Consider the following 72,089-nt stretch of genomic DNA (forward strand, 5'->3'; position numbering starts at 1 on the left):
TAATATGATTTAAATAATTGCAAGACACCATGCCAAGCTGTCTTTAACTTCCTATACAGAGATCCTATATAATACTTATGTACAAAAGTCTTTATGAGGGTCTGAGTGAAATGTTTTGTTCTTAACACACATTTGCACTTTGAAATAGAAACAAAAGTATTTAAGTTAGTTATTTTTGTCACCCAATGTGAACTATTAATAATCAAATATAAATAATAAAAGAGTATTATGACCTGGAACTTAACTAAGTTGTATGATAAGTTGAGAATGTGTCTGAGAGACATAAAATATTATAAAATATAAATTATGCTTATTTTTTAAAGTTCTGTCTGAAACTTATACATTTCTCTTGCCATTTCCCCCTCTTCTCTAGACTCCCTGCAGTGTTTCAGAATAGTTGAACTTTAAATTCTGTGCTCCAAGAGATCTTTAAATTGTCTTCTATTGCACAAGTAGTAATGTATAATGCAGAAGGCTTGCAAAACCTCAAAGAATTTCAAAAACTCTGCAGCAGTGGTTGAGTGGGTTGTGAAGTATATCAGTTGCCTTTAGCCACTAATAAGAAAATCTTTACTTGGTTTAAATTGGCGTCCTCTTTTAAGGGAAAGTCATCAGGCTTACAAATGAGCAGAGTGGCCTCCAGGTCTGGGAAGTGCTGGCAGAAATGTGTGTGCCCCCTTCAGTTCCCAATTTAATCTCTCCTCTCTGTGTCCGCTAGAGCCTGGTCTTCACGTTCAATATTAGTTCATCACCTACCCATTGCTAAAAAAAGGGAAGCAAAACAATAATGTACAGACAATGAAGAATGTGAGAGATCAACTCCTGGTTCCTTTCTATTTGAAATCAAATTTTAACCTGTTGATTATTACTAAAGGAAATAGATATGTCAAGGACATGAAAGCGTATTTTTCTTTGTATGTGTTACTGTTTTACTAATTGATAAGCAAACTTATCAAATTAAATTCACTATAGAAAGAGTATATTAGCATAGTTCTGATAGCTTAATAGAGAAATCATCTTTAAAAAGTTAAAAACATTTGGGGCGACAAGAATTTAAATTTTTCTTAATTACCAACTAAGTATATTTTAATACATGATTTTTTTTTTCACAAAGGCCTTCTTTAGAAGGGACATACTGAAATAGTTACAGCTTTAGAAAAGAAAACTAAAATTAAAGATGATTTTAAGTTTACTAAAGAAAATTGACTGGAGGATGACAGTTTTACTCTCACGGTAGTACACAGAAAATGATAAATAATAAGAAAGACACAGAATGCATGTGTAAACAGAAAATTTCTAATAATAATTGAATATGTGTAATCTTGTTACATGGGAATGTTTTAATGAAGAAGACACTTTACTTTGTTCTGGATAAAATTAAGCACCATGTTTTAAGAATTTTCTACTCCTCTCTTCACATCCTCATTTTCATTCTTAATAAATGTTAACAAGTAGTGTTGTTAATACTACTCATCTTGCAATAATTCATAAATATAGTTTAAGATAATTTAATGGCCGGGAGCGGTGGCTCATGCCTGTAATCCCAGCACTTTGGGAGGCTGAGACGGGTGGATCACGAGGTGAGGAGATCGAGACCATCCTGGCTAACACGGTGAAACCCCGTCTCTATTAAAAATACAAAAAAAAAAAAAATGCTGGACGTGGTGGCACGTGCCTGTAGTCCCACCTACTCGGGAGGCTGAGGCAGAAGAATTGCTTGAATGCAGGAGGCAGAGGTTGCAGAGAGCCGAGATCATGCCACTGCACTCCAGCCTGGGAGAGAGAGTGAGACTCCGTCTCAAATAAAAAAAAAAAAAAAAAGGTAATTTAATGAAATATTTCTGCATTTTAAGCAAATTGTGGATGTGCACCTACATATAAGCATATTAGATATACAATTGAAGATGGCAATTATAATTGTACTTATTTATATTAACTATTCATATTAACTACCAATTACCTAAATAAATGCCAGACACTGTTTCAGCTACTGGGAATACAGACACACTAAATCCCTGTCCTCTTGAAGCTTATATATGCTTTAAGCTTTCATATGCTTAAACTACTTCAGAGAACACAGCCCACTTAAAAGTCAAATTTTCTATTTCCAAAACATAACAAACCTGGCAAAAGTTATTTATTTTGCCAACATTTATCAACAAGAATAGAATGATAACATTAAGTTTTCAGGATTATATCTTTATAAAAAATCCACAGCCCAAAATTTAAACATCTCCATATAGAAATTCATACTTCACACATTTTAAAGTATTCACTTATAAATGAATTAATTGATATTTCAGATGTATATACTTTTTACATCAATATTAGTGGAATTTCATCTTACTAAAGAGAAATCAATATATTAGATCTCATAAAAGGTAACTGTGAAGGGAAGTAGAAGGCAGGAGGAAAGACAACTTTAGCTAAAAAAGGGAAAGAATTCGTATTTTTTGGACTAATTCATATTTGAAAGCAATATTAAGAATTGCATTTTTTATAGCAGTCATAGTAAGCTTCCATACATTGAATGGCTTGAAACAATATGAGTGTAGTGGTTTATAGTGTTGTATGTCATAAGTCTGGCACAGGCCTCATTAAGCTAAAATCAAGATTTTGGCAAGGCTGGGTTCCTTTCTGGAGGTGCTAAGGAGAATCTATTTCTTTACCAGACTCTAAAGGCTGCCAGTATTCCTCGGCTCTTGGCCTCATTTCCCCATTTTCAAAGCCAGCAATATCCAATCTTTCTCTTGTTTTTCTTCAGCAGTCACATTTCCCTCAGACCACAGCCAGGGAGTGTTCTTCAATTTTAATAACTCATTTAATACATTGGGCCCATTTTGGCATTACAGGATAATCTTCCTGCTTTGAGAATCTTTGATTAACCACATCTTTCAAGTCTCTTTTGCCAAATGAAGGTAAACATGCTCACAGCTTCTGGCGTTGGGGCTCAGATATCTCTGGAGGGCCAATTCTGCCTACCACAGGAAAATGTGTCTCTTTATTGACAGACAAATGACAAAATTGAGATACAAATAATTTACTATTTTAAAATTATTAATATTCTATATTTAGAACCATGATATGGTTCTGAATCTGTTGAGGTCTTTTATTTTATTTTTTGAGGTGGAGTCTCGCTCTATTGCCCAGGCTGGAGTTCAGTGGCGCCATCTTGGCTCACTGCAACTTCCGCCTCCTGTGTTCAAGTGATTCTTTTACCTCAGCCTCTCGACTAACTGGGAGGTGCGCTACAACACCCAGCTAATTTTTGTTTTTTGTTTTTGTTTTGTTTTGTTTTAGTAGAGATGAGGTTTTGCCATGTTGGCCAAGCTGGTCTCAAACTCCTGACCTCAGGTGATCCATCCTCCTCGCCCTCCCAAAGTACTGGGATTACAGGTGTGTGCCATCATGCCCAGCTAATTTTTGTATTTTTAGTAGAGATAGGGTTTCACCGTGTTGACCAGGATGATCTCGATCTCCTGACCTCATGGTCCACCTGCTTCAGCTTCCCAAAGTGCTGGAATCACAGGTGTGATCCACTGCACCTGGCCACTCCTATCTATTTTTAATACTTATTTTAATGAATTCTGTTATTTGCCCATGGAGAAGAGTAATTGATTTTTATATATGTCAGTTTCTTTCATGCTTCTCATACCCAAATGCATGTGCTGGTCTCTGCTTATCTGACCACCTCAGAGCCCATAAATCCCTGCCTCAGTTCCTGACTTCTAGGAGGCACAAAATCTCTCTTTCAGTGTCTATTATCACAATTATCAAAATTGTCAAATCCATCTACTGACAATGATCAAAAATCTCACAATTATTATGCCTTGTAATCTTGCTCCTCCAGGCCTCAGATGAATTCTCTAGTCTATTCCGCATTTTCACTTTTCAACAGAGAAGGATTTTAGATTAAAAAGTTAATTATGGTTTGTGTATAACCCACCACTTTAAAAAATTTATCATATTTACTGTTCCATTGAACAAACAAAATCAATGGAGAAAATTTTGGTGCAAAATGCCTCAGTGGTCTGTGGGATCATTGAGGATATGTTACAAACCAAATGTAAGATAGCAGCACCTGGTGTAATAGATTTCCAGACACTTCTGCACGTCACATTCTCTCTCGCTCTCTCCCCACACACATCTATCTATATACATACCTCTCATCTGTCTATATACATACATATTTTTAGAATAAGCGAATGTTCTTAGGTTCCACGAAGAAAAATAAAACAAACAAACAAAGAGATTATGAAGTATCTACAATAAAATGAAAAACTGAACAACCAGGCAAGGGGGAGAAAAAATAGCTTTTTTAAAGATCACTGTACAGTCTGTTCTACCACAATACTTGTTTCTGTAATTAACATACAGGAAATTGATAACAAGAGAAATGTTGACAGTATAATATTTATGTGACACTGGTACACAGACTTTTTATTTTTCTAAGCAATGGAAACAGGGATGGCTGAAATGGAATTATAATGTTCAGCAGGGAAGATTACATTAGCAGCAGGAGTTCTTTCGCCTGTATTAAAAAATGAACTTCTGCACCCTGAGACCACTACCAGTTCTGTATAGACCTCACTTTATTTCATCACCTCTCATATACACTTTAAAAGTAGATCCACTGGGTCTTGTTGTCACAGCACCCACCAGCCTTGCTCTAGCTAAAGCTTTCCATTGTTTTCATTCCATTTCATTTGTGCATCTGAGATGCTTGTCTGGTCTAAGCGATCTCACAAGTGTGGATTATTGTTTTTGTCAGTGCATGGCTTAGAACATTGCACAGGCTTTAATTTATATGCTCCAACTCTATTGTCCCATACACTCTGTTATTTTTAGTGCGTAGATTTTGTAGAACTTGATTTTTCTTAGGTGTCTCTGGAGAAAGTGCAGCCCTGCTGATATCTGTATTTTTGACTTCTGAACTTCAGAACATTGAGAGAATAATCTGTTGTTTTAAACCACCAATTTTTTAGAAATTTGTTATAGCGACCACCAGAAAAATAATACAATTTCGTTTAAAAGTTCAGAGTTATAGGCGAGATCATCTGGACAGCTTATCAAATACAGTGAATGATAAGATGGTCTGAAAGGACTGAAAATCCTTCCACACACCTGGGTTCAAGTGATTCTCCTGCCTCAGCCTCTCGAGCAGCTGGGATTACAGGCACGCACCACCACACCCAGCTAATTTTTTGTACTTTTAGTACAGACAGGGTTTCACTGTATTAGCCAGGATGGTCTCCATCTCCTGATCTCATGATCTGCCTGCCTTGGGCTGCTAAAGTGCTGGGATTACAGGCATGAGCCACCATGCCCGGCCACTCCTATCTATTTTTAATACTTATTCTAATGAATCCTGTTGTTTGTCCATGGAGAAGAGCAATTGATTAAACTGCTCTTGGGAATCAAAGGGATTTTCTCAAGAGGAATTCAGGGAGTCCCCATAAAACAGATGATGAAATGATGCTAGGAAGATGAAATAAGCAAGTAGACAAAAGAATTCTGCTGCATTCATTAAAAAAAAGTTTCTATTATTGCAACATTAGCATGATTTTTAGATATATCCTTCAGAAATATCTTCTTTGCAGCATATTAAAAATTAATAATATCAAAATCATTAATATCTGAGCCATTTATTTTTTAAATAACGTCAATTTAAGAATTACTAAAAATATATTTTATCAATTTTGTTATATATTTTATTGATGGTTTTTGATACCAACTTGAGTGTTTCTTTAACCCAAAAGGCTTGACCTCTCTATGATATAAAGTTTCATCAAAAGTACTATTACAATGTCAGACTCAGCTTTCAAGGTAGTAATATTAGACTAATCTTTAAGAAGCTTCAAATTATTTTTATTAGTTTTATTGATTTTGATATCCTGTGTTGCTTATAACCCAGGATTCCCTTAAGTTGTAAAAAATGTTAGTGATCAATATTAAATATCACTATAAGAATGATATATTTATTTTTTTTGTTTAGAATCATTTGGATCTCCCAATTAAATAAACTCTTTGAAAGAATTGTAAGTACCTCCTATACATTTAAAAATCAATTACCACTTACTACTCATTTAATAATTGTGTTTGTAGTCCTGCACGAATATTTTGCTATTGTTACAAGAAATCTTATCTGTATAAATTGGACCATTCAAAAAGGTTATTATAGGTTTGCATCCGTGTAAATAATCAGTAAAATTTTTCCCTATTAGATATTTTAATGCTAGATAACATCAATTTCCCCTTGGGCCCTTATCCTAATTTTTATAATGTGCTTTTTTCTTCATTCTGTGACTTTTAAGCTCTTTTATATAACATTTGCTTAACATTATTTGCTACTTTTTTTCTTCAAATTGTGGGAGAAATTTTCTTTCACAGTAAAAAGGACTAATCTATCTCCTTCTTACAGATTGGGGTCAGTAGGAGAGTGTTATTACGATTAGTCTTCTGAAAACACCACTTTAAAAACCAGGGTTTTTTTAAAAAAGTTATTTTCCTTTTACAGAGTTCAAAGTAGGAGTAGTACCATCTTCTGATTGCTAGGTTAACTGTTTTAGTCACCTTATATCCATTATCCTCTTAAGGACTAGATTTTTAAACAACTTTACTAGTATGCCTGCTGTGTAAAGCCTTTTTCTTCTTTTGAATTTGATTCTGAAGGCATATCTTGAGTTTCAACACTGAACAATGGGCACTTGATGGTGGGAGCAGATAATAGTGTCCTGGAAAGATTTTGAGGACTTTACCATGTCTCTGTGAGTAGCCTTTAACTTAGCACCAGAGAAAAAAAATTCAGAGAGGAAACAGATAAAGAAATAAAAGGTGGAAGGGAAGGTGAAATCATGCAGAAAATGAGCAGAATAAATTCACCATTACCAAAGTTTCCCAAATTTACAATTTGTTAAAGCATTGTTATTCATATATATTTTGCTTTTCTCAGCATATACATATGCTCCTTAGATAAGACATGGTTACTAATTGTTACAATTATTGTCGAGTTCCTCATAATCATGGTTTTTTATAACAGTTTCATAGTTACTTCTAAGTGGACTTTGTTCAGGTTTTATGAATTTGAGATATTATCCTTTTACTTATATTGAAATTATTTATGGCATATCCAAAATTTCATTGTAGGAGTTTGGGTAACAAAAGGTTTTTACTATAACTGACTTTGATGATTGTTTTTCTCAGCCACTTATTTCACTGTCAAATTTAATTTCATTGTCAGCTTATTTTTGCTACACAAAGATGGTCAGTGTTTGTTTGTTTATTGTTTTAAGGCAACTGAAAGTGTGCTATCATCCAAGGAGCAGGGGGAGCACACACAAGAAAATAAACATTAAAAAAAGTGAGGGTAATAATTGTTTATTTGTGCTCCATAATTCTCTTGAGAAATGCTTGCTGCCTTAAAGACCAGGTTTACTGTTGGAATCTTCCACTTCCTTTGACAATGCCCAGGTTACACACTTAGGAACATATCTGATAGTGAGCATTATAATGCTACTGCTTACAGGTTACTGCAGAAAGGCTGTTGATTAATGACTACTGAGTGCCATATCTTTCCAACTTCATTGATGAATAACCTAGGAGGTTGTAGCCCAGAAACACTGATTCAGGACAGGAAAACGTCTAAGACTTAACACCTGCTACTCTGCTCTTCTTACTCGAAGGTGATAAATCATTCAATAAAACTTTACACTGATAGAATGGTGAACTGCCGATGATTCAACTAAACCAAAAAAACCTGCTGACCCCACCTCTCCAGCATATACTGCATGTCCTCCCCCATCACCACCCCTTCCATGGTCACAATAGAATTTAGTAAATTTATTTTATTTTCTCGACATAGTTTCTGAAATCCTTGATTTAATAAAATCGGAGTCTGGGAACTGTGTCTGTAAATACAGGAAGGACAAAATAAAAACGTATTCTGTTTTTCCTTTTAACACAAAATAAAATATTTTTGAAAACAGTATTGGCTGGAAATTTAAACTATATCACAAAAATTGCAGGTGTCACCATTAGAAGGGAAATAAAAACAAATTGAGGCAAACTAAAGTGGAAAAAAATAAAAAAAATCAAGGTTTTAATTTTGATGTGCAAAATTAAAGGCCTGAGGAATAAAAATAGATTTTGATCAACCTCAGGCAGTGTACTTTGTGCTTTTTAAAAGCAGCCATGTTTCCTTGAGATCTGTGAGAATCATACAAATTTGGTAATTTTTCTGTATGTAAGAGAAAAGTAGCAAAACATAATTCTTCAACTATTGCATCTGCAGATTTCTTTACTATCAAAAAAGCTGCATATATAATTTTAGAAACATTTCTTAACCTTTATCTTGTCAAAGTAGATATGCTAGCACTAACAGTCACTCAACCAGTAGAAACAGATTGATGTAAGGCAAAGCCAGTGGTTCACAATCCTGTTTGTGTTCTAGAATCTGTTATCTTGCTTGGATTTCACCTTTTGAGAGGCTTATTCTGTGTGTCTGCTTTTGGAGCTTATCTTCAGTAGTTTAATAAAACTTCATAAGTCAAGGTGATAAACAGCTAAATTTGAGAACCACTATAATATGCAGAAAATAAACTCGAATGATTATATTATTAACAGTCTAGTCCTTAGTGGTATATTCTTTTTATCTCTTGATGTATTGATGTATGAGATTCTCAATTAGAATTAATTAGCATTTCTCTTACATTTTAATAATATGTACTTAATCATGTATATAATGACAACCAAAATAGAGACAATATATATAAAACAAAACACATCTTTTTTTTTTGTTTTTTGTCTTTTAGTTTTTTGTTTATCCCTCTTGTTCTCTTAAGAACTTCATGAGGCTGGGCGTGGTGGCCCATGCCTGTAATCCCAGAACTTTGGGAGGCCGAGGAGGGCAGAACACGAGGTCAGGAGATCAAGACCATCCTGGCTAACATGGTGAAACCCCATCTCTACCAAAAAATACAAAAAATTAGCGGGGCGTGGTGGTGGGCACCTGTAGTCCCAGCTACTCGGGAGGCTGAGGCAGGAGAATGGCGTGAGCCTGGGAGGCAGAGCTTGCAGTGAACCGAAATTGCACCACTGCACTCCAGCCTGGGTGACAGAGCAAGACTCTGTCAAAAAAAAAAAAAAAAAAAAACAACTTCATGAAAAAGTTGCAGATTTCAGACATAACTGAATATTCCAATCTTCATTGATTACAGAACTTTCATGAAATTTTACTATCATAAATACCTATAGTTTTTACAATTTCTGACTGATTTGACTCCATACAAAGAAAATGTAATAGCTTTATATTTTCTAAAACGTATGTTTTCATTTTCTAACTTTAGTTTGATAATTATTTTTATCTTGGAATAGAATGAAAAGAGTCAAGTATTCTGGGGTAAAACTTGAAGAATATTGTAAAGGATTTCCCACTGGACAGTTCTGACACTACAAATAGATTTTCTCTAACATGTCAACTCTGTTAAATTGGTAGTGGCTGGCTTGTATACCCTATGGGGGGTTGTTTTACAACTGCATTAAGTTAACTGTGCTTGATTGGTGAGGTCTGCCTCTGGCATGCTAGAAGATAAAGCTGATGCCACAAATATGCATTTATAAATTCTAACCAAGGTATAGTTTTAAATAGAGTTTTATGGTCAATCTACATTCAAATTCAATTCACATTGCTAGAAATTGGATATTAAATCTGATTATTCCTTGGAAAATGCTATGTTTAGGGGAGGGGGAGATCAGTGAGAATGTTCTGTTTTTCTGGTATCTTCATAGGAATCATTTTTTTCTCTATTAAAATACAATTTAGGTTGGGTGTGTTGGCTCACAACTGTAATCACAGCACTTAGGGAGGCTGAGGCAGGAGGATCCCTTGAGCTCAGGGGTTCAAGACCAGGGTGGGCAACATAGGGAGACCTCGTCTCTACTAAAATCCAAAAACATTAGCCAGGTGGGGTGGCAAATGCCTGTAGTCCTAGCTACTTGCAGGGCGCTGAAGTGCAAGAATTTATTGAGCCTGGGAAATAGAGGCTGCAGTGAGCTCTGATGGCATCACTGTATGACAGTGCAGACTGGGCCACAGACGGATACCCTGACTCAAATATATATATATAAACATATATAATATGTTTATTAAAATATGTGTGGCCGAGCACAGTGGCTCACCCCTGTAATCCCAGCACTTTGGGAGGCCAAGGCGGGCAGTTCACGAGGTCAGGTGTTCGAGACCAGCCTGACCAACATGCTGAAACCCCATCTCTACTAAAAATACAAAAATTAGCCAGGTGTGGTGGCGGGCGCCTGTAATCCCAGCTACTCGGGAGGCTGAGGCAGGAGAATCTCTTGCAACCAGAAGGCAGAGGTTGTGGTGAGCTGAGATCATGCCACTGCAATCCAGCCTGGGCAACAAAAGCTAAACTCTGTCTATCTAAATAAATAAAAGTGTATAGATTTATAAATATAATATATATATTTAATTCCCTATTGTTTAAATGAGAATAATTTGGGAAAACTCATTCCCACCCCAAGTTATAACCATTCCGATTATCTGCCTCCCAGCCATATATCTTGCTCAGTCACAGACAGTTAACCTAAACCATAGTGATAAGAAGGCTTTTTTGGATATTGTTTCCAGAGCATTTTTTCTCACATGATTACTAAGTTTGTGAAATCATGAATATGGAATTTCTACAACATATTTATGTCACTGACTCATAATTAAACTATCAGAGGAAAAAGAAAGGGAAGAAATGTGAAATCTAATGTGAAAAATATTCTGGAACAATAATTTAAAACCTAAAGTAAATGGAATCATTTCTTTGGAATCACTTGAATCCATAATTTTTTATTCTCAAACTATTTATTATCATCTTCAGGTTATTTGTATAAAACCATATGAAACTATCATGATCTCTGATCTTTGTATTGTGGACTATGAAACATATAATCCCATGAATTAAAAGACTGAATAAGGCTGGGTATGGTGGCTCATGCCTGTAAACCCAGCACTTTGGGAGGCCCAGCAGACAGATCACTTGAGACCAGCCTGGGCAACATAGCAAAACTCTACGAAAACTCAAAAATTAGCTGGGTGTGGTGGAACATGCCCATAATCCCAGCTACTTGGGAGGCTGAAGTGGGAGGATGACTTGAGCCCAGGAGGCAGAGGTTGCGGTGAGCTGAGATCGCACCACTGCACTCCAGCCTGGGAGACAGAGCGAGACCCCATCTCAAAAATTTTTTAAAAAGGCAAAATTAACTTCAAGAATACAAAATTCAAATGAAAGGTTCTTGAATTCTGTGAGCAATTTTCTAATTCCTGAAGACTGCTTGATGCTTTGTTTTAGGTATTTCCCAAGAAATGCATACTTCTTCAATTCCTATAAAGTTACTGTTAATACACTGAAATTTTACCCATATTATGCAAAATAGAGGCCTGATTCTCCCAGTACATTTTAGAAAAGATATGACTGATATCTAAAGTAAATGGATCATTCACAAATTCCTGAGAAGGATGTAAAATAGCACAGCTATTTTGGAAAAAAAAGTATGAGTTTCCTTCCAAACTATCTCTGTTTACCAAATGACCCAGCAATTGCACTATTGGGTATTTATCCTACAGAAATAAAAACTTAGATTCACACAAAATCTGTAAATATTCATAGCATCTTTATTTCATAGTAGTCAAAATCAATATAAAAAAGTCCTTCAATAGGTGAATGCTTAAACAAACTGGTAAATTCACAACACTGAATATTATTCATCAGTAAATAAAGAACAAACTATTGATACATATACAACTTGGATAGACCTCAAGGGAAATGTACTTAGTGAAAAAAGCCAATCTCAAAGGTAATATACTATGTGATTTCATTTATAGAACATTTTTAAACTGACAAAATTATAGAGGTAAAGAAAAAATTACTAGCTGCCAGAGATTAGTACTAGCAGAGGTGATGAAAAGGCTGTGGCTGTAAGTGGATAGCACAAGAGATTCCTACCAGACACAGAACTATTCTGTGTCTTGTCTGTGGTGATGTTCCTATAAATTGACACATAAAATTGCATAGGATTATACACACATGCAGGCACACCACATAATGTCATATAAAATTGAATAAAGATGGCAGATAGTAGTCAATTGCCTATTTGAAATATTGTACTGTAGTTCTGCAAGATGTTACCATTAAGAAAAACTGGGTGAAGGTACAAGAAATATCTCTCTGTTATTTCTTATAACTTCAGGTTAATCTAAAATGATCTCAATAAAAGTTTGAGTAATATGAATTTTAGAAAGCAAAAAAGAGCTCTTTAAAGGCTTATTTATGACATTAAAAAAGTCTTACTCTATAGCTGCCCACCTACTCATAAATTTTGTAGCTTATTGCAGTAACAGCAACTACAAGAGCTGTAAAATATTGTTGTAAAATATATGAGTATTTGCAACAGTCCATTAGCCGGGCTATTTGATTTTGCGGTAGATTAGATTATTGTCTCATATTTATTTATTTTTTTCCAGCACACCTCCATGTACTTTGGCCTTGACACTTTCCCCGGCAAATGTGTTGATTAAAGAAATGTGAAGAGAGGCTTGAAATGGAGCTGCATGGTTGGGCTTCCCTGTTCTGTTCTGTCTCTATAATGAGACGGGCATGCTCTAAGAAACCTATTGGTCTCCCCAGAATGAGAAATACAAAAAATAGACCTGAACCCAACCTGTGGTAAAGAATTGATAGCTGCCTTAGATCAGTTGAACTCCAGCCAAACCCACATAAGAGTGAGAAATAAAAGCTTAATTTGCAATCCACTGCTTTTAGAATGGTTTGTTATACAATGCTATTGTGGCTATAGTTGACTAATACAGAAGAAATAATGATAATAGATTTCAAAGTACTCTTACTGAGATTATGATTCGGGTAGATCAAAATATAGTATAGAAGCCTACATCACAATTGACGATTACCCAAACATCTGCCTTCTCAGAGTTGAACCTGACATAATTTAAATTAAGTGCAGATCTTGATACACTTTATTTTTGTCTCATGCCCTGTAATGTTGCATTTTCTTCCATTTCCAACTTTATAGGGTTTTTAAAAATCTTGATAAATGGCTACATTTTGAAAGTAATTTTTAATTGAAAGGGGATGAGTGGTAAGTAGAATAACAACCTCTCCACTCAACAATTTGATCTTAATTTGTCCACTGACATACATGTCATGAAAACAATAGCTTTGTCACTTTTGTTTAGTGCAGTGTCACCAGTACCTAAGAATTTAATAAATATAAACATGCATTGAATCAGTATTCAGTCTCTAGTTTTTTGTTCCCCTATTAGTATGTTTACTGAGTTGTTTTGAGAATTTTACTCCAAGCTTCTCTCTTACTGATGAAAACTATCTGCATTTTCTGGAAACTTTTTTAAAAATGTAATTGTTCTACCTTTTATAATCACCTATAATTTCTCTCAATTTTTACTTGAAAGAAAAGTATTTTTTTCTATGAACTGGAATGATTTTTCCTATCAAACAAAAAAACTTAACATTTCTCTATTTTGTATTGACTTCCAGAAGTAGTCCAATTTAATGGTCAATAATTGTAACTCTGTAGTGCTACTGTGTATAAAAAGCTTAGCTCCATTACCTAATTTATTTTAACTAAATGCAGTAAAATATTTTTTCTACTCAGTAAAAATAACTACTTGCAAATAAATCAAAATCTTTAATTATTAAACTTTCTGAAAAAAGTTATTTCTGAATGCACTGTTACTGGACTTCTAAGAACTACTTTTGATGACTTACACTGTGCTTCAGGAACTGTGCTAGTCTCTGAATGAGTGCATCAATGTCATGCAACTTTTCTTCGGGGCAAACTAGAATATAATATCTAATTTACAAATAAGTGATTATGTGATTTTTAAAAAGAGTAAAATGCTCTTGGGTGTTTTGAATGGGGATGGGCATTAGCATGGTCAGACTTGGATAGGATATGACAAGTCAAGACTGGATCCAGGAAAAATAACTCATGAAAGGAGTTACAGCCTTCTGAGCAGACGTAGCAGAATATAGGAAGCCTCAAAGATAAGAAAGAGCATTGGTTGCTCAAAGAATTGCAAAAGGAAACCTGGACACCTGCATACTAAGCCAAAGAGAATACTGTTTGAGGTAAGGTTAGAACAGTAAACAGGAATTGAATCATGTAAGCCCTGCTAAGGGTCTGTTTTAATTCTATGTACAATGCAAATCCATTGAAGGTGTTTAAGCAAAGGAATTATATCATCCTATTTATGGTTTCTTAAAATGACTGTCTGCCTTGGGGAAAAACGATTGTATTACAGTGTTCAGAGGCATTTGAATCAGAGCACTTCCATCTTAAATAGGGACTGGATAAAATAAGGCTGAGACCTACTGGGCTGCATTCCCAGACGTTAGACATTCTAAGTCACAGGATGAAATAGGAAGTTGGCACAAGATACAGGTCATAAAGACTTTGCTAATAAATCAGATTGCCTTAAAGAAACCAGCTAAAGCACACTAAAACCAAGACGGCAATGAGAGTGACGTCTGATCATCCTCACTGCTACATTCCCACCTCACTATGACAGTTTACAAATGCTATGGCAAAATCGGAAAGTTACCCCATATGGTCTAAAAAAAAGAGGCATAAATAATCCACCCCTTGTTTAGCAAATAATCAAGAAATAACCATAAAAATGGGCAATCAGCAGCCCTCAAGTCTGGTCTACCTATGGAGCAGTCATTCCTTTATTTCTTTACTTTCTTAATAAACATGCTTTCACTTTATGAACTCACCTCAAATTCTTTCTTGAGTGAGATTCATAAACCATCTCAGGATCTGGATCGGGACCCCTCTCCAGTAACAACAGTAGGTAGGAAACTACCGCAATCACCCAATTGAGAAGTGGTGATGATCTGAACAAGGCTGATGGAAGAAGAAAATTTTAGTTCATAAAATGTGACCTTGAATAAGCATAATATAAATAACACTAAACTCTTAATTTGCATATTTATATTAATCTATGAAGTTAAAGTTTTGAAAATAGATTATTTTAGTTAATTTTAATATGTACTTAAAAATAAATTCTTGCAGATTTTCCCCCACAAATTATGATAATAATGCAAAACTCTAGTTCAACTAAGTTCAAAACGATTAACAGAAAATTTTAATTGGTAGACCTAAAGTTAATGCATAAGGCATTAAAGACACAATGATTGATATTGGATATTAATGGAATTCGCTTGATAATGCTGGTATAATGAAGGCTTTGAATTTTATCTCTGGCAACTTTAAATAAAATTCCAATTCAAGAATTATTGGCAAAATATTCTGTAGACAGATACAGTAGCACCTACATTTAAAATGAAAATTTAAATTTAAAGTATTGATATTGTTTTTAAGCTTTCTCAAATTTATCTAAAATAAGGAATAAAGAATATAACTTAATACTGTTTTAGAAAACATTTATAATTCAGACCTTAAGTGATATTTTTGCCTCCGGATTTAGAAATAAAGAGAGATACTGGTTGATAGTAAGTGGCTGGATTTAACTAAAATGTTTTAAACTATGGCTTCCATTTAGTGAACAGAACATTATGATAAATAGCCCTTACAGTTTAGTCTGATAGACTGATTTTATTAGTTATAAATTAGAAAGTAAGTGTGGAGATCATCAATTAACAAGCTCTAATAGAGGGACTCAAGCAAAATTTCTACATAATTTAAGTTTAAATTTCAGTTTATTTCCTATAGGGTAAAAATGATTTAACTTGGTCTGAAACCTAAACCTCAGGGCTTTTTCTAGTAGAGTGGAATAGCTGAAGAATTTTACATTTATTATATCCTCAAGATGGAAAGAAATGTCTTAAAAAATACATCCCACTGCGACCACATTTAAGCTCTGTCACCCTTAACAGTCAAATTTGTAATGTGAGAAATAAGTGAGCTATCATAACTAGCTAAATTTCCTTAGAACATATCTATTACCAATTTTAACAACTAGATGGATACAGACTTGCTGTTTTCAATATGATCTTGTCTAATTTGAAGTTTATGGTTATTTCTTAAGGGTACATATTCTTTTTTATGTAACAAATATACTTGCTCTTTGGAAAAAAAATATAATTTCTTGTGGGGCCTTTGAATATATATAGAAATACTCGATGGGTTCATAAATCAAAAATAAAATCCTGTGGCTCCCAAACTGACTGAATGAACACTCCATAGGCCATGGGGATCCCAGAGAAACCTGAAAAACTGAATTCCATGCCACAAGGGAAGCAAAGTCAGCCATACTTCCTTGTACTCCCCTGTTTTGGAGTTTAAGTACAGCTGACCAGCATTAATGTTAAAACAGAAATCATAAAGCTGACAAAACATACTCTGTGGCAATAAAATACCAAATTATAAAGAAGACCTAAGACCATGCAAGCCAGGGTTAAGTTACACAGTACAAATCATAAAATCTTTTTTTTTTTTTTTTGACCTCTGAACTTTTTATTGGCCTCCTGCTCCCCAAAGGGTACCCTGCTTCTGCTGGCTTAATGTCTCAGAACTTTGGTGTCTTTGGTCTCACACCCCACTTTGCTGTCCACTATCTGATGGGTGGTGGTCTTTGGATGGTTTGCATAGAGTTGCTGCTGTCCAGGGCATCACCAAAATTAAAGTCCTCACTGTCTTCCAGCAGGTGGCGGTAGGTGGCGATCTCAGCCTCCTCCAGCTTGACCTTGATGTTCAGCAGAACCTGGTACTCCCGGGCCTGGTGTTACCCCTCTGCTCCTGTCTGTGTCAGCTCCAACTCCAGGTGCAGCAAGATCCGGTTGAGAAGCTCCATCTGCAGAGCACAGGGGGCCTCCACCTCCCTCAGACTGGTCTCCAAGCTGGTCTTCAGATTTCTCATTGAGTCCAGGTTGATCTCCAAGGACTGGACTGTAAGTCTCAGCTCTGTGAGCATCATCTCAACAGCTCCAACCTCAGCGGACTGCGTGGTGACCACTGTGGTGCTCTCTTCAATCTGCTGAGACCAGTACTTGTCCAGCTCTTCTCAGGTCTTCTGAGTCACCTCGTCGTATTGGGCCAGGATGCCTGCCATGATCTTGGCAAGGTCCTGAGACTTGGGGGCATCTACTTCCAGGGTCAACCCAGAGCCTGCAATCTGGGCTTGTAGGCCTTTTACTTCCCTTTCATGGTTCTTCAGAAAGAACAGCTCCTCTTTGAGAGCCTCGATCTCTGTCTCCAGGTACAGCCGAGAAACATTTCTGTCGTCCATGACCTTGTTGAGCCCATGTGAGAGACGGGACTAGCTGGATTTCCTAAGCCGACTAAGAATCCCTAAGCCTAGCTGGGAAGGTGACTGCATCCGCCTTTAAACACGGGGCTTGCAACTTAGCTCACACCCGACCAATCAGGTAGTAAAGAGAGCTCACTAAAATGCTAATTAGGCAAAAACAGGAGGTAAAGAGCCAATCATCTGTCGCCTGACAGCACAGTAGGAGGGACAATGATCGGGATATAAACCCAGGCATTCGAGCCGACAGCTACCCTCTTTTGGTTCCCTCCCATTTTATGGGAGGTCTGTTTTCACCGTATTAAATCTTGCAACTGCACACTCTTCTGGTCCGTGTTTGTTACTGCTTGAGCTGCGCTTTTGCTGGCCGTCCACCACTGCTGTTTGCCGCCATCGCAGACCCGCCCCTGACTTCCATCCCTCTGGATCCAGCAGGGTGTCCACTGTGCTACTGGTCCAGGGAGGCAACCATTTCCGCTCCCTGTCAGACTAAAGGCTTGCTATTGTTCCTGCATGTCTGAGTGCCCGGTTTCATCCTAATCCAGCTGAACATTAGTCACTAGGTTCCATGGTTCTCTTCCGTGACCCACGCTTCTAATAGAGCTATAACACTCACCGCATGGCCCAAGATTCTATTCCTTGGAATCCGTGAGGCCAAGAACCCCAGGTCAGGGAACACGAGGCTTGCCACAATCTTCTAAGCAGCCCGCCGCCATCTTTGAAGCAGCCCCATCTTGGGAGCACTGGGAGCAAGGACCCCCGGTAACAGTAACATTCATAGCTATTGGGTTGCCCTGATGATGTGAAGTGTTAACTAGGATCTCGGTCATATTTCAAAGACTACTATTACTTCTAGAATCCTGTATTGCTTTAAGAACTTTGTTGCTTAGCAGTTCATTCAGCCAAGGAGTTTCTGCTAATTCAAGCTACGCTGCTTCACTCTCTTGTTTCAAATATTCTTCCAGGAAAACCAGCTAGAACGTCACCGAGAAAGTCAACTTTTGTGTGGGAAATTTACATCTGTAGAGTCTCTTAGTACAACCAGCCGGGTCTTCCCTTTCTAAACTTTCCCCTGCATCTGGAGAGATTAACTAAGAGCCTGACACGTTTAAAGTCTGAAAAGAGATATTTCTCATCTATTCTGCCTGAAGGTCACTACATATGAAGCTTCGTCTACGTAACAAGAACCCTGGCCTCCACAACCCTCCCTATCTTAACTCAAGCATTTTTTTTTTCTATTGATTTCAAGTATTTAGACAAAGCTTAACTCATTCAACCAATTGCCAGTCAGAAAAATCTGAATCTACCTATGACCTGTGAGCCTTCCACTTCAATATATCCCACCACCTTAGGCCAAACAAATGTACACTTTACATGCATTGATTTGTAATTTTACCTGCAATTCTTGTCTCCCTAAAATGCATACGACCAAACTGTAAACTGACCACACGGGGCACACTTTCTCAGGACCTTCTGAGACTGTTCCCTTGGACATGGCCATTCATATTGGCTCAGGATAAACTTTAAAATATTCTACAAAATTTGATTTTTTCGTTAACAGGCCTTGATAATACATAATAATGTAATAATGTTTCACTTACAAATAATTAGAATTAAGGATTTTACTTCTTGTCTCAAAATGATAACAATAATATGAAATACTGACTATAAATTTTTGAGGTTTATCCAGCTTATATTGCTATATGAAATGAATTAGAGAATTAGATAAAGAGGTAAGAAACATCTAGAGTAAATTTAAAAGGTGAAACCACCATTGCAAAATTATAACTGAGACAGTGAGAGTTCTGACCCAACCAACTCCATATTGCTTTTTTCAAGAGTAAAAGTAGTATTTATTAAATACCTGTTGCTTGATTTGCAAATTTGAACTCCACTGTTTGTTTGATTTCCTAAGTCCCGCAATATAAATGGTTACCTAAAAAAAAAAGAATCATTTTTCCTTTTTTCTTTTTCATAAATTAAACCAATTTTTATTAACTTGGTGCAATTGTTTACATTCATTTTATGTATACATATGTTTATTTGCATAGTTTTAATCAATGGTTAATATGTCATTAATGTTTTCATTTATATATTTTATCACAAACTGATTCCTTTTTTTATAACTTTAAGAGTTTTTTTTTTTGTTTGATTGTTTTTTAAATAAGAAATGTAGCATTGTAAAAAAAAAAAAAAAAAAAAGCCAAACAAACATACAGGTACAAGTTTTCTTTTCTTTTTTTTTTTTTTCTTTAATTTTACTTTAAGTTCTGGAATACAAGTGCAGAATATGCAGGTTTGTTACCTAGGTGCCATGGTGGTTTGCTGAACCTATCAACATGTCATCTAGGTTTTAAGCCCCACATACATTAGTTATTTATCCTAATGTTCTCCCTCACCTCACCCCCCCACCCCCCAACTGGCCTCAGTGCATTTTGTTTCCCTCTCTGTGTCCATGTGTTCTCATTGTTCAATTACCACTTATGAGTGAGAACATGCGGTGACTGGTTTTCTGTTCCTGTGTTAGTTTGCTGAGGATGATGGCTTCCTGCTTTATCCACGTTCCTACAAAGGATATAATCTCATTCCTTTTTATGGCTGCATAATATTCCCTGGTGTAAATGTACCACATTTTCTTTATCCAGTCTATTATTTATGGGCATTTGAGTTTTTTCCATGTTATTGCTATTGTAAATAGTGCTGCAGTAAACATAGGTGTGCATGTGTTTTATAGTAGAATGATTTACATTCCTTTGAGTATATACCCAGTAATATGGATATATATAATGCTAGATAAAATTGTATTTCTGGTTCTAGATTCTTGAGGACTCAACACACTATCTTCCACAATGGTTGAATTAATTTACATTCCCACCAACAGTGTAAAAGCATTCCTATTTCTCCACAGCCTTTCCAGCAACTATTGTTTCTTTATTTTGTTTTATTTTATTTTATTTTTTTTATTATGCTTTAAGTTTTAGGGTACATGTGCACAACGTGCAGGTTTGTTACATATGTATACATGTGCCATGTTGGTGTGCTGCACCCATTAACTCATCATTTACATTAGGTATATCTCCTAATGCTATCCCTCCCCCTTCCCCCACCCCACAACAGGTCCCGGGGTGTGATGTTCCCCTTCCTGTGTCCACGTGTTCTCATTGTTCAATTCCCACCTATGAGTGAGAACATGTGGTGTTTGTTTTTTTTGCCCTTGCGATAGTTTGCTGAGAATGATGGTTTCCAGCTTCATCCATGTCCCTACAAAGGACATGAACTCATCATTTTTTATGGCTGCATAGTATTCCATGGTGTATATGTGCCACATTTTCTTAATCCAGTCTATCATTGTTGGACATTTGGGTTGGTTCCAAGTCTTTGCTATTGTGAATAGTGCCACAATAAACATACGTGTGCATGTGTCTTTATAGCAGCGTGATTTATACTCCTTTGGGTATATACCCAGTAATGGGATGGCTGGGTCAAATGGTATTTCTAGTTCTAGATCCCTGAGGAATCACCACACTGACTTCCACAATGGTTGAACTAGTTTACAGTCCCACCAACAATGTAAGTGTTCCTATTTCTCCACATCCTCTCTAGCACCTGTTGTTTCCTGTCTTTTTAATAATTGCCATTCTTACTGATTTTTTCTTGATTTTTTAATAATCACCATTCTGACTGGCATGAGATGGTATCTCATTGTGGTTTTGATTTGCATTTCTCTAATGATTAATGATGATGAGCTTTTTTTTTCATATGTTTGTCAGCCACATAAATGTCTTCTTTTGGGAAGTGTGAGTTTATATCCTTTGCCTACTTTTTGATAATGTTATTTCTTTTTTTCTCATAAATTTGTTTAAGTTCTTTGTAGATTCTGGATATTAGACCTTTGTCGGGGGGAGATTGTAAAAATTTTCTCCCATTCCGTAGGTTGCCTGTTCACTCTTATGATAGTTTTTTTTTTTTCTTTTGCTGTGCAGAAGCTCTTTAGTTTAATTAGATCCCATTTGTCAATTTTGGTTTCTGCTGCAATTGCTTTTGGTGTTTTAGTCATGAAGTCTTTGCCCATGCCTATGTCCTGAATGATACTGCCTAGGTTTTCTTCTAAGGTTTTATGGTTTTGTGTTTTGCCCTTAAGTCTTTAACCCATCTTCAGTTAAATTTTGTATAAGGTGTAAAGAAGGGGCCCAGTGTCACACATATGGCAGGCCAGTTTTCCCAACACCATTTTTTGAATAGGAAATCATTTTCTGATTGCTTGTTTTAGTCAGGTATGTCAAATATCAGATGGTTGTAGATGTGTGGTGTTATTTCTGAGGTCTCTGTTCTGTTTGGTTGGCCTGTATGTCTGTGTTGGTACCAGTACCATGTTGTTTTGAATACTGTACCCTTGTAGTATTGTTTGAAGTCAGGCAGCATGATGCCTCCAGTTTTGTTCTTTCTGCTTAAGATTGTCTTGGTTATACGGGCTTTTTTTTGGTTCCATTTGAAATTTAAAGTAGTTTCTCTCTAATTCTTGGAAGAATGTCCATGGTAGTTTAATGGGAATAGCATTGAATCTACAAATTACTTCTGGGCAGTAGGGCCAGTTTCACAATATTGATTCTTCCTATCCATAAGGATGGAATGTTTTACCATTTGTTTGTGTCCTCTTTTATTTCCTTGAGCAGTGTTTTGTAGTTCTCCTTTCAGAGGTCCTTCACATCTCTTTTAGCTGTATTGCTATGTATTTTATTCACTTTATAGCAATTCTGAATGGAAGTTCATTTATGATTTTGCTCTCTGCTTGTCTATTGTTGGTGTGTAGGAATGCTCGTGATTTTTGCACATTAATTTTGTATCCTGAGACTTTGCTGAAGTTATTTATCAGCTTAAGGAGTTTTGGGGCTGAGATGAGGGGGTTTTATAAATATTGAATTATGTCATCTGCAAACAGAGACAAATTGCCTTCCTCTCTCTCTATTTGAATACCCTTTATTTCTTTCTCTTGCCCGATTTCGCTGGCAAGAACTTCAATACTATGTTGAATTGTAGTAGTGAGAGGTAGCATCCTTGTCTTGTGCCAGTTTTCAAAAGGAATGCTTCAGCTTTTGCCCACTCAGTATGATATTGGCTATGGGTTTGTCATAAATAGCTCTTATTATTTTGAGATATGTTCCATCAATACCTAGTTAATTGAGAGTTTTTAGCATTAAGGAATGTTGAATTTTATCGAAGGACTTTTCTGCATCTATTAAGGTGATCATGTGGTTTTTTTCATTGGTTTTGTTTATGTGGTGGATTACGTTTTTTGATTTGTGTATGTTGAACCATGCTTGCATCCCAGGGATGAAGCTGACTTAGTCATGGTGGGTAAGCTTTTTGATGTGCTGCTGGATTTGAACTGCCAGTATTTTATTGAGGATTTTTGCATTGATGTTCATCAGAGATATTGGCTCAGAGTTTTCTTTTTCTGTTGTGTCTCTGCCAGGTTTTTGTATCAGGATGTTGCTGGCCTCATAAAATGAGTTAGGGAGGAGTTCTTCCTTTTCAATTGTTTGGAATAGTTTCAGAAAAAAATGGTACCAGCTCCTCTTTGTACCTCTGGTAGAATTTAGTTGTGAATCCATCAGTCCTGGGCTTTTGTTGGTTGGTAGGCTATTAATTACTGCCTCAATTTCAGATATTATTTGTCCATTTAGGGATCTGACCTCTTCCTACTTTAGTCTTGGGAGAGTGTATGTGTCCAGGAATGTATTCATTTCTTCTAGAGTTTGTAGTTAATTTGCGTAGGGGTGTTTTTAGTATTCTTTTCTCTGAGGTCAGTGGTGATATCCCCTTTATCACTTTTTATTGTGTATATTTGATTCTTTTCTCTTTTCTTCTTTATTAGTCTAGCTAGTGATCTATTTGGTCAATTTTTTCTAAACACAGCTCCTGGATTCTTTGATTTTTTGAGGGGGTTTCCATGTCTCTATCTCATTCATTTCTGCTCTGATCTTAGTTATTCCTTTTCTTCTGCTAGATTTTGAATTTCTTTGCTCTTGCTTCTCTAGTTCTTTTAATTGTGATATTAAGGTACCTATTTGAGATCTTTCTGATGTGGGTATTTAGTGCGATAAATTTCCCTCTTAATACTGCTTTAGGTGTGTCCCAGAGATTCTGGTATGTTGTCTTTTTGTCCTCATTGGTTTCAAAGAACTTTTTATTTCTGCCTTAATTTCATTATTTACCCAGGAGTCATTCAGGAGCAGGTTATTCAATTTCCACTTAGTTGTGTGGTTTTCATTGAATTTATTAATCTTGAGTTCCAATTTAATTGCACTGTGGTTTGAAAGACTGTTATGATTTTGGTTCTTTTGCATTTGCTGAGGAGTGTTTTACTTTCAATTATGTGGTCGATTTTAGAATAAGTGCCATGTGGCACTGAGAAAAATTAATAATTTGTTGATTTAAGGTGGAGAGTTCTGTAGATGTCTGTTAGGTCTACTTGATCCAGAACTTAGTTCAAGTCCTGAATATTCTTGTTAATTTTCTGTCTCATCGATCTATCTAATATTGACAGCAGGGTGTTAAAGTCTCCCACTATTATTGTGTGGGAGTCTAAGTCTCTTTGTAGGTCCCTAAGAAGTTGTTTTATGAATCTAGGTGCTCCTGTATTGGGTGCATATGTATTTAGGATAGTTAGCTCTTCTTGTTGAAGTGATCCCTTCACCATCATGTAATGCCCTTCTTTGTCTTTTTTTTCTTTGTTGCTTTGAAGTCTATTTTTTCAGAGACTAGGATTGCAACCCTTGCTTTCTTTTACTTTCCATTTGCTTGGTAAACTGTCTCCATCCCTTTATTTTGAGCTATGTCTGTCTTTGTACATGAGATGGGTCTCCTGAATACAGCACCCCCAGTGAGTCTTGATTCTTTATCTAATTTGCCAGTCCATGTCTTTTAACTGGGGCATTTGGCCCATTTACATTTAAGGTAAACATTGTTATGTGTGAATTTGATCCTGTCATCATGATGCTATCTGGTTATTTTGCACACAAGTTGATGCAATTTCTTCATAGTGCCATTGGTCCTTATATTTTGGTGTGTGTTTGCAGTAGCTGTTACTGGTTTTCCTTTTTATATCTAGTGCTTCCTTCAGGAGCTCTTGCAATGCAGACCTGTGAGTGATGAAATCCCTCAGCATTTGCTTGTCTGGAAAATATTTTATTTCTCCTTCTCTTATGAATCTTAGTTTGGGTAGGTATGAAATTCTGGGTTAAAAGTTCTTTTCTGTAAGAATGTTGAATTCACCCCCACTCTATTCTGACTTGTTGGGTTTCTGCTGAGAACTCCACTGTTAGTCTGATGGGCTTCCCTTTGCAGGTGACCTGGCCTTTCTCTCTGGCTGCCCTTAACATTTATTTTCTTCATTTCGACCCTGGAGAATCTGATGATTAGGTTTCTTGGGGTTAATCTTCTTGTGGAGTATCTTAGTGGTCTCCTCTGTATTTCCTGAATTTGAATGTTGGCCTGTCTTGCTAGTTTGGAGAAGTTGTCCTGGATAATATCCTGAAGTGTGTTTTCCAACTTGGTTTCATTCTCCTTGTCCTTTAAGTACTCCAGTGAATCATAGGTTAGGCCTTTTTACATAGTCCCATGTATTTTGTAGGTTTTGTTCATTCATTTTCACTCTTTTTTCTCTACTCTTGTCTGCATGCCTTATTTCAGCAAGATGGTCTTTAAACTCTGATATCTTTTCTTCTGCTTGGTTGATTTGGCTATTGATACTTGTGTATGCTTCACAAAGTTGTTGTGCTGTGTTTTTCAGCTCCATCAGGTCATTTATATTCCTCTCTAAAGTGGTTATTCTATTTAGAGGCTCCTGTAACCTTTTATCAAGATTCTTAGCTTCTTTGCATTGGGTTAGAACATGCTCCTTTAGATCAATGGAGTTTGTTATTACCCACCTTCTGAAGCCTACTTCTGTCAATTTGTCCATCTCATCTTCCATCCAGTTCTGTGTCCTTGTTTGAGAGGTGTTGCGATCATTGGGAGAAAAGGCACTCTGGTCCTTTAGGTTTTCAAAGTTTTTCATTGATTCTTTCTCACCTTCATTAGTTCGTCTAGTATTGATCTTTGAGGCTGCTGACCCTTGGATGGGGTTTTTGTGGGCAATTTTTTTGTTGATGCTGTTGTTGTTGCTTTCTGTTTGTTTTTCTAGCAATAGTCAGGTCACTCTTCTTTAGGGTTGCTGAAGTTTATTGGGGGTTCACTCAGGCCCTATTCATCTTGTTCACTCCTGTGTCTAGAGATGTCACTCAAGGAGGCTGGAGAACAGCAAAGATGAGTGCCTGCTCCTTTCTCTGGGATCTCTGACCTTGAGGAGCACCAACCTGATGCCAGGAGGAACGCTTTAGTATAGAATGTCTGACAGACCCTGTTGGATGGTTTCACACAGTTGGGTGGCATGGTGAGCAAGACCCATATAACAAAGCACTTTATCCCTTGATGGGGGGAGGTGTGCTTTGCTAGAGGGAAATCCTCGTGTCTGGGCTGCCCAGATTCCTTAGAACTAGCAGGAGGAATGTCTAAGTCTGCTGGTCCTTGGAGACTGCAGCCAACACTCTCCCTAGGGGCTCAGGTCCAGGGATATCAGAGTTCTGTCCCTAAGCCCCTAGCTGGAGTTGGAGTTCCTGCAGGGAGGCCCCGCCCAGTGATGTGGAATAGGTAAAGGTCAGGCCTGAAAAGGCACTTTGTTCACGGTCTGCTACAGTTGGTGTATTGAGCTGTGGGGAATACCTCTTGCAACCAAGCTGTCCAGACTCTCCAGCTCCACCAGGGAAAAGCATGGCTTGGAGCTATAGAGATGGCTGCCCTGTTCCCCTGCCCTGGGAACTTAGTGTGTTAGACGGCTATCAGTCCCAGTGCTGCTGCCCCTCCCCTGAGGAGCTCAAAGGCTTAGACAGCAGGCAGCCACAGTTGGCAGCTGTGGTGCTTGTCACCTCTCCCATCAGCAGCTCCACAGGGTTAAGCAGATTCCAGCTTAATGATTGTTGAGAATCTGCCTGGCTCCAGGGTTGGGACCCTAGGGCCTGGTGGCATGGGCTTACAAGTGGTATTTTCCTATCCATGGGTTGCACAGTTCCATGGAAAAAAGGATGTTTTCCCCACTCACTTACCACCTCCCTTGGCTGGGGGATGGGGGTTCCCTTGCCCCATGTAGCTCTCAGGTGAGCTGTCATACCACACTGCTCTTTCTTCCTCTCCATGGGTCATGCCAGCCACCTAGTCAGTTCTGATGACAGAACCTGCATGGCTCAGTTGCCGGAGCAGGATTCACACACTGTTATGGTTATTTTCAATGGGAGTCTCAGATCGCCACTGCTTCTAGTCAGCCATCTTGGCCCCGCCCTCCCATCTTGCTTCTGTTAATAATCTCCAATGGTCCTTGTTCATTCCAAAGGTAGTTACACCCAACTAACCTTGGGAGAAACTTAGTTTATTGTTTAAAACAAAGACAGTAACAATCCTTTCACGAAATAAACCCCCTTCTTACCCAGGGACTAAACTGCCTTTGTAGGACTAACAATTTAGCCACAACATTAGAAATTATGGTTTAGGAGTCATGCAGCTGGAGGCTACAAGATTCTGTCCCTCCTCTCATTGCTCCTGGGGATAACATCACTATTATAAAACCTAAGATCATTGCTTGAGATATTTTGCAGACCCTGCACTTGATGGATCAGCTGGCACCACCATATCAATAAACTGGCTCATGTTGATAGTGGCAGGAGGCAGGCTAACACCTAGAAAAATAGGGGCGGGTCCCAAGTAAAACTCCACCTTTGAGCCAATAACGGCCTGGACTACTGGTTCCGGATAAAATACATGACCCAGAGTGAGAACTTCTCTTCCTGTTTGCCTGCTCTTTCCCAACTGTTGTTTCTGAATAATGCTTTTTAACCAATTGAATGTTACCTTTTCCTGTACTACCTGCAGCCCACCACCTCCCATCCTATGCCTGTAAGAACCCCCAGGCTCAGCCACACTGAGAGAAATGACCCCACCTTCCCATCCCCTCTCTGCTGAAAGCTGTTTGATTGGTCAATAAAATTATCCATCCTCATCCCTTTAATTGTCAGCTTAACCTCCTGACAAGAGCTCAGAACAACCAAACACAGGTACCTAGAAAGACTGTAACACTGGCCCTCTGCCTTCACCAGAAGAAGGCCAACCACCCCATGTCATAGGAGCAGCAGTGAAGCTGAGCCAGTCCCAGAGCCATGGGTCAGAATGGGATATGGGGCTGACTGAGCTGCTAACATGCCACCATCTGTTGAGCTGCAGATGACAGAACTAAAAGAAGTAATTAGCACACTGTAATTCCCTATTTTGGGCTTTGGGGTTGCAGACACCCCTGCCTGTTGGGCATTTCCATGTTGCCCTCATGGTGATACTCCTGATCTTGCTGTGGGCCCTGCATGGAGCCTACTCATGCAGCACTCTGAGTGTCAGCACTCGGAGTGACTGGCTGGATCCTGCACTCACTCGCTCACATGCTCCCTCCCGCCAGGGGCTGAGTATGCAATCACAGTGGCTGCAGGCTGGAGCACAAGCCAGAGGTTGCCTGGGTAGACAGGAGCTCCCTGCTGTGAGCCTAGCAAAAATTTTCATCATTCTGATCTTGTGACCCCCACCCAGGAATGACTCAGTGCAAGAGGAAAGCTTTAATTCCCTATAATTTCATCTCCAACAGAACCAATCATCACTCCTGACTCACTGGGCACCTCCATCCACCAAATTATCTTTAAAAACTCTGATCCACAAATGCTTGTGAGGCTAATTTGAGTAATGATAAAACTCTGTTCTCCTACACAGCCAGCTCTATGTGAATAACTCTTTCTCTACTGCAATTCTGCTGTCTTGATAAATCATCTCTCTCTAGGCAATGAGTAAGGTGAACCCGTTAGGCAGTTACAAAGGCTTCTTGGGAGGTATTCATGTCACTTATACAAACACAAAGTGAACTTCAAATGTAAACTCTCTTGGAAAGAGAAAATGACATATTATGTAAAATTGATAGAAATTGATAAGTTAAAAGGTGTTTAAGTCTACATCTCTAACTTTTTGGCTTGTTTTTTTGCCAGTTCAGGTAGCCTCTGATATATCTTTGTCGATTCCTGTACTTCTTGGTAATTTAAGAGGAGATGCTTTATATAAAGCAAAATCATCTTTTTTCTCCAAATGCATTATTTCTTATGTGAGTTTATTGTCTGGATGACACATATTCATAACATTCAGTATGTGAAATATTAACTACTCCAAAAATATATTTATATTTTTTCTCACTCTATACAAATATCTTTTCTTTAGAACTCTGTGAACTGTATTGTATTATTTTCTAATATCTTTAACTTATTTTACATCGCTCATCATTTCATCTCTAAAATTAAATCAAAAGCAATGAATTCTTTAAAATATTTGCTGCATTTAATTATACCTGAAATATGAGTGGATTTCAAAAGGCACCTCCAAAGTTAGGTGCAATTAAATTGACCAATTTATTAACATAAAAAATGAATAGAAACAGACACTTTGTATCTTTATGTGCACACTATCTAACATTACTCACTTTATCTTATTTATGACTACACTTAAGCAAAGATTATGTAGATCAATGCTCCCTTGACTTTTAAACATCAACCTTAAGGAGAAAATGTTGAGTCATAATGATATTTATTGTCACCTTAGTGGTTTTACATATAAAATTCATTTCAGAGTAGTTATGCACACAAATTTTGTTATTATTTTATTAACATGTATATTTCTTAGAGCATAATTTTTAACTCTGAATAATCAATAACAGATTAACACTGGCCTAAATGGTATGTATTTCTTATCATTGCAGTTGAAACCATCATTTTATTATATGTTACCTCTAGATTGATCTCTTTTGTTCTGTGGACATTCACAGTTATTTGAGTGCATAAATGAATAACTGAATATGTGTTCTGGTTTTCTCAATGACTGATTCATGAAGTAACTTGGAAACCCCTGGGATATTACATTGAACTAATGAATTTTTCATTAGAGGTCCGTTTATAAACTTTTTATCTCTTGAGTAAATACTTAAGTTTAAATCTAGCATTCACCAAGCAGCTTACTGTTCGTTCTTATGTTAATGAGAAGGCTAATTGCAAATTTCCCTAGGTAATCTCAATGTCAATTATTCATGAATCACTGACAACAGACATGACATTTTCAAATGACAGCTTTCAATCCTTTTGTTTACAAGTTTAAATATATGCAGGGTGATATAAAAGACTTCAAAAACACTAAAGTTGCCAAAAAGTAAGTTTAGAAGGAAAGATAATAACATTTCTGCAATCAGAATACCTTATATGTTGGTTATGAATTTATTTATGGTTAACATAGTTTGTAACATAAAGGACTTTAAGAGGAAAAAAGGAAACATTATTTCAAGTTTCTCTTTAATTATCTTATTGAATTGGTGATCTTGAATGAAAGATATTTCATCCTAAAAATATTCCATCTAATTGATATGTGATGTGATGTGTGTGTGTGTGTGTGTGTGTGTGTGTGTGTGTGGCTTTTCTTCTGAGTAACAAATAAGATTATAAGATTAAATTGCAATACAAATTAATACAAGAACACTAAGTGAAATTTGCCTTTATGATACTTTCAAGTCTTTTCTCTAAATAGTTGATTCTTCTATAGCTAGAGTTGTAAATGCTTCTATTTGTGGCATTTGCTTATACTCATGTTGATATATTTATATCATGATATATCATTTTGAAAGATAAATTTATCTGTAGCAATAACTGTTTACCATGAAAATTCCAAATACTTGCATTTCTCTGGGACAATTTTATGTTTGCCCCTCACTGTCTCTGAGGTTTCTTGGGTTTTTAGAATATTCTTAATAGTTTTATGGTTTACAGTCTTCTAGAATTGAATTTAAAATTTGTATTCTACACTTTTGCACTTTTTTGGCTCAGGTTCTTTTTCTTTCTTAGAACATAATTAGACCAGGAGGCAGAGTTTTTCTGGTCCCCATTTCAAACATTCAGACCATCCTAAAAATATGAGTCCATTGACTTGAACTTCCAACCCAGAATATTTGTTAAAACATTATATTTAAGCAGCATTTCTATGGCATAGTGTGTGTGTGTATGTGTGTGCATGTGTGTGTATGTGTGTGTGTGTTTATGTGTGTGTATATGCATACATTTATGTAAAGGGTTCCTTCCAAATTTTTATGCCATATTGATTATAAATTCAAATAATATTAAAAAGTTATTTCAAGGATCTTTATAGCGACAACTAAGAAAAAAGAGTGTGTGAAAAGGCAAAATTACAACAAATTTAACTTAAAGTTCTCAGTTGTCTTGATTTGAGATTTTAGAATGGGACAACACTTGATTCAATAAAATGGAACAAGTGTTCCTATCAGTTAAGCAAAGGAGGTTAGCTTTATAGACAGAAACAGGACAGAAGAATGCAGAAACAAAGAGCAAAAAGCAGATTGGTCATTTTGGAGTTACTCTCCTTATAAGACAGGGGCAAGAGAACAATAACTAACATCAAGTTACTGCAGGTTAAGGATTAAAACCAAGAGAACTTCATTATCATGCAGATTGACACTGGCCTGTTTATTAAATTAGGCTCTTTCTCTCTCCTGATTTCTCAAAAGGTTCAGTTTCAGTTTGAGAAATCAGGAGAACTTCAGCATGAGTGACTCCATTTTGATTTTTAGTTTGGTCTGTTGGGACCTAGTGCAGGAGCTTAGTCCAAAGCAATGGCCTCCTATAGTTTCTATTTAATACTAGTTTGATACCATGATAAGAAAAAACATTTTTCAAGGTATAAAAATGTTTAACTGCATTTTTTTTAATGAAACAAAAGGTGAAAGAATATTTTTGGTAAAGATTAAATAAAATATTAAAAGTCTACCCTGGACCAAGTGTGCTGCAACCAGCTTCTGCCGTGGGCAGTGGCACCTGGACGAGAGGAATGCTGTTGTGCCCCAAAACTCAGAGATACCAGCTCTCCCACTGTTCACAGCCCAGTGATCAGGGGCGTGTCATAGCTTCTTTGTTTCTGCTGTCAGTGGCCTAGTGAAAGGGGTGGTGTTACAGCTCTGGCTTGGGGAGCTCTGAGGTCTGGGCCCTCCAAAGTTTCACTACTCTTCACTCCCATAGTCCGGTCACTGCCTACAGCTCAGCAAGCTGACTAGGGACATGTTATAGCCCTTTTCGTTCCTGACATTCAGTAGGTTCTGGGTTCCTGTCTCACAATCAAGAAAAATGAGGTTACACAGACACTGGAGTGTGGGCAAAGCAGGGAAAAATTTTGAGTGACAGAAGGAAAGCCCGCAGCAGAGAAGAGACTCAAAAGTGGGTGGCCCTCTGGGTGACAGGGGACCTGAAAGCAGGTAGTTCAACGTGTGGCTGAGTCCGGGGTTGTTATGGGTGAGGCTTAGGGGAGTGTGTGCTGAGTAGTTCATGGGCAGGCCTGGAAAAAGCACCATTTGACTGGCTATAAGGCATCAATGAAGTTCTCACTCAGGTCAGTCATGAACTGCATCCAGAACTGGTAGCTGGGTTTTCAGGTTTCAGGATGTTTTGGGCTTGAAGTTCAGGTTTCACTGAGGACCTGCCTTGTTTGTCTAGGAATTTGTCTGTCTCCTGCCACTATCAAAATGTTAAATAGTAACTTATGTCCTCTAAACCCTGTATTTAGCCATATTTCCATTAAGTATTTGCTTAACTCCGAGTTTTCCTGATTTTTAATTTTTGTTTTCTGCTGTTTGTGGTCTTCTAGCTTTTCCCATTATAAATTATTAGTGAAACATTTTTTTCAGACCTCTATTATTATACTTTTAATGCCACTGCCATTTTATATATACAAAATTAATGTTTTAGATATTTTATATAATGATTTTTTTCATGGGAAGAAAGATGAAGTTTTTAACTTACCATTCAAAAATAATAGCAAAAATATATAGCTAAATGCCTACCATATTCAAGATTAGAATCATTCTATATTTGAATACTTTATATACTTTGAAGGTTACATATCACTGTGTCTTTCTAATGAGATAATGAGACTTGGAGAGTGTAAAGAATTTTCTCAAAGTCCCATAGCTAATAACTATATGAGCATGTGTTCAAATCATGACCACCCTAAAAACAATGACTATGTGCTTGCTTTCTCACGCTCATGCTGTGTAAACTGAATAAAGCTTTCTTATACAGGAACCCATACCTAAAATGCATGTCTGAGTCTCAATAACAGCATAGCAAATTAATCAAATCCACTATTTATTTAGCTGACTTAATTTACTCAATTCAGTATTTCAACATAATGCTTTTTACTCCAACTATACCAAACAACTTTCTAATTTCTAATTCATCCCCATGTTCCACACTTCCGAGCGTTTCTATAAAAACCTCATGAAGAAAGATCATTTGTCCTTTGTATATCTAATATAACTCATCCTAAACTTTCAGGCATGTCACCAAAAATGAACCCACCCTCCTACAATATGTATATAGATTTCCATTATCTACCTAAATCTTATTTCCTTGTGTCTTGGAGTTGACTATTTTTTTTTTTTTGGAATCTTTCTCTCTTAGAGAGAAAGGTCCTTATCTTGATTAACTTTGCAGCTAGACTGCATAGTATTTCATACACAATGGCCGTCATTAAGTTTGTGTTGAATGAATACATGGATTGTGCTGCTGTTCTTCATCACTCATTTCTATTTGTAGCCATGTTTACAAGTTATCACCATCTATGCCACTTTCCTTGTTACCCTGGGTATTTAACAATGCCTTATGTTTGTCAACCACGTGATAAATCACCTGGGTATACTAATGCTACAGCATTAATCTAGTATTATTCTGGTTCTCTCCCTCTTGTCTCAATGTTGCACTTTAACTCTGAGCTTTGGGGAATGTAACCTTTGGCATAGAACCACAGTTTTAATTACCTCACTCTTTACATTAATGGTCTTCCACGGAATGTTCAATGACCACAGAGCTACAAGGTCATGCATTCTTCAGTTTGTATATTCTATTGGGATTTATGAAACACATTGGTCACCCAGACCAGAAATCAAGATGGCCACCATGGTTACTACAGCATCTCTGAAGGTAGAATATTAAAAGAGATTAAAGTGAAAAGTTAAAAGACACTTTTTTTATCCTATTCTCCTTATTTCTCCTTAGAAACTGAAGCATATGCATATTTATACATAAAATATATAAATTTACACTCCTTTACTTGTATTGCATTTTGAATAAAGAAGTACTGCAAGTGAGTGATGTGTGTTTGTGTATGTGTGTGCATATTTGTGCATTTTGTCACGCCATAGTTGTTTCTTTTGTTTAAAGACAAAAAAATGTACATGTACTCTGAAGGAAAGTAATGGACTCATTCTGATTGCCACGTTTCTCTTATTTCTCTGAAATGTGATTTACCTTGTTTCAGTCTTCTCTGTTACAAACAAACAGGATATGAAGTGTTATTTATCAAACTTTTACCCTTATATTAAAAGTTCCTTAACACTTTATTTTAATAATGAATCTATGTGACAGTAGCATTATTAGTTTCATGAAATGTAATTGAGTTGGGATTAGTGTATTTAAGTGGTTAAGTATATGGATAAGGGATCAGAGAGAACCTAACTCAAATGTCATCTCCAAAGCTCAGATGTGGTATGTCTTTGAGAAATATTCCTGAATTCTACTTCTTTTCTCATCTAAGTGAGAGTATTATAATAGAAATCTTCATACTAGGCAACCTCAGTGAAACATGAAAACAATCCAAGGGAAACTCAGCCAGAAATTGTTGTAAAGAAAACAAATTCCAAATGATGACCCTGTATTGCATCCCTCTCCTCTCCCTGCATCCCCCCCCAACTCTTTCCTAAAATTGATCTGGTGGAGAAAATGCCAGTGATTAAGGCCCCATGGGCTTTCCTTTCTCATCTCCTCTTTCACAGTTTCCTTTCTCACACCTTAGAAGAGAAATTTATTTCCTCACCCTCATGGAAACTTACCAGGTTACATTGCTTGGGTGAAAAAACTGCAGGTCATGAAAAGAGATAGCAGAAAATACTGATCACTCCTCTGATTGAAGCATCAAGTTTGTCCCTATGCATTTACATTAAGAAATGCATTTAAAATAAAATTTTACTTTTTATGTTTAATAATCATTTACCCAAATTTGTACTATATTTATACATTTGAATAATTAGATCCAAATAGTTATTATGAAGTTCAATGTTAGAAAGAAATGTATATGATTGAAAATTCAACAACATTAATTGTAATTTAGGTAGATATTTGTGTTTGATATTGTTTGGATGTTTTAACCTCCAAATCTCATGTTGAAATGTGACCCCAATGTTGGAGGTGATGCCTGGTAGGAAGTGTTAGATCATGGGGGCAGATCCCTCATGAATGGCTTAGCACCAGTCCTTTGTTGATCAGTGCAGTTCTTGCTCTGTTAGTTCGTGTAACATCTGGTTGTTTAAAAGAGTGTGGCACCTTCCCCCAATTCTCTCTCTCCCACTCTCATTATGTGATAAGCCTGTTTCCCCTTTGCCTTCTGCCATGATTGGAAGCTTCTTGATGCCCTCACCAGGAGCAGATGCTGGGGCTATGGTTGTACAGCTTGCAAAATTGTGAGTCAATTTAATCTCTTTTCTGTATAAATTACCCAGCCTCAGGTATTACTTTATAGCAATGCAAGAATGAACTAATACAGTGTTGCAGAATAGTTGATATAGTGATTGATATGATTTTCAACCATAAATATAATTAGTACCAGAGAATAAAATTCTGTAAGAAAAAAGTGTTAATATGATTTAAAGAGAAAATTAAGGCATACGATTGTCAATTGTTAATAAAGAGCTTTTTATTTTTTAAATAATAATTGGTGTCAAATTACTATGCTATTTATATTTTATTGGATACATTTAAAACAATGATGTCAATATATATTTAATTTGTTCATAGATTTGCTGCCGTAGTTACATGATGTAGTGTGTATAAAGTGAATAGTACAGAACCTTAACACCTATTAAATACTCAAATATGTTAGTTATTTTTAAAATGTAAACTAACTATATATATAGTTAATTTTAGAATAATGTGAAATGTAAAAAAGACATTTAAGTATCATCTAATAATATCACAAAATAAACAGTACTGTTTTCCCTTAGTTGAACATATTATAAAAAAACATGTAGACCAACCTTTTTCGCACCAGGGATCCCAGTTGTCCCCAACCTTTTTGGCACCAGGGCTCAGTTTCATGGAAGACAGTTTTTCCATGGATGGTGAGGGGTGGGGATGGTTTTGAAATGAAACTCTTCCACCTCAGATCATCAGGCATTAGATTCTCATAAGGAGCACACAACCTAGATTCCTCAAATGCGTAGTTCACAATAGGGTACACGCTCCTATGAGAATCTAATGCCACTGCTGATCTGACAGGAGGCAGAGATCAGGAAGTAATTCTCACTCACCCACTGCTCACTCCTGCTGTGTGGCCCAGTTCCTAATAGGCCACAGACCAGTACTGGTTCATGGCCCCAGGGATGGGGACCCTTGATGTAGACTACATATATTTAGAATAATATTTATCTTCAAAGTATAACATTAATCATTTATCTTTACAAACTTGTAATCATAAAGTTATGTGAGTATTGAATATGTATGTTTTGGTCTCCTCAACACTATTTACCTCACACATCTTAAATATTGCTTCCTTTTTCCTTAAAGAAATTGTTATCCTCAACTGTTTCCAGAAGTTTCAGGTGGAGTTGCCTATTACAGCCCCATGATCACCACTCTGTGTCCTCGCTTTAGGACTCAGAGTCTCCATAATATTTTTTAGTCTAGGGATATGCAAATGAACCAAACTAGATTAATTTATATCCTCCCTGGGAGTTTTTAAGTGGGGTTGATGTATCAGTTTTTCCTCATATTGCTATAAAGTACTACCGGAGACTGGGTAATTTATAAAGAAAAGAAGTTTAATTGGCTCATGGTTCTGTAGGCTATTCAGTAAGGATGGCTGAGGAGGCCTCAGGAAACTCAGAATCATGGTGGTATGCAAAGGGGAAGCCCACATTGTACCTGGCTGGAGCAAGAGGAAGAGAGTGAAGGGGGAGGTGCTACACACTTCTAAACAACTGTATCTCCTGCGAAATCATTCACTCTCATGAGAATAGCAAAGGGACGTTACATTGCTCCTTTAATTCCTCTGTCCTCTGACAGCTGTGTGTTAACAGCTCAGTTGGCCCCTTGCCTTGTGACATGGGGTGACTGCCTTCCATTGGTGAGGGCAAAGGGCTGGTGGGACTGCCTTTCTGGGTACCCACACTTATTGGATCCTGAGCTCTTGTCCGTGTTCAAGAAGAATGAGATCACATAGGGACTTGAAGAATTGTGTAGGCAGAGAATCATACTGAGCAGTGGAAATGGCTCTCAGTGGAGAGGGGAGCTGGAGAGGGAATGGGAAGGGGGCAGGTAGTCTTTCTTGAAGTGAGGTCATCTTCTCCTCAAAGTCCAGTTGTCTCTTCCCCAAAGTCAAGCTAACTGTCTTCCCCAAAGTCCAACTGTCTCCCCACTCTACCAACTGAGTATGGGGAATTTAAAGGCACAGGATGGGGACAGGGCAGACTGTAGGTATTTTTGGAAAAGGCAACATTCAATTGGTTAAAAGACATTATTCAGAAAGAACCAATCCAGAGAAAGCAGGCAACACGAATAGAAGTTTTCACTTTGGGCCGTGGGTTTTAGGCTACTTTGGCTTGAAGGTGGAGTTTCACTGGGGACTCATCCCTGTCTGCCTAGGCATTCAGCTGCCTCCTGCTCTGTTTAATATTGATGTTAACATGTTCTTCAAACTTCTGTAAATGCCTGGATATTGTCTGAGAGAGCCTGATCAATAGAAGGACTGTTGCAGAGTATTTTGCAGAACCCAAGGAAAGACCCATAAGAAAAAAAAATGATTTGGTGTCAAATTTTAATTTGAAATTGAAGTTATCATCACTTAATTAATCACAATTAAGCAAAAAGAAATATTTGTCCAGTAGCAAAGGTTAAACCTAAAGAGTGACTGTTGACTGGAAGGATCGTGAATATTTAGAATGGCAGATTATTGTGGTTATTTCCAAGGAGAGATTAAAGAAAAAAAACTGAAAAATAAACATAGGAGTCTATCTGTTTCTCATATAAAGGTATATCATATTCAGAGGACAAATAACAACTGAGTTCTAAAGTACCTACTAGAGTGAAGTGTTTACGATTCAAGGTAAAGTATTTAAAATGTGGTAGTCTATAGGACACTTTTTCTCATTTTACCACCATTGCAAATCCAGATGAATGAAATTATTTTTTCTGAACAAAATCAGTTTAAACAAAGGACAGGTCACTTACCTATATACATGAAAACTAATAAAACTGCCTATCAAGTAAAAAAAAAAATTCAGCCATAATGCCTTTGCTGTGAAGAAACAGTTATACATGTGAATAAAATGTACTAAATTTTCTTCATTAGGCAGACACAATGAATAATATTTTTTCACTTTCTTTACTCTTCTAAAAGAGTTTACTTAACAACTGAGGGAAGTAATGGAAGTACATTCCCATCCTCATGGAATTTGCTGAAGAACATTATTACAGATGCTACAAATTTTAGTGTAAAATTTTGGTTAATTATATGAGATAATGTTTCTAAATAAGAAAGGCTTAACATGTATAATTATATTTAACCTGAAGCAAATGTTTAGACAATGTATTTATGCTGAGAGTAATATAAAACATTTAGGACCTGAATTATATCTTAAATTATTGGCTACTTTAAACAGTAGCCTTTCTTTATCTTATCTCTTATAATACTGTTCAAGTACTCTTTATATTTTATTTTGTTTGGCAATATTTCGTATCATTTTGCTTCAGAAATACAATATCCTGAATATAAAATCTAGAACAACAATGTTCCTGCGAGATACAGAAAACAAATCTTAATAAAAGAAACAATAGATAAGACATTCAACATTGCTAAGGAAATATTTACCTTTAGAACTTGATCTAATAACCCCCCATTATATGGAAGAATACATTATCGTGAATGTATAAGAATTACTTTAACATCATCCTATGTTACAATTCTTTTAATAGCCTGTTAGGGGTGGAGAATCTTGGAATTACACCTGTAAAGTTATCATGAATTTGTAGTCTTAGTTACTGTGTTAAAAGAAAAAATATATCTGTATAAGTTTGCTAGGCTTGCCATACAAAGTACTGGGCAGTTTAAACAACAGATATTTATTTCTCACAGCTGTAGTGGCTAGAAGTTCAAGCTCAACATACTTGTAGGTTTGGTTTCTCCTGAGGCCTGGCTTCTTGGCTTGCACATAACCATCATCTTGCTGTGTCTTCTCATGGTCTTTCCCCTCTTCAAGGACGTCCCCAGTGTCTCTCTTTGTGTCCTAATCTTGTCATGTAGGAACCCCAGTCTGACTGGACTATGACCCACTCTGATGGCCTTATTTAAGTTTGCCTCTTTAAGGACTTTTTCTCCAAATGCAGTCATGTTCTGAGGTACTGAGGTTAAGAGCTTCAACATATCAATTTTTGGAGATGCAATTTAACCCATAAAAACATCCTATGCTGTTTGTATTTAGGATACAAATTGTCTTAGTTGTTTTTTCTTAGATATATCTTCCAAACTGTGAAAACAGATACAAAATATGACAGAATATTTTCAAGCATCTTCAAAGATAATTTAAATTTCTTAGAATTTTATTTTTTAAAAATCTCACTTCTTGCTTAAGTATCTATTTTAATGAAAACAAGAGAAAAAAATATTAGAAAGAAGCTAATAAAGTGTCATGATAAGAGGAAAACAAAGGAACAACATTTTTTCCCCACCAGTATTATATTAGATTTTTGGCTGTACACCCTTATCAATATATTGTGTTATCAGTCTTGCTATCTTATGACATTCTAATGGGTATATAGTGTTATTGCATTATAATTTTAGTTTTTATTTCTCTAAAGACTTATGATGTATGTACTCATGAACTCATTAGCCATTCATTATTTTGTTCAATATTTTTTATCAGTTTCTCTTTTTGTAATTGAGTTGCAGAAGCTATTTATACGTTCTCCATAAACATCCTTAGTAAGAAATAGGTGTTACAAATATTTCTCCGTCTGTAAATTGTACATTTATTTTTGCAACATTTTATTTTGATGCACACAGGTTTTCATTTTTCCGTCTGATGAAATCTAATTTAGAAATTATTTTCCTTTTATTTTTGTCTAAGAAACCTAAATATGGATTTAGGTTGCAAAACTATTCTTCCATATTTTATCAAGCAGATTTATAACATAAACTTTTATATTTAGATCAAATATTCATCTGATAATTTTTTTTTCAGTACGGTATATGTTAAAGGTTGAGGTTTATTTTTATCCATGGAAATATCCATTTTTTAAACCACTATTTGTTGAAATATTTACTTAGATTTAGTGTTATTTTAAAATATATTCTTTACTATTTCCAGATTCCCTTATATTAAGGTTTTTTTCTGATTAAATTGTCATCGATTTAGTGTAGATGAAGTTTTCTCAGACTGTACTATATAACTTAATATGCCCTCATTTTGCCTTTATAGAGGAATTCTATCCTGGAAAGCTATAGAAGTCTTGTAACGCTAGCCTTTATTCTCAATAGTATACCTATGCTAGTTCACTGCTTTTTAAATGTTAATGTAGACTGGAAATGACTGGGAACTTCTTTTTTTAGTTAGCATTCTCAAAATAAAATAAAATCTATGGACATAGCAAAACTGAAGATGGTAGCTAATTATGGTATTTGCTATGGTAAGGATGCATCCCAGAAAATTCATGTGTTGGAAACTTAAACCACAATTTTGGGAGGTACAGCCTTTGGGAAAGCGTTTAGGTCATGCCTTCATAAGCGGACTAATGTTATAAAAGGGTTCGGTGAAGGGAGATTTGCCCTTTTTAATCTCTTTTATCCCTTCCACCATGTGAGAACATATAAACAGCATCCTTTCCTTCTGGAGGATGCAGCAACAAGTCACCATCTTGGAAACACAGATTGGTCTCCCCTCAGAAACTGAACTGCCACTACCTCAATCTTAGATTGGCAGCCTCCAGAAGTGTGCAAAATAAATTTCTGTTTTTTATAAATTACCAAGTTTTTGGTATTTTGTTATAGCAGCACAAATGGACTAAAATAGTACCTAATTCAATCACTGAAGTGCTTGGATTTCTAGAGTGATAATTTTGAGTCAACAGAAGGAAAAATGAGTTAATAGTGCAAAAACAATGATGTTTGCATAAATTAACGAATATTTATTCAAAGAGTGTGGTAAATAGTATTCCTCATCTTTATGAGGTTTTTAATAACTCTCACAAGGAGTTTTAATATAAAAGCCTAGCCTCAGGAAGAGCTCTTATCTTACAATTTTAAGTTCAATGTTTCACAGTTTATGTTAGAAATTGACAAAATAGATATAATACAGAGGATAAATTCCCTGGAAATTATGCAGTGTTAAAGAAAAAGTTAATGGAAGTACTGATGCATTAATAAGACAAGAAACTTCAATGTTTGTTACCTTAAAAAAGAGTATTTGTATATCATGTCACTCTAGAATGGAATGTAATATGGTTTGACCCCATCCAAATCTCAGCTTGAATTGTATCTCTCAGAATTCCTATGAGTTGTGTGAAGGACCCAGGGGAAGGTGATTCAATCATGGTGGCCAGTCTTTCCCGTGCTATTCTTGTGATAGTGAATACATCTCATGAGATCTGATAGATTTATCAGGGTTTTCTGCCTTTGCTTCTTTCTCATTTTCTCTTGCTGCCACCATGTATGAAGTGCTTTTTGCCTCCTGCCATGATTCTGAGGCCTCCCAAGCCATGTGGAACTCTAAGTCCAATTTTACCTTTTTCTTCCCAGTGTCCTTCCCAGTATGTCCTTATCAGCAGCATGAAATTGGACTAATACAGAATATGCCCTAAAATCATACATATTTGACTCAGAAAAGTTTAGTTTCATATTATCTCTTAAGCTCAGTATTGCTTCAAATTGATTAATGTTAATTTTTAATCCATTTTCAGTGGATGGCATATATAAAATATACACGATTTTTCTCTAAGTAATTGTAGAAGATATTGTTTCTTTGAACTGAGGGAGGCTGAAGTAGATAATTTTTTTTTTTCAAATTCAACTTTTCTTTAGTCCTAGAGATTTTAGTATCTCAATTGTGGCCACATTAAGAGGTTGAGGAGGATTCCAGTTGTACATCCTTTTTTCAAACAATGGGGTCTTCTTTTATCATTGTTATAGATTGGACTGCCACAGCCATTTTCAATGAAGAAAGTGGTTAAAATAGAATTTAAATCCCTCTAAAATAGATTGTTTTCGTGCTTTTTTAACTCCACTAGCTCACGATCTTTGACTATATGGTTCAGTTGGTTTGTGGAAACCAATCCTAACTCTATTTTTATCAGGTGTAAAATATCCAGAGGTAGAAATATCCTGCTGCAGCTTTCAAAATAGATTAAACAAGCAAATATGTCTGCAATAAAATAACATGCAATTTACATTTACAACCAAGTAATAAAAGCATATTTGCATGAAATTAAAGAAAATGCACATTTAAAAGTTTGCTTCTGAGAATCAGTTGAGTTTGTCATAAATTAAATTATGTGCAATGTTATGTATATTATCTATATATTATGTCTTTTAGTTTCCTCCAAACTCTTGGATCATCTTTATTTTGTGGGAGTTGTGGCTTTGCAAGATGTAGACCCAAGACACAGCCTAATGATCACATTTACAATTTGTGTATTTCAGTTAAATCATTCAACCTAGATCCTTTATTTCATTAACTGTAGGAAAGAAGGAATAAATAGTTTTCTTGCTTATTTTTGATTATTTTAGTATTATGAGGATTTCTTTAGAGAATAGTACTGAGGATGTGTAAACACAACACAGACCGTGGACTCTCATTAATGTTACATCAAAACTACATTAAATAAAATGATGTTATCTGAAGACCTGCTGTATTTAATCATGTAACCAATAATTGCTACTTTCCCCACAAATGAGTTATATTCTTGCTGATATAATTACTTTTATTTTAAATCTGGACTATTGGCTCATATTATAAATTCCAGGATACATTTTTTTAAAGATACAGCTTGAGTTCACTGTTTAACAATAATGACAACAACAAATATTTCTTGATTACTTGCCAATGGTTAAAATAAAGCAATTAGATTTCTTTGGTATTGTTACATTAGTTAAACTCTTATTTCCTTTTCTCAAAAATGTCATTATTGGAATTGGGGAATGACAAAGTATTCTTTTATTCAACAAAATATTTTTGTAGCACTGATTGAGTAAAATAGAACTTTAACCTAACATCATTTGAAATAATAAATATAATGCTAATAAAGCCATTCTTTTAAAAATCATTTATTGAGTCTAGTTTGTAAAAGGTGTTAGGCAAAGAATCTCAATTTAAGATGGATTAAATTAAATTCCTATAAACAAATAGATCAGAGATAGAGAAAGAAGTAGAGATGGAACATCATGTTACACAGGTGTTCGTGGATAAAATATCTATAGCAGTACTAAGTAAAATACTCTACATTTTCCTCCATGATTCTTGTTGAAAACAGTAGGAACAAGTAAGTTAGGAAATTATGTGAGGCGTCACAGATATTTAATTCTGAAGCTAAATTTTTTGGTCAAAGCAGGGATTTGAGAGAGAGTCAAGAATTGTGTGTGTAGGGATTTGCAAGAGAGTCAAGAATTGTGTGCATATATATGTATGTGTTTAGGTGTCTGGGTGACGTGATCCTTCTTAGAAAAATAGGAAATTAGATTTTAGATGAGAAAGTAGACTGGTACATAATTACTGATAGTGTGAATTATCTAGAAGCTTAATTATTGTGAAAGGGGTCCATAATTGTTTCATAAATTAGTCACACTTAACCATAGTAATGATAATTAACACAGAGCCAGAGAGGCAATGGCTCAGGACACATTATAAATTTAATGCCTAGGCCAGGTGCAACTAGGCGCGGTGGTTCACACCTGTAATCCCAGCACTTTGGGAGGCCTAGGAGAATGGATCACCTGAGGTGAGGAGTTTGAGACCAGCCTGACCAACATAGAGAAACCCTTGTCTCTACTGAAAATACAAAATTAGCCAGGCATGGTGGTGCATGCCTGTAATCCCAGCTACTTCGGAGGCTGAGGGAGGAGAATCCCTTGATCCCAGGAGGTGGAGGTTGTGGTGAGCCGAGATTGCACCATTGCACTCCAGCCTGGGCAACAAGAGTGAAATTCCATCTAAAATAAATAAATAAATAATTCCCAGATATCCTTGATTTCAGGGTTTGGGATAAATATTTGGTATAGGGTGGAGTTTAGCCTCCCGATGAACTTGAGTCCATTACTCTGAAGATTGTTCTGATGCAGAAATAAAGATTTAAGCAGATTTACATTTAAAATTTGTGACTAAATATGTATTTGCATTGAATAAATATATATACTTTGATCTTATTCAGCAAATTGGGAAAGTGCCGTTAGAGAAAAGTTTAAAGATTAATATAAATTTATAAAAATGATATCTAAAAAGACTTCTCTTTTTAAGAGCAGGCCTCATACATGCCAAGAAAGAATTAAGTTATTGTTCATAACATATCTGCTTCATGATTATAATTTTTAGAGTGCCAAAAGGTTATTAGAAACAGTTAAGGATAAACAATTGTCTGGAATATAGTCTATGCCAGATATTGAGCTAAGCACTTTATGTATTATCCTAATTCATTTACAGAGCAACTCAGAGATGTGTACATTTAATATCCACAGTGTTGCAGACATGAAAATTGAATTAGAGAAGGTTATTAACTCACCAGTACTACAGTTATTTTGACAGCAATAAGACTCTCTTCTTGAGGTTCCAATCTTCAGATATAAATGCAGAGTCAAATTGCAGATGTGATATTAATACCATAATAGGTAGTTTATGGAAAGACGTTAAACACGGCCAAAATTTCTTTCACAGATCTTACACTAGGAGGCGGGATCTATTTCTTTGCCCATTGAGTCTGGCATATCATAACTTGCTTTGGCCAATAATGATGCGCAAGTGATGGCTGAATTTTAGTCGAGGTTTCAAAAACATTTGCCACTTTGCCTTATGCCCACTTGCAACACCGCTGTATGTCCGCTTTGTTGTGAAGAAGCCCAGGAAAAAAAGATCTCATAGGAAGAGAAAGCCAGTCACCCAAGTTAGTCCAACTAAGGTTTACCCCCAACCTAACCACCAGCTGCATGCAGCCAAATGAAGACGTCCAGGTGAAAGCAGCAGAGGAACTACCCCACCAACTTTAGAATCATGAGAAATAATACATCATTATAGAGTCCAAAGTTTTTGGCGGTTTGTAAACAGCTATTGATAACTGAAACGACCACATTTAAAAGAGAGGTTTTAACAAAATAGCAATGAAGGCTATATGTGTTTTTAAAAGAAACAGGCTTACATTTTGTAATTTCTCTTTGTTTTCCATATAGATGCATTTTTTTAATTTTTGAGAAGTAACTACTTTTCAAAGGTGATTGAGGGAGTTTATGAAGCACATGAGGTATTTTATTTCATCTTTAATTCCATAGCAACCCAGTGTATGAGATTATTAAATCTTAAATATCAGCAATTTGTCATTTTCCTTCTAGAAGATTAAGTATGTGGGAGTTTGAAAATGATAGGCTAAAATATATGTATATGTGTACACATGTATTTATATGCCATTTGAAGAAACAAATGGAAACTTTTTGCAACAAACTATTATCAAGATTCGAGGGAAAATGTAGAAAAATGTTCTACATGTAAAAAATTTTAAGTGTTTGAGTCCTATAGTCTTCTAATCTTTTTAAAATTATACCTGATAAACTAGTTCTAATAAAAATCTTTAAAGAATCTCTATTTGAGATTATGCCAAATTCTGAATATTTTTAGCTAGTTATATAAAAATAGTAATTTACTCATGATGTTTGAAAAGCAAAAAAAAAACAAAGAAATAAGTTATTTATATGAATGTGATAAAAACAGTATCAGAAAATTATGTCATCATTTATTGCATAATTACAGGCTGCATTATGTTTTATTCACTATTTACTTATACTGAGTTTGTAAACTCTGATGAACCTTTTTTGCCAGAAGAAGCACCTTCCCCATTCTCAGTAGTAGCAACATCCCCTTCCTGACCCATGCTGCAATCAGTCTTTCCACCTTTGTCTGAGGAGATAAGCCCTGTGCTGCCTGAGGCAACAGTGATGGCCTCTCCTGAGGCAATTGCCAGGCAAGATGATGTTGAGGAGACTCAACATCATCAATAATTACAACATCATCAAATTATTTAGAGTACTTATAAAAAGATTGTATTTATTAACAGATTAAAATATCACCTGTGTGTCTTTTTGGATGTCAAATGTGATTAGCATACATTGTAAAATGATTACTTGCCAAATCTCCTAAAATGAAACTGTTTCAAAAGTGTTGAAATTTGTATTTCTTCAGTGAATTGATTAAAATATAGAACAATGCTTGAATTACTCAGATTATTAAAATGATGTCTATTATTGTGTTTTGAAATTAGCATACAAGAATTTCTTCATAATGACAAACATTTAAAATATATTTACTTAATTAAGTCATACTAATGAGCTAACATCTAATGTACTTGCTGTAATCTTACTAAGCAATAAATCTGTTATGTAATCTCTTTTAAAGATAAGCTATTTTAATATGGTAAATTATTTGCTTTCTATTTATATTACTGCCAATTTATATGTGTGTATATGTATATATATGTTACCTATATTAGAAAAAATATACAAATTATCTTTTTCTTTATATATGTGCATATATAAATTGCCTTTTTGAGGGTTAGGAGATGATACATTTAAAATGTACATACTAAAAGTACGTGATGATACAGGGTTATTGGAGTAAGTTGTATGAAGTTAACCAGTTGTACATAAAATTCAAACTATTGTGTTAGCCATTTTTCAAGTTAAGTTGTTGGTATATTATCTGACATTTTTGTATTAGTTTATTTATTTTACTAGTACACCTACAAATATAAAAGTTTGACTGCTTTTATTATTTTGACTAAGCCAGAGCAGCAACTTTTTATAGAGTATGAAACCAGTTATTCTAAATATTAGAACTCTCAGTAATTTAAGCACAAATCTATTTTAAATACTTAAGTGAAATACATTTGAAGTAGTACTGACCTAGTTTTTAGTGCAAGGTAACTGAACTGAACTATGGAATATGCCAATTGTTCAGTTCTTAACATGAAATGGGAGAAGGATCCTAAATAGAAGTAAAAGAAGCAATTATAGGTCAGAAAAGGAGTGGAGGGACTAAAGATTGCAGTACGAAGAAGGTGGGTTTAATGTTAAAGCTATTAATATTTGTAAAGCCCTTCAAGTATTCCTGGTACATATGAAGCAACATATCTATCTATCTATCTATCTCTCTCTCTATCTATCTATCTATATGTACGTATGAACATATCTATGTTAAATAAATTAATACTAGAAAAATGAATAGAATTATTGTAAAATAAAATAATTAAGAAAGCTATTCTTGCTGTTAGGTGTAGTGTAGATTAAACAGAAAATGTAAGCATAGGGACAACTGTATAATCAGTTCATGAGGTAATAGGGACATATTCAATCAAATACCTCATTATAAAAATTTAACTTAAAGATTAGGTACAATTGTTTAGAACCTACTAATTTAACACAGTGATTTTATTTTAAATGTATTGAGACAATTCTATATAAATGTTGGTTTGATTAAAGAATAAATTTTGATAATGTTAAATATAGTTCACATGTTTGCAGTGGTGTTAATAGCTGTAGAATTCAGAAGACAGGGGACAACCTGCTTATCGAAGGTAAGCTAAATTATAATTCACCAACTAGAAAAACTCATGCAAACTATTATAATTGTACTGATACTTGAAAACTTTGTTTTATGATTTTGAATCATATAGCAGGAAGCACAGATGGAGGAATGATAACATGAAAATTTCCACTTGAAATAGATTAAATTCAATAATCATACTGGATTTCTAATGTATATAAGCACACTCTTTATAACCGGTAGAGGCATCCTGCTTGCCTCTTAGTGATAAATGCTCTGATTTTGTGTGTCATTGCATCTCATTTCATATTTTGGCAGGATGTAATAATTTCATAATAAATGAAAACATATTTAAGCACATAGTTGGATGCAAACAGCAATTGGTAATCTTCCAGATTTATTTCATTTCATTCCATTTATAGTTGCACTTGTAACTAAGAAGAGAGTAAACTAATGATGCTTGGGCCGATATACCAGCATAACCTCAAAAATACTGGAAAAATCTAATCAAATGAAAATTTTGTTCAAATGTTAGTGTTTCAAGCAAAACATTATTTTTATATTTAAAATATTTTTAGTTGGTAAATTAGAGCAAAATCTGTTTAAAATATTAAGTCAAAAGTGAATTTAACCAAAACATAAATCTGAAGCAAATGTTATTATGAATAACTTTCAGCCTAACTACTCTTTGAAATATGCTTCTGGCTGCATATAACAAATGCGGTAATACAGAGGATAGAAAACCATTCAACATTTCTCTAAGATACAAACTTATTATGGAAATAGAATGTCATAAAACAAGCCGCTTAAGTCAGTATAAATTATGAATCCTAAACATTGACCTAAATTGCAGTTCTTATGTTTTGTTAGAGGCTATGTTCTGTCTTCCTGAAATGTATTGCTTCTACTGCTTTTGTACATAGAAGCAATTTGAATAAAAACACATTGTGCTTAATTGAGCAGCTAATTATATGAAAATGGCTGTCAGTCAAGCAGTAGTAATTGGCTATTTTCAAAATAAACAATGGTTTAGCGAATTCGACTTTTTTCTCACTACAGTCTCTGTGTACACAATTCTATAATTGCTATTTTTGATATATGTTTAAAATGGAATCCCTATATCCTATGAATGTGAAAATAAGGGCTCCATTTGCTTTTTATTGAATTATAGTCAATGAATAGTAAAATGCTTTCCAAATAAAATATTTTAGCTCAAAATAGATATTTTTAAAGATATATCCATTTTGTGCCAAATACTTGATATTGTCAATCTTTATTTTCTAAGATTTTGCTCCTGTAAATAGAGGTTCTGTCTCTACACCTGGCATTAAATCGCTCATATGTGATTCTAAAATGCAAGGACTATGAACTCTCTGCAAAATAGCACAAGGCTCTTCATGACCTACTCTTGTCTATTCTTCAGCATCATGTTTTATCAGTCTTCCATATGTACCAAAGATAGTGATTTAAAGTTTAAGCGGAATGCTTATATATTAATAATACATAGAATATCAATTTTACTTCCTTAAATGCATAATACTATCTTTTGCCTTAATATTTTGGATATGCATGTCCTCTGTCTAAAATGCCTCCCTCTGATACAGCTATTAAAACATGCTTCCTAAATTTCATGACAGTGGTGAACTCCTACAGCAATAGAGGTCACAGTGTAGCTGTGATGGTTAATACTGAGTGTCAACTTGATTTGATTGAAGGATACAAAGTATTGATCCTGGGTGTGCCTGTGAGGGTGTTGCCAAAAGAGATGAACATTTCAGTCAGTGGGCTTGGAAAGGCAGACCCACCCTTAATATGGGTGGGCACAATCTAATTAGCTCCCAGCATGGCTAGAATATAAACAGACAGAAAAATGCAAAAAGGGAGACTGGCCTAGCCTCCCAGCCTACATCTTTCTCCTGTGCTGAATGCCTCCTGCCCTCGAACATCAGACTCCATGTTCTTCAGTTTTGGAACTCAGACTGGTTCTCCTTGCACTTCAGCCTGCAGATGGCCTATTGTGGCACCTTGTGATCATGTGAGTTACTACTTTAAAAAAACTCCCCTTTATATAGATATACCATTAGTTCTGTCCCTCTAGAGAACCCTGACTAATATGGATTTTGGTGCCATGAGTGGTTGTAGAGGAACAGAATATTAAGGATGAAGATTTTTCATTGGTTTGGGGGTTTCTGGAGTTGGTTGCTTAATAGGATTAGAACCCAAAATGGTGAGAACTCTACTTCGAATAGTATGGAGAAGATTGATAGTCCTTGGCGTAAACTGTTTAGAGATTTATGCAAAATAAATGCATTTGACACTTCTGATTCATCGCTCATGAGAGGCAAAGGGTTTAGTGACTCTATATATAATACCTTTGACCATATGTGGAGAATGAAGGAACATAATAAAGCTGGCTGGTTGCTCCTAAGTTCAGTGGACAAAGTGATGAAAGAAAATGAGGAACTCAGAGATTCTATCCACTGGCTTTAGAAGCAGATACTAACCCTCAAATCTGCTAAGACTGCCCCAAGTGAGTCTTACTTCCTGTAAAGAAAGAGTTGAAATTGTGGAAAAGCAGACACAAGCTCTTATCATGCTAGTCACTGATCTGCAGTGAAAGGTGCATGCACAGCCTCGCCAGGTGTCTACAGTTAAAGTGAGGGCATTGATTGGAAAAGAATGGGACCTTGTAACTTGAAATGAGAACATGTGGGAGGACCCTGAAGCTTGGGACGCTGAGTTTGTAAACTCTGATGAACCTTTTTTGCCAGAAGAAGCACCTTCCCCATTCTCAGTAGTAGCAACATCCCCTCCCTGACCCATGCTGCAATCAGTCTTTCCACCTTTGTCTGAGGAGATAAGCCCTGTGCTGCCTGAGGCAACAGTGATGGCCTCTCCTGAGGCAATTGCCAGGCAAGATGATGTTGAGTCTCCTCAGGAGCAACCCCCAAAACCCCTTTTGCTTCTAGACCTATAACCTGACTAAAGTCCCAGCGGGCCCCTAGAGATGAGGTTGAGAGTGTGGCCCATGAGAAGGTGCACTACACTAGAAAAGAACTGCTTGAGTTCTGTAATTTATATAAACAGAAATCTGGAGAACAGGAATGGGAATGAATATTAAGGGTGTGGGATAATGGTGAAAAGAACATAGAGTTGGATCAGGCTGAATTTATTGATTTGGGTCCATGAAGTAGGGACCCTGTTTTAATATTGCAACTTGGGGAGTTAAAAAATGTTCTAATAGTTTATTTGCTTGGTCTGCTGAAATACGGATTAAAAGATGGCCCACTGAGAAAGCTGGAAATGCCTGATCTTAAGAGTTGAGATGGTGGAGTGGATTGGTCACTTTAGACATACTCATCCCAGCTGGGAGGATCCATAAGATATACCATTGACCTATACCTTACTAAATAATTTGTGAGGGCAGCACCGGCATCTCTGAAGAGCCCTATAATTGCTCTTCTCTGCATGTCAGATCTAACAGGGGGAACCACAGTCACTCAACTATGAAATTTAAATACAACAGGAATAGTAGGATCCTGAGGTGGCAGGGACCAAATGGTGGCACTCAACCATCAAAGGCTGTAGGGGTTCAGTCAGGATGGTGGGGAAAATTATAAAATAAAACATAGTCCTTCTTGGAAGGCCCAAAGTTTTTGCATAGCTTCAGATAGTTTGGCTGAAGGCAGCCCAATTCTCTTTAAGCTATAGCAAGGGTAATTAACATAGGAATGTAGAGAAGTCTATCTAAATAGCTTGTTTACTCATGTTGTTCTAAAACCTTTGATCATTTGCAGGCAGTAAGGTAGTATGGTGCTCTCCGGAGGGGAAGGAGATCAGGTTGATTACCCTCTAATGGTGTTTACTTGAGACTTTTGTCACCTAATGTGTGCTGAATAAATGCCAGGAGGGCCAGCGAGTTGGGGCTGGGGCCAAGGCTGACAGCACTCTCCTTAAAGTCTGTAAGTTGCCAGGACCCTCGGCCTGACTGACAAGCAGAATATCTTTGTCCATATAAGTTATTCATCTGTTGTTTGAGTCAGGGTCTTCCCTCAGCCCCTCTATCTCTCGGCCAAAATAGCAAAGAGGAAACAGAGGATTTGCCTAAGCCCCCTCATCCAAAAGATAAGAAAAAGGACAGGAGATACAGTAGAGCTATTGAGAGGTGACAGCGTGCTGGCAGTCCTCAGAGCCCTCGCTTGCTCTCGGCACCTCCCCTGCCTGGGCTCCCACTTTGGCGGCATTTGAGGAGCCCTTCAGCCGCCCCCCCCACACTGTAGGAGCCCCTTTCTGGGCTGGCCAAGGCTGGAGCCTACTCCCTCAGCTTGCAGGGAGGTGTGGAGGGAGAGGTGTGAGCGGGAACTGGGGCTGCGCTCGGTGCTTGCGGGCCAGCTGGAGTTCCGGGTGGGCGTGGGCTTGGCGGGCCCCGCACTCGGAGCAGCCAGCCAGCCCTGCCGGCCCCGGGCAATGAGGGACTTAGCACCCGGGTCAGTGGCTGTGGAGGGTGTACTGGGTCCCCCAGCAGTGCCGGCCCACCAGTGCTGTGCTCAATTTCTCGCTGGGCCTTAGCTGCCTTTCCGCTGGGCAGGGTTCGGGACCTGCAGCCCACCATGCCTGAGCCTCCCACCCACTCCCCACTCCATGGGCTCCTGTGCAGCCCGAGCCTCCCCGATGAGCACCACCCCCTGCTCCACGGGGCCCAGTCCCATCGACCACCCAAGGGCTGAGGAATGCAAGCGCACAACGCAGGACTGGCAGGCAGCTCCACCTGCAGCCCCGGTGTGGGATCTACTAGGTGAAGCCAGCTGGGCTCCTGAGTCTGGTGGGGACGTGGAGAGTCTTTATGTCTAGCTCAGGGATTGTAAATACACCAATCAGCACCCTGTGTTTAGCTCAAGGTTTGTGAGTGCACCAATCGACACTCTGTATCTAGCTGCTCTGGTGGGGCCTTGGAGAACATGTATGTCTAGCTCAGGGATTGTAAATACACCAATCAGCACTCTGTATCTAGCTCAAGGTTTGTAAACACACCAATCAGCACCCTGCGTTTAGCTCAAGGTTTGTGAGTGCACCAATCGACACTCTGTATCTAGCTGCTCTGGTGGGGCCTTGGAGAACCTGTGTGTCGAAACTCTGTATCTAACTAATCTGATGGGGACCTGGAGAAGCTTTGTATCTAGCTCAGGGATTGTAAATGCACCAATCAACGCCTTGTCAAAACAGGCCACTTGGCTCTACCAATCAGCAGGATGTGGGTGGGGCCAAATAAGAGAATAAAAGCAGGCTGTCCAGCCAGCATTGGCAACCTGCTCGGGTCCCCTTCCACACTGTGGAAGCTTTGTTCTTTTGCTCTTTGCAATAAATTTTGCTACTGCTCACTCTTTGGGTCCATGCTGCTTTTATGAGCTCTAACACTCACCACGAGGGTCTGCAGCTTCACTCCTGAGCCAGCGAGACCACGAACCCACCACAAAGAAGAAACTCTGAACACATCTGAACATCAGAAGGGACAGACTCCAGACGCGCCATCTTAAGAGCTGTAACACTCACCGCGAGGGTCCGCGGCTTCATTCTTGAAGTCAGTGAGACCAAGAACCCACCAATTCTGGACACACTATGAAATCCTGTCTTAGGCAAGCAGCATTAGAAGGGGAGCTCTTAGCCTTAAAAGGGTAATTCAAGAGCAGCAAGGCAATCAGGTATACAAACTCATTTCTCTTAATGCTTATAAAAAGGTAAGAAAAAGTATTAGAGGCCGGAGCCGCACCAGTGAGCAGTAGGCAAAAGGGAAAGCTTGGCAGCCAGTAGCTCGCAAACCCAGAGCCAGCAAATGCTCCCAAGATTTCAGCCTGCAAGTCAGCGGTGGTGATGGGAACCCAAGCCCAGCACGCTGGAGCTGGCCTGCTAGGGAGGGGCAGGAGGCATGTGCAAGAAAGTCTGTCTGGCCAGCAGCAGCTGCCTGATGGTGGCAGGAGGGAGTGGCACACACAGAAAAAGCGGCACAGAAAGAAGCAGTGCAGACAAGAACTGGCAGCGCCTAAGCAAGCGCAAAGCCGCCGCCACCATGGGACCCACCTGCTCAGCTCTCCAGCTCCACAGGCGGCCCACAGCAAAATTTCGTGTGTTCCTTGCATACAAGCAACACCCCAGATTATAATTCTCTGCTAAGATTTAAGTAAAATTTAAGAATTTGAAAGACCTTTTTCTAATAATAGCCACTGTTATCTCTCTCTTACCCCTAAAAACAGTAACCTCTAAAGGGAGAGAGATTACAAAAATCCATGAGTTAGTTAAGGAGCAGTTAAAAGCCAGTAAAAATGGAAAGGTGGCAGTCTGGTGGAGACCACATAATTCAATCACTCGATATGCCTTTACTAGCACTCAGAGAGCTGAGATTAGGGCTATGATACTGGCCTTGGAAACTTTTTCCACTCAGCCCATTAATATAGTCAGCGATCCTGCTTACTCTGTTTATTTATTGCAGAACCTTGAAACAGCCTTAATTAAGTCCACTCTCCAGCACCACCGTGTGTGCTCTTTTTCTTCGACTTCAGCAGTTGCTAGATAAATGTACACATCCTATTTTTATCACACACATTCAAGCCCACAGCTGTCTGCCTGGTCCATTGGCAGTGAACAAGCAATGAACAAGCAGACCTACAAGTTATGATATCATTGCTTGACCAAGCCACCCAATCACATCAATTTTTCCACCAAAATTGGAGAAACTTAACAATTTCAACTTACCCAGAGGCTGGCTAAACAAATTATCCTACAATGCCCAGATTGCCAGCTCACTGGTATGTCCCCTTCATCCACAGATGTTAACCCTAGAGGATTAGAACCTAATCAGTTATGGCAAACAGATGTTAAACACATCTCTGAATTTGGAAAACTTCAAATTGTAGGGGTTCACTCAGGATGGTGGGGCAAATTATAAAATAAAACGCAGTCCTTCTTGGAAGGCCCAAAGTTTTTTGTGTAGCTTCATATAGTTTGGCTGAAGGCAGCCCAATTCTCTTTAAGCTATAGCAAGGGTAATTAACATAGGAATGTAGAGAAGTCTATCTAAATAGCTCGTTTACTCATGTGGTTCTAAAACCTTTGATCATTTGCAGGCAGTATGGTAATATGGTGCTCTCGGGAGGGGAAGATATGTACATGTATCCGTTGATACCAACACTCATCTAATTAGTGCACACGCCCTTCCTGGAGAGTCCACTTGATATGCCATTAAACATCTTCTTTTAACTTTTGCATTTATGGGGTGGCCCACAAAAATTGAAACTGATAATGGTCCAGCTTATGCCAGGTCACAATTTAACAATTTCATCACATGCGGAACATCCAACATTCCGCAGGCATCCCATATAACCCCCAAGGACAAGCCATAGGACAACATGCCCACTGTACCCTCAAAAATATGCTCAAAAAACAGAAAAGGGGGAGTATGGACAACACTATTGGCACAAGCCTTATTTACCCTTTTCTAAATTTAGATGATGAATTTCAATCAGCTGTAGAAAAGCACTTTGCTAAAATCTCTCGATGCATAAAATCTGCAGTTTTATGGAAAGATGTAAACAGCAAGGAATGATGTGGTCCAAATGAATTGTTAACATGGGGAAGAGGGTATGCTTGTGTCCACACCCCCTTGGGTCCTCTTTGGATTCCAGCACGATGTATTAAACCATACCGTGGCATGGCTAGGACCCAACTCAGTACTGGAGATGAAGGAATTGACCCTACAGGACCTGCAGCCCTGGACGATGCAGTTTCTGTAGACGACAAAAGCCCCAGACTTTACTAGGAGATGCTGAAGAGGACAACTCAAGAGGCAGAACGAATCCTGCTCTGGACACAAACACCATTCATCCCAGATAATTTGCTTCTTGCTATGCTTTCTGTTGTACATCGCAACTCACGTAGGGTATTGATCCTTTTTATGCTCTTGCTTTGTCTGCAACCTGTACCTGCTACACTCTATTGGGCTCATATCTTAGACCTACCTTTCTTTTACCCTGTCATCTGGGCAGACACTCCCTTCCCAGCCTATAATAATGTAACTGCTTGGCTAGGAGGGATAGATTCACCCCCAGTGTGGTCCCTCAATAATGACACACATTGGACTAAGGTGCCAGATAACACTACATATCACTACACTATCCTCCTACTGTGTGTAAGTTACAAAGGTTCTAACCCTTACTCTGTATCTGTCCAAACATAATTATGGCTACATCATGGCAAAGGAAATGCCTTAACAGCCTTGGATGCAGGTAGCCTCAAACCAGGTAATGCAATCAATGCCACTTTCCCAAACATTCCTTTCTGTGGTAAAGGACAAAGCCCGGAAAGTAATGGATTTCACTTTAGCTGGGAGGTTTGTCATGGGGGACAAGCCCCGTAGCCTCCAGTTAGGCAATTATAACATCTTAGACTGGGGCCCCCATGGCCATTTGCAGGGTAGCCTTACTAATGTCCTCATCCATCATGGCATCAATCACAGTTTTGTAGCCACACCCCATTCCCCTATGATTTTGGCCAATGGGGGGATGGGATATCCCAGACCCCAAGTAAAGTCCATGCCACCCCAAGACACTTTATGGCGCCTGGGACATCTTGGCACCTCCTTTGACACCTGGCATGGGATGTATCATAGTTCCAGTAACAACTATACTATAACCTTTATTCATAGTCACATTGATCAGTGCCTGATTTGCACTATCCATCCATATGTTTTCCTTATGGGAACGGATATTTCTATATAACCCCAAAACATTGCATTTGTGACCTGGGTGCAGGGACAGGCTTGGTTTTCCTCATGTATCGCTAATTAACAACATATCTAATCTAAATATTACTAGTGTCATGGCATAAAGGAGACAACCTGAGGCATTCCTACCAGTCAATTTGACATGTGATTGGCAAGGTTCTTCTGCCCTTGCCACCTTAGAACATGCCCTGTCCCAGGTCAGATACAAAAGATTCATATTTACACTTATGGCCTTAAAGTCTCAGCTATAGTCATCCTAGCAACAGCCAGAGTTGCTGTGGCATCTATTACTGAGTCAGTATAAACAGCTGCCTTTGTAGATAGATAATCTGGCCAAAAATGCGTCTAATGAACTTCTCTTACAGCAGAGTATAGATAAAAAAATTCTTGCATGTTTGCAAGCCCTCAAGGCTGCTTTGGAATATGTGGAGGAGCGACAAGATGCACTGGCAGTCCTACAGCAATTAAACTGTGACTGGGAGCATAAACATATCTGTGTCACTTCTCTACCATGGAATCAATCAATACATAGTTGGGATGAGATGAAACAATACCTCTGGGAAACCTTTCATGATAATTTAACAGCAGACATAAAGCAACTTAAAACTAAAATTTTAGAATCTCTTCACACTATAGATTTACACACCCAACAAATAGCCATATGGAAGGGTACGCATGATCATCTTTCCCTGTTAGACCTCTGCTCCTGGGGATCACTCTTTGACTGGAAAAGAATGTTGCCAATTATACTCATGATTGTATTAAGTTACTTACTAATTCTAGGATGCAAAGCTGGAGTAAGAGCAATGACCACCACATCTGACAAACCTGTTGCTGCATATGTCTGCACTCTCCAATCAATCGCTCTCCAATCAATAAGACCTGATGCAGAAAACAGAAAAGGGGGAGATCTAGGGGTTAAATCAGGATGGTGGGGAAAATTATAAAATAAAACACAAACCTTCTTGGAAGGCCAAAAGGTTTTTTGCATAGCTTCAGATAGTTTGGCTGAAGGCAGCCTAATTCTCTTTAAGCTATAGCAAGGGTAATTAACAGGAATGTAGAGAAGTCTATCTAAATAGTTTGTTTACTCATGTGGTTCTAAAACTAACCTTGATCATTTGCAGGCAGGATGGCACTCTGGTGGTGGGGAAGGGAAGGAGATCAGGTTGATTACCCTCTAATGGTGTTTACTTGAGACTTTAGTCATCTAATGTTTGCTGAATAAATGCTGGGAGGGCCAGTAAGTTGGGGCTGCGGCTGACAGCATTCTCTTTTGAGTCTGTAAGTGGCCCAGAAACTCGGCCGGACTGACAAGCAGAATGTCTGTGTTGGTGTATGTTATTCATCCGTCATTAAGTCAGTATCTGCAGGACAGACCCCAGCAAAAGCAAGGTGGGAGGAGCTACCATAATGGACAGCAGAGGCAAAGCAGCTATCAGAATAGTCTGACTTGTGTAGAGCTCTGGCACTGACTAATTAATCAAAGTGTTCCTAGAAGTGAAATTGATAGGAAGCTTACTGTATTCCTACTTAACTTATACAAGCAGAAAGCTTCTAGGTCAGATGAACAAAAGACTAATTTGAATTATATAAACAGAGAATCATGGCCTCTCAATCAATTTCCAGACAGGAGCCAGTGTACAGACCCCGAACCCCTTGAATGAAGGGGAGGCTTGGTCCCCTTTAGGAAGGATCCCACTACACTACTGACAATTTATGCAGTGAATCTTTCTCCCGTCCTTCCCCAAGAAGATCTCTGGCCTTTTAACAGGGTGAATGTGCATTGGGGAAAGGGAAATGATCAGACATCTTGGGGACTACTGGACACTGCCTCTGAGCTGATGTTGATTCCAGGGGATCTAAAATGTCATTGTGGTTCTCCAGTTAATGTAGGGGCTTACAGAAGTCAGTCAATTAATGGAGTTTTAGCTCAAGTCTGACTTACAGTTAGTCCAGTGGGTCCCACACTCATCCTGTGGTCATTTCCCCAGAGTCAGAATACATAATTGGCATAGACATACTTAGCAGCTGGCAGAACCCCCACATTGGCTCCCTGACTGATAGAATGAGGACTAATATGGTGGGGAAAGCCAAATAGAAGTAATCAGAGCTGCCTCTACCTAGAAAAATAGTAAATCAAAAACAATATCGCATCTGTGGAAGATTTGCAGAGATTAGTGCCACCATCAAGGACTTGAAAGACACAGAGTGGGTGATTCCCGCCACATCCCCATGTAACTCTCCCATTTGATCTGTGCAGAAAACAGATGGATCTTGGAGAATGACAGTGGATTATTGTAATCTTATCCAAGTTATGGCTGCAATTGCGGCTGCAGTACCAGATGTGGTTTCATTGTTTGAGCAAATTAACATATCTCCTGGTATCTGGTATGCAGCCATTGACTTGGCAAATGCCATTTTCTCTATTCCAGTCCATAAGGCCCACCAGAAGCAATTTGCCTTCAGCTGGCAAGGCCAGCAATGTACCTTTACTGTCCTTCCTCAGGGGTATATCAACTCTCCAGCTTTGTGTCATAATCATATTTGGAGAGACCTTGATCACCTTTTGCTTCTGCAGGATATCACACTGGTCCCTTACAATGATGACTTCATGCTGATTAGATCCAGTGAGAAAGAAGTAGCAAACACAATAGACTTATTGGTGAGACATTTACATGCCAGAGAATGGGAAATAAATACCATTAAAATTTAGGGAACTTCTACCTCAGTAAAATTTCTAGGGGTACAGTAGTGTAGGGCTTGTTGAGATATTCTAAGGTGAAGGGTAAGTTGCTGCATTTGGCACCTCCTACAACCAAGAAAGAGGCACAATGCCTAGTGGGCCTATTTGAATTTTGGAGGCAACACGTTCCTCATTTGGGCTTGTTACTCTGATGTATTTATTGAGTAACCCAAAAGGCCACCAGTTTTGACTGTGGTAGTGAACATGAGAAGATTCTACAATAGGTCCAGGCTGCTATGCAAGCTGCTCTGCCACTTGGGCCATAGACGCAGCAGATCCAATAGTGCTTGAAGTGTCAGTGGCAGATAGAGATGCTGTTTGGAGCCTTTGGCAGACATCTATAGGTGAATCACAGCAGAGGCCTCTAGGATTTTGGAGCAAGGCCCTGCCGTCTTCTGCATATAACTATTCTTCTTTTGAGAGACAGCTCTTGGCCTGTTACTGGGCTTTGATGGAGACTGAACGTTTGACTATAGGTCATCAAATCACACCATGACCTGAACTGCCTGTCATGAACTGGGTTCTTCCTGACCCATCTAGCCATAAAATGGGGTGTGCACAGCCCCATACCATCATCAAATGGAAGTGTTATGGTATATACGTGATTGGGCTAGAGCAAGTCCTGAAGCCACAAGTAAGTTACATGAGGAAGTGGCTCAAATTCCCATGGTTTCCACTCCTGCCACCCTGCCTTCTCTTCCCCGGCCTGTACCGATGACCTCATGAAGAGTTTCCTATGATCAACTGACAGAGGAAGAGAAGACTAGGGCTTTGTTCACAGATGGTTCTGCATGATATGTAGGCACCACTCAAGATTGGATATCTGCAGCACTATAGCCAGTGTCTAGGACATCCCTGAAGGACAGCAGTTAAGGGCAATCTTCCCAGTGGGTAGAATTTTGAGCAGTGCACCTGGTTGTTCATTTTGCATGGAAAGAGAAATGGCCAGATGTGTGATTATATACTGATTCATGGGCTTTAGCCAATGGTTTGGCTGGATGATCAGGGACTTGGAAGAAGCATGATTGGAAAATTGGTGACAATGAAATTTGGGGAAGAGTTATGAGGATGGATCTATCTGAGTGGTCAAAAACTGTGAAGGTATTTGTTTCCCATGTGAGTGCTCACCAACAGGTGACCTTAGCAGAGGAGGATTTTAATAATCAAGTGGATAGGATGACCTGTTTTGTGGACACCACTCAGCCTCTTTCCCCAGCCACCACTGTCATCGCCCAATGGGCCCATGAAAAAATGTCCATGGTGGCAGGGATGAGTGTCATGTATGGGATCAGCATCATGGACTTCCACTCACCAAGTCTGACCTGCCAGCAGCAGAGACCAAATCTGAGCCCTCGATATGGCACCATTCCTCGGGGTGATCAGCCAGCTACCTGGTTATAGGTTGATTATATTGGACCTCTTCCATCATGGAAAGGGTACAGGTTTGTCTTCACTGGAATAGACATTTACTCCGGATATGGGTTTGGCTATACTGCACGCAATGCTTGTACCATGACTACCATCCGTGGACTCATAGAATGCCTTATCCACCATTATGGTCTTCCACACAGCATTGCCTCTAAACAAGACACTCACTTCACAGCTAAAGAAGTGTGGCAATGGCCTCGTGCTCATGGGATTCACTGGCTTTACCATTTTCCCCATCATTTGGAAGCAGTTGGATTGACAGAATGGTGGAATGGCCTTTTGAAGTCACAATTACAATGCCAACTGTATGACAATACTTTGCAGGGCTGGGACAAAGTTTTCTAGAAGGCTTTGTATGCTCTGAATCAGCATCCAATATATGGTACTGTTTCTCCCACAGACAGGATTCATAGGTTCAGGAATCAAGGGGTGGAAATGGAAGTGACACCACTCACCACACCCCTAGTGATCCACTAGCAAAATTTTTGTTTTCTATTCCCCCGACATTATGTTCTACTGGCCTAGAGGTCTTAGTTCCAGAGGGAGGAACACTGCCACCAGGAGACACAACACAACAATCCCATTAAACTGGAAGTTAAGATTGCCACCTGGACATTTTGGGCTTCTCCTACTTTTAAGTGAACAGTCTAAGAAGGGAGTTACAGGGTTGGCTGGGGTGATTGATGTGGACTATCAAGATGAAATCAGTCTACTACTCCACAATGTAGGTAAGGAAGAGTATGCATGGAACACAGGAGACCCATTAGGATATCACTTAGTATTATCATGCCCTTTGATTACGGTCAATGGGAAACTACAACAGCCCAATCCAGGCAGAACTACAAATGACCGAGACCCTTCAGGAATGAAGGTTTGGGTCGCTCCACCAGGAAAAAATCATGACCTGCTGAGGTGCTTGCTTAAGGCAAAGGGAATACAGAATGTGTAGTAGAAGAAGGTAGTCATCAATACCAGCTACAACTACGTGACCAGTTGCAGAAAGGAGGACTGTAGTTGTCATGAGTATTTCCTCCTGTTTTTGATAAAAACATGTTTATACATGTATACACTTGTACTAGGAAAATATCTTCACTTTATTTCCTTTCTCCTTTGCCATGTGACATAAGATTTATTGACTTCACTTCAGCATTCAAGTATTCTTAACTTTATTTAGTAGCATTTGGGTTGGGGATTGGTGTGCCTCCAGTTGTATGAAGGAGAGTTGTATTATGTTAGGTATAATTATGACCTTATTATTGTCTTTATTTGAAGATTATCGATTATCTCAGGAAATGTATATGGGTTGAAGTTGACAAGAGGTGGACTTGTGATGGTTAATATTGTTTACTTGATTGGATCGAAGGATATTAAGCATCGATCCTGGATGTATCTGTGAGTGTGTTGCCAAAGGAGATGAACATTTCAGTCAGTGGGCTTGGAAAGGCAGACCCACCCTTAATATGGGTGGGTGCAATCTAATCAGCTGCTAGCATGGCTAGAATATAAGCAGGCAGAACAATGTGAAAAGGGAGGCTGGCCTAGCCTCCCAGCCTACATCTTTCTCCCATGCTGGATGCTTCCTGCCCTCAAACATCGGACTCCAGATTCTTCGGTTTTCAAACTCGAACTGGATCTTCTTGCTCTTCAGCCTGCAGACAGCCTATCGTGGGACCTTGAGATTGTGTGAGTTAAAACTTAATAAACTTCCCTTTGTGTATATGTATGTATGCATATGCATATATATACACACACACACATATGCATATGTATTTATATATATATAATATATATATACATATACATATACACAATTAGTTCTGTCCCTCTAGAGAACCCTAATACAGTAGTAAAAAACCACTACCAGACACAAGAGGGGCATGGTTACCAAAATGGAAAGCAGCCTTAGAAAGTCATAAGAATGGTCGCTGGGCATGGTGGCTCATGCCTGTAATCCGAGCATTTTGGGAGGCCAAGGCAGGCAGATTGCTTGAGTTCAGGAGTTTGAGACCAGCCTGGGCAACACAGTGAAACCCCGTAGTCCCAGCTACTCTGGAGGCTGAGGCAGAAGAATTGCTTGAACCCAGGAAGCAGAGGTTGCAATGAGCCGAGATCATGCCACTGCACTCCAACCTGAGTGACAGAGCGAGACTCTATCTCAAAAAAAAAAAAAAAAATGTCATAAGGATGGTTTGAAACAAATAGATATTTCTGGTAGTAGTCAATGTAACTTGGAAGTGTAGTAGATCAGCAACCTCCTGAAGCATTATTTGACTTACTTATGAGAAAAAAAAAATATTATTTACCTATTGTGAATAGAAGTCTGACCTACCATAATTTTTATGTATGTTAGAACATACATAAAATTATCAAATACAATTAGTATAAACAAGATCAGTATTGAGCAGCATCTGATGGCACAGATAAGTTTCATAAGAAAGTTAATTCATGAGCAAGTTAAATTCTTGAACAAGTTAATAATTCCATAGTCACCTCCTCCTACAGTTGTCCCCCTTCCTAAATCCATCCTTCTAACATTAAGTTTCTTAAAGCTCTTTGGTGAGTGAATAAAAAGCACAGCCATAGTTTACTGGTAGATTTAAACCCCGTGCTTGCATGAGTTAAATGTGAATGATGTGGCTTTACAGCATTGCCCAGGGTGGATTGGAAACACTTTAGGGAAATAAATATAGCCAGTGGACAGATATCTGGGAAATTCACTTAGTGGTTCCCTTTATCCAAAAAGAAAGATGGCAAGAGCTATGGCTGACCCATGGGAAGTAGCCAAAGGCTTTGAGGGAAATTCAGGGAAAAAATAAACTATAATTATTGATAAAGAGATCTGGGAATGGTATGTGTATAGACCCCTGAAAATGAGATACAAGAGTCCAGATATTTGCGAATATGTGAATATTCATGGTTGCAACAAGGGCAGCCACTGAACAGGAGTCTGCCATTAATTCAGTGGACCAGACAACCCATTCCCTAACCCTTATTCAATAAGCCTCACGAGGAATGGGGGCAAGAGCTAGGTGTGGTGGCACACACCAGTAGTCCCAGTTACTCAGGAGAAAATGAAAAAAATAAAAAGAACCAATGAGAGTAGGATGAAGTTAGTACACGACACAACCAAGGGCTTTTCCTTACCTACCAATAGCAAAGATTAACACTAACCTGGTGATGTGACTACTTTCCTTGAGAACAAGCTAGCCACCTGGTGGCAGACTGATTATAGTGCACAATTTTCATCTTGGAAGGGGTAGCAGTTGGTCCCAATTAGAATAGATAGTTAATTTTCATCTGGATTGTTATTTCTTGCCTGATATGCTCTGCCAGCAATAGTATCTGTGGTTTAGAGAGCACCTTATTTACCCCCTAGAATATTACATGGAATCACCACTGATCAATTAGTTTATTTTACCGAGTAAAGAAATGTAATGGTGCTCATCTTCATGAAATTTGATGGTCTTACCATACCCCTATCACCCTGTCTTCATGAAATTTGATGGTCTTACCATACCCTTATCACCCTGAAGCAGTTGGCTTCATACGGCATTGGAACAGCTATGGAGACAACTACAAAGCTAGCCCTGCCTAAGAAAACACCATGTGAAGTTTGTGTGCTGTTTTTAAAGATAAGTTATATGTGTATCTATCTATCTATCTATCTATCTATCTATCTATCTATCTATCTATCTATGCATATGTAACATATCTTTATGTGTACATATATGTGTGTGTGTATATATATATATAGAGAGAGAGAGAGAGAGCGTGCTCTATATCTCTACCTATCATCTATACATTTAGCCAGAGGTCTACAAAATAATATGTAAAATACAAAGCAATTTTTCTCATTATTACTCCTAATTATCCACTAAAAAAACTGGTTTAGAGATTTTATTTCTTAAAGGAGGAAATATTTCATCAGAGGACAAAACATAGTTTTTCATTAAGCTAGAAACGATAACAGCCTCCTGGCGACTTTGGGCTACACATTCTACTGAACCTCAAAATAATGAGGTTGCTCTATTGTCTTGGTGGTTGAACCTAACAGTCAAGCAGTAATTAGTTCACCACTGTATAACAGAAGCAAGAGTTAGTAGGTGAGAAATTCAGGGGGATTCTCTGAGGTGCTTCTTAGCACTCCCATGACCAGTACTTCAAGATACTAGAAAGCTACAGCAACTCAAAATAGTCAGAACCACTAACAGCATAAGTATTTCAGGAAGAAAAAATGTGTTTAGATGATAAGTTAAAGACCTGTTAGCAAATTAGGGGCTGGCTGAAGACCAGGGGAAACCAGAAGTAGGAATACAAGACAGAGATAATACCAACTTCCAATAAGGGCATGAAAATACAGTTGGGAACTGCTGTAGTTATGCATGCATTGATTGCTTTGATACGTACATATTTGTTAATATATTAATTATATATGTAATATTTGTACATATTAGTAATATACTGCATTACTTATTAAATATACTTTATATACATATATATTAGTATTAAGTACAAATATTACTAGTATTGTCATGTTACTACATACATTATCATTTGTAATACATATAAATGTATTATAATCAATTATTTATATATTTGCTTACATGAATATTAATAATTCCCAGGACTCTTACAAAAGTTTATAATAGCTAATTGGTGGGAGGCGGGGAATATACTCTTGTTCTGAATAACACAAATAATCACATTAAACATTAAATTTATAAATCACAATTTAAGTAACAAACTGTTCTGTGTAATATAAAAACAAGTAGTCACATAAAATCACAGATTATATAGGTATTTTATATTTGTGTTTTTCAAAAATAATTGTTAAAAAATAAATGTCAATATTCCATTTCCTTTTTCATTTTGTTTTATGCATTAATAATGATCAAATAGGAAATAAACAGGGAGGTATAACATCCTGTTTGGCACTTTCGTCTACAAGGTGTAGTGAACCATTTCAGATATTAGAAGCTGGGCATTATAAAACTCTTAAAAAGAGAGAATAATGTATATTCTTAAATTTGTTAATAAGAATGACAGAGAGGGCTGGGCGCGGTGGCTCATGCCTGTAATCCCAGCACTTTGGGAGGCTGAGGTGGGTGGATCACGAGATCAGGAGATTGAGACCACCCTGGCTAACACGGTGAAACTCCGTCTCTACTAAAAATACAAAAAAAAAAAAAAAAAAGAAAAAAAAAAAGAAAGAAATTAGCAGGATGTGGCAGTGGGCGCCTGTAGTCCCAGCTACTCGAGAGGCTGAGGCAGGAGAATGGCGTGAACCCGGGAAGCGGAGCTCTCAGTGAGCCGAGATTGAGCCACTGCACTCCAGCCTGGGCGACAGAGTGAGATTCTGTCTCAAAAAAACAACAAAAAAAAAGAACGACAGAGAGACAGTTTTTAGATACCTGAATCCAATCAGATGAAAATAAATCTACTGGGATATTAAGTTTACTAAGAACATGATGATTCTGTCCCTTATTTGTGAACATTCTATCAATCTTGCTTTTTTTCTCCTTTTCGTGTTTCTACTCAATGCCTTTATTTAATTTTACTTTGGTTTGGTTTAAATGTACTATTTCTACTAAGATCTTGGGTTTGGGATTCTACTTAAATATTGGTGTCAGTATTATCTTAAAAACGTATTTCATGATTTAATGTATATTTAGAAATAAATGTTTATTAAAGCACTAATATAAAATTACAGATGTATTCGGAGTGAAAATGTCATTGGCTGGAAAATAGCAATTAGCTTGAAATAATAATTTGAATACTGTTGGATTCCTTAGTTTTTAAAATTAATTTGAATTTCCCTTACTAATGCCTTTGAAATTCATTTCCTAACATAATCACCTGTGTTCTCTGCTTTAAAAAATTTGCTTGACTATTATTTATCTTATGATTAGTACTTCTACTCTAATTTTCTTTGCCAAAGTGATTGCACAAGTGACCTAACTCAATACTTTTAATGCATGTCCCTTCAATTTCAGAAGCTGAACTCAGCTTACATTTATTTAGTACTTTATATGTAATTGGCACTGAGACAGATCTTATACCGAAGTGTAGATGCCCAAAGATGAAAACATAATCTTTCTGCTATATGAGATATTTAAATTAATGATGAGATTACTTAAGGAAAAGGGTGTAGAATAAGAAAAGGAGCTGTTCTGCAGCAGAATTCTGTGGGATACTAAAGAGCAAATAAGCATGTAAAACTATTAACTTTTTAGGCAGTAATAGTAAAAAAATCAGTGTTCCTTATGTCAGAATGAGCTAAGAGAAAAAGAATCACCAGATATTTGAATAGGCATTTACAAAATAGTGCTCCTTGAAGAAAAACTTGTTTCCTTAAAAATAAAAGGGAATGTTGAATGCCAACCAGTGTTAATGAAAAGAAAGACTCAGACTTAGAATAACTAAATACTTTTCTGAATCTCAAAGTTTAAACAAATATTACATAGGTAACCACGGTGGGAAGATAAATAAAATACATAAGAACTTTTGGCTACAATGAAGATAGAATCAGAATTCCATCCTTAATTTTCTTCTACAACACTGATTATTAATAATTATTAATAGATAGGACTACAAATTCCACTATCCAAGGAAAAGAATTGTGGTTCAAAATACATACAACTAAGTGAGGATATGTTATCTGTTTAGTATCTGCTTATTATGTTAATAAATAATTCCATAAAATTTAAGAAAACACCCTTCAGATAAATATTTTGTAAAAAACATTTTATTGTGTTTTTAAAAATGTCTCAAGATTGTAAATACCAGTCATGATATAATATCTTCTATTGGATTAAGCATCTCTAAAAAAATCCAAGAAAATTCACATAGCCAAGAACTGATATAGTTCTTCTTATGCTGGGAAATAACTATTTTAGGCACCTGATAGTATAATATTTAATCCTTACAAAGAAGGTGTTCTTTTTCTCTTTTTTTTTTTCTTTTTTATATTTTCTTTTTTTTAATTATACTTTAAGTTCTGGGATACATGTGCAGAATGTGTGGGTTTGTCACATAGGTATACACGTGCCTTGGTGGTTTGCTGCACCCAACAACACATTACTTACATTAGGTATTTCTCCTAATGTTATCCCTCCCCTAGTCCCCCACCCACCAATAGGCCCAGTGTGTGATGTTCCCTCCATGTCCATGTGTTCTTATTGTTCAACTCCCACTTATAAGTGACAACGTGTGGTGTTTGATTTTCTGTTCCTGTGTTAGTTTGCTGAGAATGACGGTTTCCAGCTTCATCCACGTCCCTGCAAAGGACATAAACTCATCCTTTTTTATGGAAGCAGAGTATTCCATGGTGTGTATGTGCCACATTTTCTTAATCCAGTCTGTCATTGATGGATATTTTGCTTGGTTCCCAGCCTTTGCTATTGTGAATAGTGCTGCAATACAGATATGTGTGCATGTGTCTTTATAGTAGAATGATTTATAATCCTCTGGGTATATACCCAATAATGGGATTGCTGGGTCAAGTGGTATTTCTGGTTCTAGATCCTTGAGGAATCACCCATTGTCTTCCACAGTGGTTGAACTAATTTACATTCCCACCAACAGTGTAAAAGCATTCCTATTTCTCCACATCCTCTCCAGCATCTGTTGTTTCCTGATGTTTTAATGATCACCATTCTAACTGACATGATTGTGTTGGGAAAACTGGCTAGCCATATGCAGAAAACTGAAACTGGACCCCTTCCTTACACCTTATACAAAAATTAACTCAAGATGATTTAAAAACTTAAACCTAAGACCTAAAACCATAAAAATCCTAGAAGAAAACCTGGGCAATACCATTCAGGACAATGGGCAAAGACTTCCTGACTAAAACATCAAAAGCAATGGCAACAAAGCCAAAATTGACAAATGGGATTTAATTAAACTAAAGAGCTTCTGCACAGCAAAATAAACTATCATCAGAGTGAACAGGCAGCCTATAGAATGGGAGAAAATTTTTGCAATCTATCCATCTGACAAAGGGCTAATATCCAGAATCTACAAGGAACTTAAACAAATTTACAAGAAAAAAACAAACAACCCCATCAAAAAGTGGGCGAAGGATATAAACAGACACTTCTCAAAAGAAGGCTTTTATGTAGCTGACAAATATATGAAAAAAAGCTCATCATCACTGATCATTAGAGAAATGCAAATCAAAACCACAATAAGAAGTTCTTCATTTTTTGTTGAAGAAACTGAGACTTAGAGAATCTTAAAAACTACAGATGCTTTTTCTAATGTGGCCGAGTAATATACATTATTTTCAAGTACTTATGAAACATTTTCCAAAATAAACTATACGGTGGTCCAATAAAACAAGTTTCAACAGATATCAAATTATTAAAATGATAAAAAATGTTCTCTAACCTCAGTGAAATTTAGTTAGAAAGCAATACAGAAAATACCAGAAAATATACAAAGTTTGGAGATTCACATAACAATGTTAAAATACCCCATAACTCAAGAATAAATCTCAATAAAAATTAAAATATCTAGAAATAAGTAATAGTATAAAAATAATATTAATAATAATGTTGCCTATTACATATAATTTGACATATATGGAATCCATAAACTACAAGGCTTGGGGAAATATTTAAATTTTTTTTTTTTTTTTTTTTTTTTGAGACGGAGTCTCGCTCTTTCTCCCAGGCTGGAGTGCAGTGGCATGATCTCCGCTCACTGCAAGCTCCGCCTCCCGGGTTCCTGCCATTCTCCTGCCTCAGCCTCCCCAGTAGCTGGGACTACAGGCACCTGCCACCGTGCCCGGCTAATTTTTTTTGTATTTTTTAGTAGAGACAGGGGTTTCACCTTGTTAGCTAGGATGGTCTCGATCTCCTGACCTCGTGATCCGCCCGCCTCAGCCTCCCAAAGTTCTGCGATTACAGGCGTGAGCCACTGCACCGGGCCGAAATATTTAAACTTTAAAAGCATAAATTAAAAATTAGTTACCCTAACATGTAGGGTAATATCATTGACTTTCTACCTCCCGCATCTAGTTGTACCATTTACCATCCTTAGAAGAATACTTCAATTGGTCTACTTTTTTACCAACAAAAAGAAGAAATGTAACTCATACAGTCGTCATTAGGAAATTTATAGTGTATATTCTGTTGCCTTAGCCAAGGTACTAAAACTCTCACAAAGTAGCTGTGAACATTTACAATACATAAAACTCAGATAAATAAAAATATGTATTGCAGTAACATCATCACTTTTATTAACTTCATTAAGTAACAGCAAAAGTTAGGAAACATATAAACACCTCAAATTAACTCAGAAAGGTAGATCTTTACTCCCACATATGTTGCAAAACTTTCTCCCTAAATAAATATTAAGAGGTATTGAATTTTTTCAGAAACATAATAATCTTCTTTTTAGCCTCTCAGATGTAGAATTATCAATAGTTGATTTAAATTTCTGATTATTTATAATTATCCTATACTCCCCATATCTGTCTTAATTTGTTTTAAACATTCTACTTTAAACTAATCAACTTACGTAAATTTTACATATTAGAGAAAAGCACCCAGAATTTTACATATCAGAAGTAAGAAACTAGATTCCTGAAAATCTTTTGATTTTGTGATTTTGCTCATCATTTCTTCTAGCAACAGGCACAATATTTGGATAATACACAATTGTCAAACACTGTTAATGAAATACACTTGTGAATGAAGAAAATGCAAAATATATTACCAATATTTCAAAGCAATTAACTGAAAAAACAACCAAAGTATGTCCATTATGTCATTACCCCAGCCATTCAGAGCTGATTTATATTGAGAACTGACATCAGATTCCTGGTAATGAACTGAAGACAGAGAAAGAGGTGTGGATTGATAAAGTCTCATCATATTACAGTGCAATTTTGTTTAATAATGGGGTCTATCACTAACCCTCATTAAACATTTAAATCATTGGGTAAGTGTTGAATAGTCTTGCCTGCATCAATGATATGGGCCCATGGAGGAAATTATGTTAGTTTATCCTACAACTGGGAAAGGAAAAATCTTCCAAAATGTCATTTGGGATGTCACGCACAATAAGGTGGGTAGATAATATCTTCTGAATAGAAAATACACAACTAGATGATGCCAAGCCTTTAGTACATGAAGCAGTTTTTGATGTGGGATAAACATGGTCACTAAAGAGAAACAACAAAAAAAATTCAAGGAACATTAACAGCTTGGAACACACTTGCTGACATTGGCTACACAGGCCTCCATTCTCCTGCCTCAGCCTCCCGAGTAGCTGGGACTACAGGCGCCCGCCATAATGTCTGGCTAATTTTTTTTTTTTTTTTTTTTTTGTATTTTTAGTAGAGACGGGGTTTCACCATGTTAAGCAGGATGGTCTCGATCTCCTGACCTCGTGATCCGCCCGTCTCGGCCTCCCAAAGTGCTGGGATTACAGGCATGAGCCACCGTGCCCGGCCCCAAATTGGATTTTCTTATTCACTTTCATTCACTACCCTAAAATTGTCTTTTAAAAAAAAATGAATTAAAAATAATTTGAAAAATAATTAATAGTTTGAAAAATATCACTTGAATTTAGGCTAAACACTAATTTTTTCCAAAAAGCATATGGGAAAAATTTCATGAATATCAAAGTGTTCACTGGTATTTATGATTCATTCAATCCTAAACAATGGGAGTTTGCTCTGGAAATGATTTACCAAGATTCTCCAGTTTATAGTGAACTTCCATATGTCTTTCTTATTATCAGCTCCATTAGATACTGCTGAAAGTCTTAGCCACTACTGGGGCCTGATTACTTATACATTGCCTCTACTGTCAATAATGCATTTTTGAATATAGTTCAGATTCTGGTCATAGATCTTCCTCCATTACCAAACTATGCCCTTCTGTGTTGTTTAAAGTTGACAGCTGAAAAGACTTACATAACGGTACATCAGATTCATCTGGGTTTTAATCCAAGAATTACAAATTAATAATGGATTTCACAGAGCAGAAACTAAAATATGAAGAAAAAAATATTTCAGAAAGCCCTCATATTTTCTTCTTAAACATTCATTACCATTAAGTATTCCTCTTTGCATTAAAAATAATTCAATAGAATGCCAATATGAGGTTTTCAATATTTTATTAATCCTTCCTTTTCTCTGATTTCTTCTCCCTTTGAAGATAAAAGAGGTATTTTAATTAGGATGCAATGGGAATAAATTCAGAATTAGCACATGTTGGTGTTCAATAAATGCAGTTTTAATTATAACCTTTTCCTGTTTGTTTCAAAGATTCAGAAAAAAAGCATATCAGAGACAAAACAAATATTTCTTAACATATTATATTTAATAATATATTGCCTGAAACTTCAGACAATATATCACTAATGTGGGTACACACATTTTTTTTTAATTCTAAAAGCCTACTTAAATTTCTAGATGAGGAGAAAATCCAAAGAATATATAGAAGTTGCCTCATTGCTCTATACATACTAGAGGGCATGTTTCCTTACCTGAGAACTTTCAGAACTACACTAAAAATTACTTTGTTTCATGAAAAGGTCCTGGAATCTGTCAATGTCCCAGGCTCACTCCGTGGTAGAGAAAACCAGAGCCAGCAAGGGGATTTATAGATCTCAAACTACAATTGACTCTGTTTACTTAATGATTTATAATTTTTTTCTGCAGATTATCTGAGTGTTAAGATGTAGAAAATCCTTTTCTCAGGCAACATACACAAAGAAATAAAATGAGTTCAAGCATTCCTAAAAATTTTATAATAAATTATGGAAGACTTTTCTTAATAATTTTGAAAAAGAATTAAGGCTAATATCTGCAAAACTG

The 72,089-nt window shown here is 37.2% G+C and overlaps 1 pseudogene; it reads right to left on the bottom strand.

The window, feature by feature from the left end:
- Positions 1 to 16,565: 16,565 nt before the first annotated feature.
- Positions 16,566 to 18,806, bottom strand: LOC115934367 (keratin, type I cytoskeletal 18-like; annotated as a pseudogene).
- Between the last annotated feature and the right edge of the window lie 53,283 nt (positions 18,807 to 72,089).

Source organism: Gorilla gorilla, chromosome 3 (assembly GCF_029281585.2).
Source record: "Gorilla gorilla gorilla isolate KB3781 chromosome 3, NHGRI_mGorGor1-v2.1_pri, whole genome shotgun sequence".
NCBI classification, from domain to species: Eukaryota; Metazoa; Chordata; class Mammalia; order Primates; family Hominidae; genus Gorilla; species Gorilla gorilla.